This window comes from Siphateles boraxobius, unplaced genomic scaffold (genome assembly GCF_051911475.1).
Source record: "Siphateles boraxobius isolate OS27281-9 unplaced genomic scaffold, OSU_SipBor_1 1, whole genome shotgun sequence".
NCBI classification, from domain to species: domain Eukaryota; kingdom Metazoa; phylum Chordata; class Actinopteri; order Cypriniformes; family Leuciscidae; genus Siphateles; species Siphateles boraxobius.
Window position 1 is genome coordinate 21,102,683 of NW_027508699.1, and position 71,171 is coordinate 21,173,853.

The 71,171-nt window shown below is 36.9% G+C and overlaps 5 protein-coding genes across 15 annotated transcripts; 4 read left to right on the plus strand and 1 right to left on the minus strand.

The window, feature by feature from the left end:
* The first annotated feature begins 338 nt into the window (after positions 1-338).
* ttpa (tocopherol (alpha) transfer protein) lies at positions 339-6,220 on the plus strand. Its single transcript, XM_077228518.1, has 6 exons — positions 339-836; positions 4,323-4,476; positions 4,578-4,771; positions 5,043-5,153; positions 5,252-5,493; positions 5,584-6,220. Exons 1-5 carry the CDS (start codon positions 642-644, stop codon positions 5,480-5,482), a joined length of 885 nt encoding a protein of 294 aa, XP_077084633.1. The 5' UTR covers positions 339-641; the 3' UTR covers positions 5,483-5,493; positions 5,584-6,220.
* Positions 6,221-12,131: 5,911 nt separating this feature from the next.
* LOC143737551 (uncharacterized) lies at positions 12,132-22,334 on the plus strand. Of its 4 annotated transcripts, XM_077229155.1 has the most exons (6): positions 15,507-15,739; positions 16,631-16,786; positions 16,899-16,943; positions 17,490-17,558; positions 20,820-20,855; positions 21,465-22,334. In XM_077229155.1, exons 1-6 carry the CDS (start codon positions 15,694-15,696, stop codon positions 21,935-21,937), a joined length of 825 nt encoding a protein of 274 aa, XP_077085270.1. In that variant the 5' UTR covers positions 15,507-15,693; the 3' UTR covers positions 21,938-22,334. The 4 variants fall into 4 exon arrangements, with proteins under 4 accessions (XP_077085303.1, XP_077085292.1, XP_077085281.1 ...); XM_077229188.1 differs by lacking the exons at positions 15,507-15,739; positions 20,820-20,855; positions 21,465-22,334 and adding exons at positions 12,132-12,317; positions 18,092-19,021; XM_077229177.1 differs by having other exon boundaries at positions 15,294-15,739; positions 18,092-22,334.
* Positions 22,335-22,622: 288 nt separating this feature from the next.
* On the plus strand, positions 22,623-28,399 carry LOC143737496 (uncharacterized). Its single transcript, XM_077229030.1, has 6 exons — positions 22,623-22,837; positions 23,335-23,403; positions 24,120-25,439; positions 25,684-25,728; positions 25,874-25,915; positions 26,202-28,399. The coding sequence occupies exons 1-6, from the start codon at positions 22,696-22,698 to the stop codon at positions 26,207-26,209; spliced, it is 1,626 nt and encodes a 541-aa protein (XP_077085145.1). The 5' UTR covers positions 22,623-22,695; the 3' UTR covers positions 26,210-28,399.
* Positions 28,400-28,575: 176 nt separating this feature from the next.
* On the plus strand, positions 28,576-37,494 carry impa1 (inositol monophosphatase 1). 2 transcript variants are annotated; one of them, XM_077229136.1, is made up of 9 exons: positions 28,576-28,837; positions 33,389-33,466; positions 33,556-33,689; positions 33,810-33,914; positions 35,176-35,221; positions 35,430-35,538; positions 35,638-35,746; positions 35,850-36,001; positions 36,305-37,494. In XM_077229136.1, exons 2-9 carry the CDS (start codon positions 33,404-33,406, stop codon positions 36,436-36,438), a joined length of 852 nt encoding a protein of 283 aa, XP_077085251.1. In that variant the 5' UTR covers positions 28,576-28,837; positions 33,389-33,403; the 3' UTR covers positions 36,439-37,494. The 2 variants fall into 2 exon arrangements, 1 of the variants encoding a protein (XP_077085251.1); XR_013203668.1 differs by having other exon boundaries at positions 28,615-28,837; positions 35,909-36,001; positions 36,305-36,868.
* Positions 37,495-46,850: 9,356 nt separating this feature from the next.
* On the minus strand, positions 46,851-68,892 carry LOC143737294 (E3 ubiquitin-protein ligase RNF31). 7 transcript variants are annotated; one of them, XM_077228566.1, is made up of 21 exons: positions 68,687-68,892; positions 68,220-68,310; positions 64,374-64,439; positions 64,072-64,238; positions 63,816-63,982; positions 63,586-63,680; positions 62,699-62,869; positions 62,469-62,573; positions 60,405-60,632; positions 60,223-60,314; positions 59,974-60,156; positions 58,868-59,047; positions 58,669-58,767; positions 58,433-58,522; positions 49,611-49,725; positions 49,401-49,519; positions 49,209-49,322; positions 48,597-48,660; positions 48,423-48,510; positions 48,153-48,321; positions 46,851-47,548 (listed from the first exon to the last, which is right to left on the minus strand). In XM_077228566.1, the coding sequence occupies exons 1-21, from the start codon at positions 68,729-68,731 to the stop codon at positions 47,378-47,380; spliced, it is 2,619 nt and encodes an 872-aa protein (XP_077084681.1). In that variant the 5' UTR covers positions 68,732-68,892; the 3' UTR covers positions 46,851-47,377. The 7 variants fall into 7 exon arrangements, with proteins under 7 accessions (XP_077084681.1, XP_077084690.1, XP_077084665.1 ...); XM_077228575.1 differs by having other exon boundaries at positions 63,586-63,677; positions 68,687-68,883; XM_077228550.1 differs by having other exon boundaries at positions 60,405-60,650; positions 63,586-63,677; positions 68,687-68,883.
* Between the last annotated feature and the right edge of the window lie 2,279 nt (positions 68,893-71,171).

The following is a 71,171-nucleotide window of genomic DNA, read 5'->3' on the forward strand; positions in this document are numbered from 1 at the left end:
TTAAAACAAACTAACTGGACATCTGAAAATCTAAAAGAAGAAAAATAGATTTTCTATTTTACTGAAAAATAAAAGAAGTTTAGATCTTTTTCATACTCTTAGCTTAGAGTCATAAAAACACGTAGGAAATAAACATTGACTGTGGTTGAAATGTATGCATGAAAGGGTTAATAAATGTCAAATCAGGGATAACATTATATTAAAATATATGCTGTAGGCTATAACATTAATTAAAATATTTATTTGGTCAAAACAAATTTTACAAATATTTTTTCTACATTTTGGGTTTTCTTTAGTGATTTTGGGGTTTAAGTTCAGTGGACTTTTTTCATAGTGGTGGAAATGAACAGCAATATGATTAATTCATTTCACACTCTTGTTGACTTCCTCTTAAACATCTGGATGAAATGCGCCGTAGGTCGCCTACAAGTTGTTGTCAACATTGATCTCTGATTATTGGACGACAGAGATTTAATTCAGTTTGCAAAGTTGGCTTGGTTAATGTTTGACGAAACTTGACATGTACAAAGGTGAAAAAACATTAGGCTATAGTTCTCATTGGGATGAGGGGCTCATTCCCTGCCCCCTTTTAAGTGAGACCGTTGCTCGGAGAAAATGACACTAGATCGGCTCGCGCAAATATGAAGTCTGAGGAAGTTGACAACATCGAAAAATTAAATAATCTACCTGTCGATTCTGTTCGGATTGCGCCGTATTTGGCAGAGCTGAGGCAAAAAGCAGAAGCAGAAAAAAACATTCGACACTTGGATTTGTCGAAAAAATTTCTGATACGTTTTTTGCAGGCGAGAGACTTTGACGTGGCTCTGGCGTTCAAGGTTTGGAACACTATTTCACCTAAACTTTGACCGAACTCAAATAATTAATGTGTAAACTGACGCGCGTGCTTTCTGTAGTGACAGTAACACCGTTGTTGAGACGTGATTTGGTTAGCAATAACATTTAGGCTACGGGCTGAAATTACACAACACCTCTCACATGTATGCTGGGGTATTACCATCACTTCAGAAGTGAGGGAGACAGGAATCAAATAGGATACCTATTTAATTGACATGCAGGCTTAGGTTTTTCTTCTCTTGCTTTTTACTGGCTAAGACATCAAATACATCAAACAAACACACTACACAAATACACCCCCCCCCCTCCTATATTGTTCTGATGGTAATTTTATGATTGTTTCATGTACAAACACTTGTGCATTAAGTCATCATGGATGTCATCATGGGGGAAATATATATATATATATATATATATATATATATATATATATATATATATATATATATATCACAGAAAACATATTTTATAGCTTCTGCACTGTAATAGTGTATATTAATAGCACTGCATTATTATTCATATACTTTATTGTTATAAAAATACCCTGAGATGGCTTGAAAAACATAAATATTGAATAAATCATATATTGTCGCAATAGTGTGATTATACAGCCATAGCTGGACACTTTAGTCCATAGGGGATTTCCTGGAATGTCATAAGTTATTACTTCTATGAGTACATTTTGGACTTTCTGTGAGAGAGTGCCCTCTGGCTTTGAGTATGAAGGAAACCTACATTACATGAGTTTGTTTAGCCAAAGTGACTTTGCGCTTCATGATGTTCACATCGTCTTGTTTTGAATAAGAATAAAATATCAGGTCATACATACAATGGCCCTTGAAATACTCTATGTGAACTAGGGTTGCAAAGGGGTGAAAAATATCCGGTTATGCTGAGGAATTTTGGAAATATTCCAATTTTGAAACTTGGGAATTAATTGAAATTTTGGAGTAATTTATGCAAACTGTATCACATACAAACATAAATATAAACATTTTGTTTGGTCATAAGCAGACATGCATGCAAACCATAGACTGTAAAAAAATATGGGCGTAGTGTCTGTGACGGCACCTGTAGGTTTCTTAAGAAGAGCATTTTTGAAGCCCAAAGTGGGTGGAGCCGGCCGTTGCCATCTTGGCAACACGTCACTCCCGGATAAACAAAGAGATGCAAAAAGGCGGGATTAGCTGAGGTGACGTGACGGCTAACAGACAGCAGACAAACAGCTAGTAATTACAGCACTGGCAATCCATCTGTCACTGAGGTGGCCACGCCCTTAATTATGCAGAACTTTAAGGCTTAATATAATTTAAACGGATGAGTTATGAAAAAATTCACCCGCCTCACAGTTTTTGCACCAGGCTGTAAACACATTTTTTCTGCTGTAAAGTTGTGCATTTTAACATGGGGGTTATATGGGATTGACTCTCTTTTGCAGCCAGTCTCTAGCGGCCAGTCGATGAATTGCTGTTTAAGACACTTCCATGTTGGTTTCAAGAGAGAGACAGGAAGCAGAGAATGTCTAATAAGGGGAGAACTTCCACTCTCAGTAAACTTCTGGCTTCTGAACTGGTTGCAGTTCCACTCTGGTTCCATATGAGGGCGCTCACAGGACGACTGCAGAATGAATGGAGGTCAAGGGAGCTATACCCCCCAAAAATCCACTTTTCTCAGGATATAATTTTTTGTCTAGTAATTTGAATGTTGTATTCGAAACAAGATGGAAAGAAATTAAACATTGCTGGGTGTTAGATTTTTTAGAGTCACTTATTTGCTTTAAAAAGTCTTTTAAAATGTCAATGATGTCATACACATTGTACGACCAGAGAACTGCTTTATGGCAATCCTTCAGTCACTTTGGTGCTTTCACGCTCTGCACTGTCTTTTCTCTCGAGGCATCGACAACACCGCTGACACAGGTAAATACACGTGCTAGAAGAGTTTTTGTTTTGTTGTTTTAAAAGACCACGGCGAAAATACACACACACATTCTGGTCCCGCTTCGGATGCCACGATGCCATCAAGCGGTATCTCTGGTTGTAATCAGTCCTTCACTGACCAATTAGCGTTCATTAGCAGAATGCTAGCGTGTAATGGGCAACAACAACTCAACCTGTAAGAAATTGAAAGGACATAAGTACTCGTTCATTCAACTTTCGACCTATAACCCATGTTGAACTTGCAAAATCTACAATCAAATCTGAGATTTCTCAACGGCAATCGGGTGAAAGAGACAAATTTAGCCGTCTAGCTCCATAGACTCCCATTCATTTTGCACTCATGGGCGATCGCCCCCCAGTGGAACTCTGGTGGAACTACAACCAAAATTCGGTACAATAGGACTTAATAGGGAGTGGCCAGGCTCTCCGTAGACGGGCTCTGCAGGAAGGTTGCGATTGAGCTTTGAATTTTTTTTACTTTGATTTATTTGTGAGTAGAACTCTTTAATCGATGTTTTCATTCAACATCAAATAAACAGGAATGTTGAATAAAATTTACCCCCCACCCCCTAAAAAAGTCCCTTTTAAAATGTAAAATGAAAGCATCCCCCCACCCTACAGAAAATGTCCCGTTAAAAATGAAAGCAGATTCAGGGGTGTGGCCTCAATAGCCCTGCAGTATGTGCATGTGATAGTGGAATGAGCAGGGTAGAAATTTGACTAAATTTGCATTAAATCTGGTTGTTTTAACCAAGATTATATGGCAAGATGTTTTTTTAAAACTACAATTAAGTCCCCTGCTATAGGTTAACCTGCAGATTTGCAAATTTCCATTTTATTCCCATTAATTCCAATATATTCTCATTAACTCGTAATTTTGCATCCCTAATGTGAACATATTTGCCCCCCAAAAAGTGTGGGTTGAGAATTTACTTTTGATTAAAAGTACAAAAGTACTTTTAAAAAGCCTACACGTCCCCCATGTATTCTTCGCCCATTCATAAATGTAATTTCCGAATTTATGCAAAAGAAAATAATGCATAATGCTATTCCAAGTGTATCATCACTATTTTAGTTTTTATAGTTTTTTTTCAAGTTTATTATTATTTATTTATTAGTTATCTTAACTTCTTTTACCATTTATATTGTGTTCATATACACCAGTTCATTTATATACAAATGTGGATCATAGCTTATACCATATTTATGCCAATGTTTTCTTGTCTATTTATTATTTGTTTAATGTAAACATCTGTAAATATCTGGCCCACAAACACTGTAGTTTAAGTCAAAGTAACTTTGAGGTTATTTCAGCCATTCTGACTAGGTAGGAACTGGATGTTCAATAATTAATGTACACATTTTTTCTTCTTCTGAATGACATTGCATTTAGATGTCAAACCAACCACAATCAATGTAATGAGCAATGCTTCTTTTGTCCTGATAATTTTCTTAAATATATATAAAAAAACATATATTTTATATAACTTTAGAATAATATATAATTGATCTTGTGTTTTTCAACAGCTGTTAATCAACTATCATAAATGGAGACAAGAATGTCCAGAAATAACTGCCGATCTACGGCCATTATCCATCATTGGACTTCTCCAAAACAATTACCATGGAGTTTTGAGATCACGAGACGATGCTGGAGGTCGAGTTTTAATCTATCGAATTGGCAAGTACATACACAAACAATATATATATATATATATTTTTTTTTTTTAAATTCTGCCATTATAATAGGGAATATCACACATTTCCAAACAATGTTTTCAGGTCAGTGGAACCCCAAAGAATTTACAGCTTACGAGGTTTTTCGTGTGAGCCTCATTACGTCAGAGTTGATTGTTCGAGAGTGGGAGACTCAAAAAAATGGACTCAAAGTGATTTTTGATCTCCAAGATTGGTGCTTTGCTCATGCTCTGCAGATAAATCCTTCCTTGGCAAAAAAGATATCTTCTGTACTCACGGTACGTATCAATTTAAACATTTTCACTAAAGATGATACATTTTAGTGAAGAAATTATCAATGGAATATCTGAAGAAATATCAAGGTTTAACACCCCTTCCAAACATCTAGGAAAACTTGGTTATCAGCATATAGTTGTTGTTTTTTTTGTTTCTTCTCCTCTTATAGCTAGCTTTTTAATATTAATTTTATAAATGGAAAATAAATATGAATACATCATCGAGTGAGTTAAAATGAATCCACCAAATAAAAAAATCAAATCTTTCTTGCAGGATTCCTTTCCTTTAAAAGTACGCGGAATCCATTTGATAAACGAGCCCATTTTTTTCCGTCCCTTCTTTGCCATGATCCGTCCATTTCTTCCAGACAAAATCAAACAACGGGTTAGTATCATTTAAGTAGACTACATGTAGGCTATATGGGATTTTAAGAGGATTAGTTTTAATCAGTTTAATATCTATGGTGATGCTTTTCCTTACAGATTCATATGCATGGCTGTTCATATGTCCGAAGTCTCTGCAGTTACTTTCCGAAGGCTATTCTCCCTCCTGTGTATGGAGGAACCGGACCAGGCATAGATGAAGTGTGCCAAGAGTGGACTGAGTTCATCATGCAGTCTGAAGATTATCTCGATAGGCTCTCTATAGACTTGCGCAACCCACAAGAATCAGGCGGTGGAGGAGATGCTTCTCAGTCATCCGCCTTTGACTAGTTAAAATGAAGGTACTTCTCACCATGTGCTCTTTGTGTTCTGCTGTGGCAATCTTTTACTAAATATGATTTTTTTTCCCTTTACTTTTATTTTCATTCCAGACTGGAAAAGGTGACATTCCGAGTTATCACATTTGGATAATGTGATTTTATTGAATTCTATATCACACAGATATTCATTGCAAGTACTTGAAATACCTCTAAAGAAACAATACAGCATTAGATTTCAGATGTTTGTTGCTTTTAGAAGAAGGATTTTGTAGTCTTTTTAAAATAACACTACTAGTGTACAATGTTGTATCAGACTAAAATATCAAAGTGCTTTTGTTTCTTTTACTTGTGAATTGTCATTGTTTTTATTGTATTATTTTCACAACAACAGACAACACTCAGGATGTTACAAAACATAAGCCTCTGTGTTTATGGAGTCAAATGATCTGTTATTTAATGGTAAACTGCAGCATTCATTAACCTTTGCTGTATTTTAAATAAATAAAAAGCTGAGGGCATGTACTTATTAAGTATACTCTAAGTGGGATTGTAAAGTTTGGTCTATTGCCTTTTGCTCTGACTCTTAAACAAATATTACCAGAGACGAATGACCTTACTGGAGCTCTTCATGTTTACAGATTTCCTTAAATGTGAATTTCTGAAACCATGTATATACCTCTTGTTCTGTTTATTGCACCTTTATTGTCAGACAGTTTATCTAATGACAGAATAAAATCATTGTTTTACATTAGTGGCTCATTATTTAATTGTGTTGTCATCAATTGTTATCCAACTACAACTGTTAATAATTTTTTTCTCACTTTAATGTACATTAGCATAACGATAAAAGGATATACACAGACACATTAATACACAATGCGCTACTCAAAAAAACGTGGGAACTGGACAATCACAAATGTGAAGATGTTTTCAACAGTTAAGCTGCCAAATCCAGTTGGGTGACTGAAGAGGCTCCAGGCTGTGTACTAGATTCCTGCCAAATTCTTATTATCTTCCATTATCTTGCCTGTCCATTTAGATTATAGGATTTAAACAATAAGAATATACATAATTAACAGTAACAATAAGAATATCACTAAGAAATATTTTAAAACCATAATTTTGTAGTCTAGTAATGGTTGCGGATATAAAAATGGAATGATTCCAGGGGGAACGAAGGAGATACTAAGATAACAATCCCTCCCTATCACCATGGTGTCATTGTGTAAGGGCTGTAACGCAATGTTATTCCAATTGGTGTACCAAACGTTTCCAAAGGGAAAAACATCAACAAGCTGCAACAAACTTATAATGTTATTCCTTGCACAATATATGTGAGGTAGTTTCAACTTTGTACATATCTAAAACAATAATTTACAAGAATACTGTTGAATCTATCGAAACAATATTTTTAGACAATTATCGCATGCCATCTGGTGGTAAAAATACACAATACATAATGTTGTACAACATGTCATACCTCCAATTGTTTTGTGAATTTTTTACATGCCATACTACCAACTATTAATATCCAACACCTTACTGTGAAACATTATGTGGGGACAACTACCACTTTAAATTGAATAGTCAAAAGTATCCTGGAGATTTGTACAGTGAATGAAGAAAATAACACTTTCTCACACATGCCAAATGGTGGGAAAGGCCCAAATGGTTCCCATACCTCTTTTATCCTACATCTCATGCACGCAGCAAGAGTATTGTAGTATATTTATATTTTATGTTAGAGCATTGACTAAATCTATTACTAAAGTTACAATTAGTCTTGCACACTTTCAATATGTAATCCTGTCTCTATAATTTCAATATTAGAATCGTCTTGTCTTTTTTGGTTTAGAAATCATGCATCTGGCACAGATTAATCTTCAAGTGTTTCATCACTTAAGTGGTAATGGTTGTTTGAAAGGATAACAATAGATTTTGCATTTAAATTAATTTAATTAAGTCAAAGTTAATACTTCTTTCTTATCTTTTAGTTACTATGTTTGACATGCATGTGGTATGGCAGCATTGTCTGAGAGGTTAGAAAAACTCAGATCTGCCAAACAAGCACATGTCTTGACAAAAACTTTTGACAAATGATTTAATGCAAAAATGTCTGTGTGTGTATATATATATATATGAAGAGTTCAGATGCAAAAGCCTCTAAGTGCCATCTGAAATTTTCTTCTAGAATGATGATTTTTATCAAGCTTGTATATTTAAGTTCAGTAATTTCACTTATATGGCAATGAAAATTACCTATTAATTGTCATTTAAGTGAAATTACTGAACTTAAATATACGATCTTGATAAAAATCATCATTCTAGAAGAAAATTTCAGATGGCACTTAAAGGCTTTTGCATCTGAACTCTTCATATATATATATATACACACACACACACACACATTATTTAATTGTATGTGATTCTTTTAAAGATAAATCTTCTTTCCTAGGGTAACTGTCCCAATATCTGGTTGTGGGTTTCAGCTGAAAGCTTTATCTTTATCTTTCAGCTTTATCTTTATAATCATTACATCTGAAAAGCAAATGGTACTTCATTATTTGTATTACACTTACTATTAAACATTGTTTCTATAGAAAAATGTCCAAACCACAAGTAATCAGAAAATAATGTGATTTTCTGAATGCAAAAATGAATGCAATAACAGAATTATAGTTTCAACAAGTTTTAACTTCATGTGAGTAAAGTTACACACTAGTGCTACTACATTTTAGGCTGAGGTGGACATAGGCAGAAAGGGGATGGGACGCAACAATGGAACAATTTGTACCAAGCAAAAAAATAAAGTTTAGCCTAACTTACGTTGTTAAATTCACCCCCTCATATAACTATATAACTTAGTACTACAAGGACAAATCCGGTTTAATTATTCAGTTAGTTTAATACAAAATGCTCGTATAATTTAGAAACTAAACTTTGTTTCCTTCAGCGTGTGCTCCTTCCTGCAGGCTAACTTACGTTTACAAGTAGAGGCTGAACAGGGCCCCGTTTCAATAAGGAGGTTCAACCAACTCTGAGTTAAAACTTGAACTCTGAGTTGACTTACCCTGAGATGGGAAACTCTGAGTTTTCGGTTTCAGAACAGCTGAAATGAGTAAGTTCAATCAACTCTAAGTTGACTGACTCTGAGTTAAGCGGGTGCACCACAACTATAAAAAGCCATTATCAATGGAGCGCAGATATTATGAGTCACCATAACAGCGCCACACAAAAAGAGGTCTGCATATTTCTCACCAGCAGTGTGCAAACATTTTTTTTAAGCAACAGGGCAGCAGCGGCGATCGAGAGAGTTAGTTTGGGAGAAAATAGTTGCTCAAGTCAAAGTTTACATTTTAATTACTGTTATACAGTGTTGGGTGTAATTACCAAGTAATCTAAATACTGTAATTCAATTAAAGGGATTACTCTTAATTCTTCTGTAATATAAAGTAAAATATGATGTCCTTGCATTAAATACTGCATAGACTATAGAACAATTCTGTATAAAACAATAGTCAATTTAACATAACATTTTTAAAAGGTATATTTTTAATGTAACCTTCTCTCTCTACACTCTGATCAATTCAAGAATAATTCATGCAATTGAATATTGTAAATTTGAAAGCATTAAAAGTGCGGTTTATTGTCTCTTTTTGTATTGTTAAAGTGGTTGAGGTTGATATGGGATTTATAAAGTAATTAGTAATAAGTAGACCAATACTTTCTCGAGATAGTAATTATTACATTAATCTAATTACACTGTTGAAGATGTCATTTGTAGTTAGTAATCAATAACTATTTTAGAGTAACTTACCCAACTGTTATAATATCAGAGGTAAAACTGGAAGAACAGTATGTTATTCAACCTAATTTTAATTTTCAAGTAGGTGCAATTAAAAGCAGGCATTAAAAGAACATGGCAGCAGCTGAAAATGAAATTTAAAAACATAATTCAATCAGGTAAGGCTTGAGCATATCATGGATGTAGGCTACCTGACTTTACAAACATTTGACATATTAAATAACTAAATAGCATCCAGTGTCTTGCAGTGCAGCAGCATTTTTGACATAGCTCTAATTAACACAATTAAATGTTCATTCTCATTTGACTTCTACTCAGCCAACAGAAAGAAGGAAGAGGCTCGCAAAGATGGAGATGCAAAGGAGATGGAGATGCAGAGGAGATGGAGATGCAGATGAGATGGAGAGGAGATGGAGATGAAGAGGAGATGGAGATGCAGATGCAGAGGAGATGGAGATGAAGAGGAGATGGAGATGAAGAGGAGATGGAGATGCAGAGGAGATGGAGAGGAGATGGAGATGAAGAGGAGATGGAGATGCAGATGCAGAGGAGATGGAGATGAAGAGGAGATGGAGATGAAGAGGAGATGGAGATGCAGAGGAGATGGAGATGCAGAGGAGATGGAGAGGAGATGGAGATGAAGAGGAGATGGAGATGCAGATGCAGAGGAGATGGAGATGAAGAGGAGATGGAGATGAAGAGGAGATGGAGATGCAGAGGAGATGGAGAGGAGATGGAGATGAAGAGGAGATGGAGATGCAGATGCAGAGGAGATGGAGATGAAGAGGAGATGGAGATGAAGAGGAGATGGAGATGCAGAGGAGATGGAGATGCAGATGAGATGGAGAAGGAGATGGAGATGCAGAGGAGATGGAGATGCAGATGAGATGGAGAAGGAGATGGAGATGCAGAGGAGATGGAGATGAAGATGAAGAGGAGATGGAGATGCAGAGGAGATGGAGATGCAGATGAGATGGAGAAGGAGATGGAGATGCAGAGGAGATGGAGATGCAGATGAGATGGAGAAGGAAATGGAGATGCAGAGGAGATGGAGATACAGATGAGATGGAGAAGGAGATGGAGATGCAGAGGAGATGGAGATCCAGATGAGATGGAGAAGGAGATGGAGATGCAGAGGAGATGGAGATGAAGATGCAGAGGAGATGGAGATGAAGAGGAGATGGAGATGCAGAGGAGATGGAGATGCAGAGGAGATGGAGATGAAGAGGAGATGGAGATGCAGAGGAGATGGAGATGCAGATGCAGATGAGATGGAGATGCAGAGGAGATGGAGATGAAGATGAAGAGGAGATGGAGATGCAGAGGAGATGGAGATGCAGATGAGATGGAGAAGGAGATGGAGATGCAGAGGAGATGGAGATGCAGATGAGATGGAGAAGGAAATGGAGATGCAGAGGAGATGGAGATGAAGAGGAGATGGAGATGGCCCTGAGCCTGAATGCTGGAAGGCCAATGGCTGAGGGAATTCCTGGAGGGACTTCATCAGAGCCAGTCACTCCCGAAGATTCAAGTGCCTTCATAAAATGTAAGAGGTCTACATATGTGTTATTTTTTATATAAGCTGTTTTTATATTTCCATATATTTTACTTTGGGTTGGGTTTTTTGTTGCTACCAACATATTCTGATGCAATATCTGTCTTTTGGAGCCTCCTGTCCCAACAGAACCCCAGACAGTTGTAAGTAGCCTACTCAATACACCAGAAATTAGGACAAATAGTATTATAAAGTGTGCTCAACCAAATGCTCATCTTCACAGGACGATGGGGATGAAGAAACAGTTTCTGCTGCCACAGAAATATTAATATTATGTGTCTACACATCAAACAATCTACACAATCACATTTCTTCACATTATTTATGTGGAGTAGCCTATAGAATCTAAGTTTATATCTAAGTATAAACGGATATTCTTATCTTTCCCCCGTCCCGAGTGTGAAAGAACAGTAGGAGGAAGGTCCATCAACTTCTGGTGCACAGAGGAACACAGTTCAGTGATTTTCAGTGAATGCCACAGTTTAATTCTGTAGAATTTGTTTAGAACTACATGATGTAACTCTAATCTACTGTATTTTCAGTTGCCAGTTAAGAAGTTATATAGACTTCATCTTATTAAAAAACTTCTGGAAAAAAACAGCAATGAATAAATGTACCGAAAGAATGAATGAGGTGTTTAAACACCGCTTCCTCTTTAAAAAAGGGGAGGAGACCGAAATAAACTCTGGGTTTACGGAAGTAAACCTGCTCTCGACCAGGTTAGGTTCACAGAGTAAATTACCATGGTAACTGACTCTGAGTATAAGTTACCTCTCTTTCAGAAACGGGCTTGACTTACCCTGCTTTCTCAGGTTTGACTTACCTCCCATTCTGAAACAGAAAACCCAGAGTTTCCCTAATTTCAGGGTTAACATACTCAGAGTTTTCACTTAACCTCTTTTCTGAAACAGGCCCCAGAACTCACTTTCTAGAGTCCAGACTGCAGTAATTTTGCAAATAACAACCTATTCAAGTGCTAGGTCATACAACACACGACGATTTCACTCGACCATTACACGCATCGATAAGAATTGTAATACTGTTGTGAATTGTTTTCATTCGCAGCAGTATGTAAACAGATTGGATCCATAGACTGATCGGATCTCGCGATATGTGCAAGCTTCCATCTTGCCACGTTCCAGTGCTGGTAGAAAAAAACAGGCAAGAACTGGGCGGTCTTATCCCGCAGGTATCCACACGATTGAATAAGTCATCGAACACTTTTCGGCGATTGGATGACATTTTTATTTTCCCCGCCCACAGAGGCTTTGTGTGAAAAACATTGGTCGAACGCTCAGTCGCTCAAAAGGGGGACGGTTTGCGCTGAGCCTCAGTGTATGAAGGCATAGGGATTTGATTTAGCAGAGCATCAGTACCAGAACTGAGACTGGAATTACAGTCAATTCCTTTTGTACAGAGTAAGACACGTCGAAGAACTACAACTTGCAATGACTAAGAGAAATACAAAAGGAACAGGTAAAAAAGGTATGTATGTTTACATTTTCTTCCGTCGAAAATATGTGCATTTCTGCGTAGGCCTGATAGTTAATCAGGCGGCAAGATTGATTTTGTTTATGTAATGTTTAAATGTACTGGGTAGGGATTATCAACCATAAAAGAGACACAACAAAAATATACAACAGGTCAAAAAATAAGAATATACAGTGCAGTGTGTCGACTACTGTTGTGCTATGCTACATTAGTTGTGCTACACTGTAATCGCAAATAGTTCATTAATCGTCGCAGCGAGTAAGAACTTTTCAGTCGGGGTGGCGTGTATTAAATCTCCCACCCCGATCATGTCTGTGCACTTGGAAAATGGGAGGAAATGGTTGCAGAACTTCTGCATGCTTTTTGGTCTCATTTGCACGAGACCCAAAAGCTCGAGTTTATTGTACTGTTTTGTTAATTCCAACAGCAGCAAATGACCTATATTTTCATATAAATATTTGCTCATCGTTGGAGTCAGAGTTGCCCCAGTGCGAACTCTTAAATGCTCACGTGTCAATATTGGGAGAGCGTGGGAGGGGTTACACGTGGCCTCTAGGGTCCCATGTCACCACAGACCCTGTAATTAAAAAGAAAGTCTGCAACATGCAGGACCCCACTCTTCGGGTGTTGGGTTAGCTATCTAGCTACTATTATTGACTTTAGTAACTGCGTGGTTATTATGTAAGAGTGGTAGATTTGTTAACTATTGGACTTTTGAAGGTACATGAACCCATACAGTTTAGACACGCGTGTATAGACTTCGCCATTTGGATTGACTTTAAACTGTAAAAAAAGATTCATTTTAACGAAAAGCTATATAAAATGTTACCTCAAAACCCTGCTAGTAGATAACACTCCAATGCCTGCAGTTATATTGTAGAATTGTTCTCAGTCATGCACATTTTCAGTTATATTACATTTTATGAGCTAATATATTTTGCATTAGGCTATTTGGTGTTGTGTGCATTATCCTGTTTTTTCGGGCCACTGTGCACATTCTATTTGTTTATTAGCTACTGTTCTTGGTAAAGGCAGTTTTGTTCATGGAAAAGCTTAATTAATCCTGTTGCCATCTCTTCATACAACCTGTTTTATAATGATGGTATCTCTATATTTTAAGCTAATAAAGCAGATGATCATTTGATGTTAAAAAAAAGACACTCTCTCTCTCTTTTGCCTATAAGAATGCTTATTCTTATATGAAATCTGTAAAATAGATTGGGTTTTTATACATTATGGAAGATTTTCCTGTAATGATATTTATCTAGTTTAGAGCCGGCCAGCACCAATTTAAATTGCTGCATTAATAACAAAGTTAGATTGCAAAGCAAGTGCATCAAAGTGAACTTAGCTGTTCATAAAGTGGTGCAATCCTCTCTTTTATCAAATGTCGAAATCATTCCTTTCAGGGATCTTTTCAGCAGCACAGAATAACTTGTGGACTTCCAAAGAAATGGTAAAGAAATGACTGTCCACCATGATGTGCTTGCACTTCATTTTTTTCTTAAGCATTTTGTTTATTTATTCCAAAGTTCTGTTCAAATAACCTTGCATGTTGTTTTTCAAGGGCATTGAATCTAAAACAAATCTGTCATACATGGTTTGTGCAGTAAATGTTTTATTTGCTTTCGTTAAATTGTTTATCTCACAATGTTCAATTTTTAGTTTCATGCAAAGTTTGATAATACACTTGTGTGTAATTTAACAAGTAACACCGTTCAGTCCTGATATTCTTATGAATGACAATAATATTTAATACTTTATAATAGAATACAAAATATTCTCATAATTTAATGTTTTGAATAATCTTACATTTAACTCCTGTTGTGACACCAGGACAACCCACTGGACTTTCAAACCAGTATGATCTATTATTCTAAAGAAGGGGAGGTTTGCTGGTCATTCAAGATTCCAATCGGGGGTGTATGCTGCTGATAAGATCATATAAGGGGTTAATGTCCAGGGTTTGTTCCTGTGACCAGGCACAAACTGCTTGCTTTAAGCAGTAGGGTGTGTAGGTACGAATGAAGAAGAGAGGGTATTTCAAGGCACACATTCCACTAAAGTCTTATGTAAGCTGGACGACAATGAAAATTTTGTACCGATATGACAAAAACAGTGCATGAGTAAAAAAAAGAAAAAAAAGAAAGAGTTTGAAGCACTGTTTTACATAGCAGGTTTAAATGGGGGAGGGGAAGATGTTGATTAGGACACAGTGGCAGCCGTTTGACTACCTGTAGATTTAGTGAGCGTGTGTGTATTTAGGGGCGTGTCTTTTTATTTCCAAACATTGCATGCAACTTTGATCTATCTGAAAGATTCAAATGCTCAGTAGACTGTAAAGTTCAGCAGTTTTCACTTTGTCCAAGCTTTGGGGCTTTGATTTGCATTAAATGCACATGAAAAGTACACTGCTGCTCAAAATGTTTGTGGTCATTATGATTTTCTTTTGGAATTTTCTCTTCCGCAAAGAATCCTAAGAAAATGAACTCCGTTTATACAAAAATATAATAATAATAAATGTTTCTAGAGCAGCAAATCAGCATATTCGAATGAATTCTGAAGGATCACGTGACACTGAAGTAAAAGGAATAACTTGCATTTTAAAATATATTAACATGGAAAAAAATATTTTAAGTTGTTGTAATAATTGACAATATTACTGTTTTTGTTTAAATAAATGCAACCTTGCTGCTACCTTTTTAACAGTAGGTTATCTGAAAGCTTATTTTCTTGAGACATTTTTTAGAGAAATTGTGTGTCCTAATCAACATCTTCCTCTCCCCCATTTAAACCTGCTTTGTAAAACAGTGCTTCAAACTCTTTTTTTTTTTCTTCTTTTTTTCCCTAAGGATTATTTAAGTAAATTGGCTGGTTTGTTTTCGACAAATCCAAGCAAAAGCCACCACTAACATTGTTAATTATTTCATCAAGAAACTAGGGAGACCGGACCTTGTATGTAAAATAAATAGTCATTGAGTTGGCCTCAGAGTTACATGCTCCTCTGCCTGGAGGCTCCCAAAGTTTGATTTGCATGTCGTTAAAACGACCAAGCATTGGATCCTCAATTCTGCACTGCTCTTTTGATAAGTATAGTAATTTGGGTGACCAATCAGCTGTTTCAGCTTTCATATGTGACTAAGAACAGCAGGATGGACTGGGATTTGCCTCTACCCTTTCCTATGAGTGCTTGAGATTGTCTGGCTTTCAAGCGGACTGTTCTAAAAATAATCCATTTGCTGGTCGAGTTCCATATTAAGTTCCGGCTCAATTCACCAGGAACAAAAAGGCAGAAGACCTGCTGTTGTACAGGGGTTCGGGGTAGGATTTGGGTGAGGACGCTCTCTTCTTCCCCACTTTGCCTGGAGGGATGGGGGAGCCGAATGCAGAAGTCAAGGTGGTGAACGAAGAATCCGGTATTGGTATTTGTATGTTTTTGGAATGCGCTTTTATGACAAGAGATGCCATTTAATGAATCACGGTAGTGTGAGAGGAAGCCTTAATATTTGAAAAATAATTTATTCATAACTAATTTTTCGTTAAATTTGTATATAGTGTATATATGAGCAGTACAAATTTGATGGCTTTATTTTTTTGTGGATATTGTGCGAGTGCTTTCAAATGTTTTGTTATAAAATGTTCTTGTTAAGTTCGTATACATATGATACCTGTACAACATGTAAAAAGAGAATTTCTTTGTTGTAACACTTTAGTGTTGTTATTTCTCTCTCTGTATGTCTGTTACTAATGTTTGTAGTGTGCATGAACACGTGTGTGGTTTGACCTAGCAGAACGTAGCGGACAAAACACCTGTTCATTCTTCCCACTAGAGCTCTGAATGCAGATGTATTTATACCACGGTTCCATGAGGAGTGTCAACAGACCTCAGAATAACTGCACTCTTTTAGACTTTTGTCACCTTGTGATTACTATAGATTTCAAATGGAATATTTAAACATCTTTTAGGGAATCTTTCACCTGAATCAGATATCCCTTAAATCTTATACTTGCATTTAAATATAGAAATAATTGATTGGTCTACAATAGATTTTCAGCTTCAAAGCTAATGTTACATTCATATTGTATCAATTAGTGGCCTTGAGTGAAAATGCTTATGCCTGCAGTAATACTAGAGGACTAGTCTTGCTTTTAAAGGCATGGTTTAATTCTGAGCTAGTATTCCTCATTCATACGTAGTGAGGGTTTTGATGTGCTGCATTGAATTTGTTTAATTAATCGGTTATTACTTTTCTTTTTCTTTACTTCATCTTGCCATTTTGTATAATCTGCCCTTTTTTGTCCTTCAGATGCCAAGCCGCAGCTGGGGCATAAGAATGGGAAGAAGGCAGAGGTTGGAGGAGGAACCTCGTTCTTCACCTGGTTCATGGTTTTGGCCCTCCTAGGTGTTTGGACCTCTGTAGCTGTGGTGTATTTTGACCTTGTGGACTATCAAGGTGTAATTGGTGAGTCTTTGGTTTCTCTCTTTTTAAGACTTCGTGTATATCTTAATTGTGGTATTAAAAATACTCTTATTACATTAATGTTTTTTTGTATTTGGCCTTAATTTGCATGCAGCCAAAGCAAAGGATTTTCGCTATAATCTTTCAGAGGTATTACAAGGTATGACATCTGAACCAGTGATAATCACCACCATAAACCTCTTCTTTGACATAACCTATCATCTTCAATTTCAATGTAGGGGAGTGAAAGGGTCATTTAATTTGTGTCATTTTTCATACTTGAATACATATAATATATAAATGTATGTCTATAAACATGCAATATTGTTAACTTTTGGGGGGTTTTAAACAATATGCATGTTTTAACTATTTGAATGTATGATATAACAAATGTTAATGGAATTTCTTCCCACGGAAAGTTGTAATAAATCAGTTTCCATTTCTACACAATTATTTGTGTAGAAAATATCTCTTTATGGATACTTTAAACTAAGAAATGTCCATAATGTTAAAATATATATATATATTTTTTTATATATTAAGGACATTCTTTAGTTTAAAGTATCCCAAAATAAATATGTTTATATATATATATATATATATATATATATATATATATATATATATATATATATATATATTTGGCACAGTGGATTACTTGCAATGCATGTCAAATAACTAAATCAGATTCACTTTACTTTACAAGGTAAACTTGTGTCCTATGATGCTGATGGTGATGGGGACTTTGATGTGGAAGACGCTAAAGTATTATTAGGCAAGTGCTCTGATTTCAATGAGATTCTTACCTGATTGTTTTGCATGACTGACTTTGGTTCACTTTTGTGCAATATCAAATTAAATGGTAATAATTCATGTGCATGGTACTTTTTCATGCTTTTGTAATCATTCTTTTCAAACCACATAATGATGAGGTTATTGCCTTCTTGCATGAGTTTGAGAATAAGACCAGCTTGGCAATATTATGTTTTAAGGCCTACATCATATCATAAGGAGAGAAAATGAAGAATTATTTTCTCATTTTGCAGGTAGTTTAACTGATTTCACAAGTAACTGAGCCCCACATTCATTAAAAACCGCCTCATTGTTAATTCCCATGCATGCATGTTTCTTTTCTCCTTTACCTCATATGCTTTAATAGCATCTTTACCCACTATTTTATAGCACTGAATCCTTATCTACTAAACCTTGCAAACCAAACCACCTCCACCCTCTCTCTGTTTTCTTGCTTTCCCACTGTTCTTTCTTTCCCTCTCTTTCTCTTTTTTCCTTATTTTCCCATTTGCGTAGGGCTGACCAAAGATGGCAGCAAAGAAAACTCAGACTCCCTTGAGGAAGTCCTCGATATTTTAGCAGAAGAGGGCACTGATTGGTTTCAAGGTTTCTTCACCTTCCTTTATGACGTTATGAGTCCTTTTGAAACGCTAGAGGATGAAGAAACCGAGGCAGCAGCAGAAGATGTTGCTGGCGCGTCACAGACTGAAGGGGTTCAGGGCCAAAAGACATGTGTTATTTTAGGCCTTCAAAATCAATAGTTGTGTTTTGTACCGCGTTTGTGACAGACGCACTTTATTAGATGAGGACTTACTCCCTTGACGACTTGATTCTGTTCCTAACACTTGAAGATATATTTTGTTGGGAAGAATGCCAACAGTCACATTGGATCCTGTGAACTCTTGAGAAGATGATGTCATTATGAACATTTACACCTTTGTAAATACTGAACTTGTGTAGTTTATGCTTTGTTGCAGCTCTTTTGCAACTGCTATTTTTAACTACTAATATACTACTTACCTTTTGGATATGACCTTATTGCTGAAAGATGAACATATCACCTTGCTGCATGCCTCAGTTCCCTTATATCATGAACTATAGTATGTATTTCTACTTGAGTCTTGCAATTTAACACTGTACATTTGACATTCTTGTTTTATAATCTGATTATATTTTTCTTTTTTGGCAGTGAATGGTTTATTTTGAGCCCTTTTTTAAATTACACTATTGCATTTTGGGATGATTTGCATCCTCAGCAATTCATAATTTTGTGTTTTGTAATTCCTTTAACCTTTTTGGTACTACAAAATAGCCAATTTTACATAACATTGTCAAGTTGTTACGTTGTTGTTTCTTTATTCTTATGCGAGTTGCCTTTGCTCTCATTTATCAAAGCTGTAGAGAATATTGATAGGCTTGGATATAAAGTATGCATATATATCCCAACCCTCTTGCAGTATTGCCTCAATTAAATTCAGATAAGAAACTTTAATATTGCCTATACCAGTGTTTCCCAAACTTTTTTTGCCGGGCCCCCCTTTTGTAGAGGGTAATATTTTCAAGCCCCATCCACATACTGTACACCTACATGCACCTACATAAAGGCACTCTCAGACTTCTCAACTTCAATGGGCTTCCCTTTGTTCATGATATGAAGTCTACACGTGGCATCCTAACTTGTTTGGCTTCATACTGTCAGAAGCGAACATTTTGAGGCACGCAACACACTTGGTCTCTCTTCAATACCCGTCCTTGTGTTGAAGAATCCAAGACGATGTCTTGAGGCTGTCTAAGCTGGACTACACAACAAATCGAACGTTACAGATCCAGTTGTCATTTGTGTCTAAAGTTGCACAAGTGCTTGGAGTACATCAGAAATGGAGCGGAGCATCAGTTTATAGTCGGGAATTTGTCACGTCGTGCCGCATCCAGTGTAGATGGCATCACTCATTATAATGGGTTCTAATTGATTTTGTAACGTTGTGACGCTCGCGTCTGGTGTAGATGAGTTGTTTTGGTAGTTGATGTTTGAAATGTATTCATGGTCTGCTTTGTTTACTTTAAACTAGCAGTCAATTCACAAACTTGTCCATGCTTAGTGCAGAACCATGCATCATTAATTTATATATTTTTACATGGCTCCCTGCAATGCTCAATTCTGACTCTTTAATCACGCCATATAGCGGTCTGTTATTCCATGATAACTACTGCTACAACTAATAACAGACCGCTCAAACGGGTAATGTGAGTCATCTTGAGATAATAAAATGTCAAATTAATGCTTTGTTCAATTATTTACTTATATGGCAAGTAGTTTCATAATAAGCAAATAATTTCTTCAACCTGAAGAGTTTTCTTTTGCATAAAAATTTGACGGATACACTATCCCTTAGCCTTGCCACGCCCCCCTTTTAAAACTCAGAGGGACTCTAGTTTGGAAACCACTGGTCTAGACAGATTTATTACTTAGCTAAGAGATTGAACATTAATTAATTTCATCAGTTGCTCTAGACAAGAACTAGTTCAGTGTCCTTGTGTAGGAGACGTCACCTGAACCCCAGAGTACTGTAACCGTCACCAATCAGTTCCTACCTGCTAATCTAAAGCACCTGAAATGGTGTGCCTGACAAGTAATAGTGTTTATGTACGGTGTCTGTATTACTAGGTGGGAATTGAGAGGGCTATGAGTGTCAATAACTTAAATAGTACTTGTACAAAAAGTACATTTACTGCGTACATATAAGGATTTATTTACAAAATGGCTGTTTTGTGTATTCTAAGAGAATTAGGTGTGTAGAATTCGGTTTAGATTGAGGGATACAGTTAGTACTATTTCCTTTATTCCCACTTAAGTAATATACCTTCAAACATTTCAAGTACAGTTGTAGTGTTTATTTTCGGAAATCAGCAATTCAGATCCTTTGGTTTAATTATTTTGCCATATTTTTGCCATATTTTTCCTTTGTTGTTTGGCTTTTTATTTGTGTTAATAAGATTGGGTATTCTCAAATGTTGTACAAATAGCCACTACTTGCAGATTTCATTTGGGTGGTGCACATTGTAAGGTGTTTGTCTCAATAGCATAAGCATACTATTTACAAAGATTTGCTTTTCTCTCAGCAATATTTAAAAGTATGCTTCACCAATCATTACATAAGTCATCATGCAGTGATTTGTAAGACCAAAATGTTCGAGAAGTAGTAGCAATCACTGACTTAAATTTGCACTGTCTCATTTGCATTAGATGAAAAGTCTAAAGATGTTTCCAGGAGAAAAGGAGGTATTTTGCACACTTGATCTGAGTGCATGCAGCAGACAAGTCTCTTGTGTGGTTTGGAATTTTCTGAGTTTACTTGATCGACTTGTTTCTGTTTGCATGACTGAGCTGACATCACATTTTTTTAAGCTATATATTATTTTCTGTTTAACCAAGGAGTGTTTAACAATAAGACCTCTTGTAGTTGACATTTATGAGCCTGCATGAACAATGACATTTTCCAGGCTATTTGCAAATAATATTAGGGGACTGTGGACTTGCCATAAACAAACTTCCAAGGGGGCCACTGGATGACTTAAATGATGTAAATTAGTTTACTGTATTTATATATTTAAAATGATATAACTTCATTAAAATGAAATGATTTTTGTTTTCCATAAACAACCATTTATTGAAAAACCTAAATGGCTGGCCTTTGAATATTGTGTTGGACAATTGGGAAGCCTTTTAGTTAAATCGGTTGAGTGTAGAGGATATTCTAACATGCTAATAAGGGAGTTCTGATGTGAAATGATTTGCATCTTTCCAACTAATTGCATTATGGGTTGAGGTGTGCGTAGTGATAGACATTCAGTTACGATGATTACGTCATCAAACAAAGTTTCTCCCCAGAGCTGTCCCATGCCAAAGATGTTGGTTTGAAGCTAAGGGAAGCTCTGAAACAACAACTCACCATTATCCATGAAAGAGTGGAAGCCAGGAAAATAGCTAAATTGGCACTGGCAGAAGTGAGGAACATCCTAGCCAAAGAGGAGCAAGAGAGGACCTTGAACCGCGTCAGAGAGGAATCCGAAGCCAAAGCTTGGGAGAGGGCTGAGGCTCGACTGAAAGAGGAAGGGGAGAGAATAGAGAAAGAGGATGTTGAAAAGGCCATGGAAAGAATTAGAAAGGAGAAGGAGGAAAGAGAGAAACTGGCAGAAAGTGAAGAAGCAAAGAAGACTAAGGTGGAAAAGGATGAGGTGAACGAAAACCCAGAAGTTGAAAAGAAAACCCATGAGAAACCTGTTAATTATGATGTTAAAAAGGTTGAGAAAGATGCAAAAGGCAAAGAATCCAAGAAGGCTGCAGCTAAAAAGAAACTGTAAGGCATTAAATGTCAGAACATTTGGTGTGCATTGTGTTAAGATCTGGCTGAACTTGATCTCAGTCCGTTATGAGCAGTTTTCAGAGACCACCCTTTATAGGCTGAAGGCAAGATCTTTTGTCTCTATGATCAGTTATGTTAATCATAACATTGCGATTAGTAGAAGCAGAATCACAACAAGGTGCTATATGCTGATTGTCAGGTGGAATTTCTTTTATTTCCCTTAATATTTGTTTTGTTTGAGGGTAGAATTTTTGGTTTACTCTTATGCAATACTAGCTAGTGTGAGATTTCAACATTGGTGTTTTTCTGATTTTGATCATTTATAATAAATAAAATAAGTTGCATTAACTAAGAGAGAAAATTCTTGTGTTATCAATAAAATATGAGTATCCTGATTTGCTTTTTCGGTGCTTTGAGTGTTTTCTTTTCAGTGTTGATTGATATAAGAAGAATAAACAGTTGCACAGTATTGAAATGGGCCTTTTTTCTCCACAAGAATGCTTGTCTGCCCCTTAATAATATCTATAAACTTTTCTATAAATATTCCTTTTTCCTCTCCTCTGTTTTCCTACTTGTCTGTTTTTAAAATCTCAAACGATTAAAATCTTTAAACACCATGATTTAAAAACAGTTTAAAAACTTTACCTTTGTCTCTGTAAAAGTTAAATCTATACCTGTAAAACTAAAATCTCTAGTGCAAAAGTAAACCAAATGGCATGTAAAGGTTATTTAATGCACTTCATAGATTAGAGTCATATGCTTGTTTTATGGGATTTTATTTTTAACACTTGCCTCATGTATGCACATCCACATGTAAAATCCTCAGGACTGAAAGATAAGCCCACCATTGAGAACAGTGAACCGGTTAAGGCAGCCTCTGCTGAACCTGTGGAAGAAGGTATAGTAGAATCACACACAAGAGTTTTTAGCCGTAAATAAGGGTGCTATGAGAATTTGATGCATAGATCATAGAAATATCGTAGAAATATCTAAAATAAGATGTAAGGTTTTATAACCCTTATAGACATTGTGATATGCAAATTTGGAAAGTCAATGAAAATATGCAAGTTACTGCCATTATTACAAGATGAGATATATTATATATTATAATTAAAAGTATATGAAAGAAAACACTTGTTTGAGGAATTCCTGCAGGGGAATTAACTTTATCTTGTGTATGGATTAAACATTAACACTGTGTACACAAGGACTGTGTACTATTATACATATGCACCACTTGTGTACTATATAGAAATAATTTTCATGGTCACCTAGGAGCACTTGTATCTGAAAATCATTAATGCACAAGCACCTTTATGACGGATAAACAAAAGCTTTTAACAATAAATTAAAAAATAAGCTAAACCGTAAACAAATTTTTTTTTTCCGAATTAGCTCCAGACTCTATTGAGGAGGAAGAGATCCAAGCCATTAAAGTTGAAGAAGCAGCTCAGCCGCCACCAGGTACAACTTTTAGGATGTCTTTTGAGGTTACAGTCTGTAATTGTTGCTATTTTTTATTTGCTATTTTTTGACTCGGGGTTTATGTGATTATGTGACGGGGCGGCAGTGGTTCATGTAGGTTGTCTACAAACCGAAAGGTTGGTGGTTCGATCCCCGGTTCCACCTGACCAAGTGTCGAGGTGTCCATGAGCAAGACACCTAACCCCAGCTGCTCCCGACGAGCTGGATGGCGCCTTGCATGGCTGACACCGCCGTCGGTGTATGAATGAGTGAGTGAATGGGTGAATGCGAGGCAAATATGTAAAGCGCTTTGGTGGCCATTGGGTCTGTGAAAGCACTATATAAATGCAGTCCATTTACCATAGGTGTATGCATGCCATGTAGTGTATAAAAAAAAAAGTAGCATAAATTTACCTAACCTCTGAATTGGATCATGTATGAAATATATTGGCACAATAGGAGCATAGTATATTAGATTTAATTATAATTATTTTTGGTTACACTTCATTTTAAGGTGTCTGTGTTAGTGTAATTATACATTTAGTACGGAGTAATAATAATTAACTACATGTACGTACTATAGGGTTAGGGTAGGATTAGGGTTTGGTTTAGAGTTAGTTGCATGTAATTATGTATAATTTATGGTTATCACTACAGTAACTACATGTGTAACACGGACAGTATAAAATAAAGTGTTACCTTATTTTCCCTTGCAGAACCAGAAACTGTGGAGGAGGAGCCAGTTGCTGAGGAAGAACCTCTGACGGTAGACGAAGAGCCCATTGCTGGAGAAGAGGAGCCTATTGCTGGAGAAGAGGAAGTAGCTGAGGAGGAACCAGAGGCTGAAGGAGAGCAAGAAGTTCCTGAGGAAGAACCTGAAGTTGTGGAGGAAGTGCCAGAGGATACAGACACTGTTCTAGTTGAGGAAGAGGCTTTTGAGGAGGCAATGGAAGAGCTTGCAACAGAGGAAGAGGTCATACCAGTTGAGGAAGCTGTTTCAGTGGAAGAAGATTCATCAGTTGAGGAGACAATAGAAGTAGTAGAAGATGATGCACCAGAGGAGGAGGTAGTTGAAGAGGTTGCACCGTTGGAACCTGTTGAGGAGCTTGTTCCGGTAGAAGAACCTGTAGAGGAGCTTGTTCCGGTAGAAGAACCTGTTGAGGAGCTTGTACCAGTAGAAGAATCTGCGGACGAGCTAGAGCCAGTAGAAAAAGCTGTTGAGGAGCTTGAGCCAGTAGAAGAAGCTGTGGAGGAGCTTGAGCCAGTAGAAGAAGCTGTGGAGGAGCTTGAGCCAGTAGAAGAAGCTGTGGAGGAGCTTGAGCCAGTAGAAGAAGCTGTGGAGGAGCTTGAGCCAGTAGAAGAAGCTGTGGAGGAGCTTGAGCCAGTAGAAGAAGCTGTGGAGGAGCTTGAGCCAGTAGAAGAAGCTGTGGAGGAGCTTGAGCCAGTAGAAGAAGCTGTGGAGGAGCTTGAGCCAGTAGAAGAAGCTGTGGAGGAGCTTGAGCCAGTAGAAGAAGCTGTGGAGGAGCTTGAGCCAGTAGAAGAAGCTGTGGAGGAGCTTAAGCCAGTTGAAGCTGTGGAGGAGCTTGAGCCAGTAGAAGAAGCTGTGGAGGAGCTTGAGCCAGTAGAAGAAGCTGTGGAGGAGCTTGAGCCAGTAGAAGAAGCTGTGGAGGAGCTTGAGCCAGTAGAAGAAGCTGTGGAGGAGCTTAAGCCAGTTGAAGCTGTGGAGGAGCTTGAGCCAGTAGAAGAAGCTGTGGAGGAGCTTGAGCCAGTAGAAGAAGCTGTGGAGGAGCTTGAGCCAGTAGAAGAAGCTGTGGAGGAGCTTGAGCCAGTAGAAGAAGCTGTGGAGGAGCTTGAGCCAATAGAAGAAGCCGTGGAAGAACCTGAACAAGTGGAGGAACCTGAAATAGAAGAGCAAGTGGAAGAAGTAGACGAGGAACTTCTAGAGGAAACAGATGAGACAGTTCAGGAAGATGAGGAAGTAGAAGACTCCATAATGGAGGAAACCGAGCTTGAGGAAGCGAATATGGAAGAAGAGGGTATGTTTTCTTGTTTTTGCAAGTTCACTCAGGTGGAGATTATGCAGCAACAAGGAATAATACACAAAATGTCTTGTATATTAAAATAGTACATTCATGTGGATGCAAACATCTGTTAACATCAGACTGCACAATCAGAGACAAAGAGGAAGTGGACAAATTTATTGAATTTACACTGAACAGATGAGCAGTTCTTTGTTTGCTTTGTTGTGAAATGTGCCTTATTACATGTGTCTTATTACAGAGGATGCAGCTTCTGAGGAAGAGCAGACTGAGGAAGACTTTGCAGGTTGGTAATTTAATTTTGTTTATACAAAATATATAAAGAATTAGACTTTCTAATGTCGAAAATCTGTACAGAAATTTGTAGAATCATACATTCTATGCTTAATGTCTAACACACAATTATATTTCGTTTCCTTCTTTATTAACAGAAGATATTAACCAAACAGAAGAACAGCTTGAAGAGCCCACAAGTAATACAATTTTGCTATTTATATTCCTTTTCATAATGGGTGAAAATGGTATCTGATTAAGGACAATTTATTTAATTCTGGCATTTTAATTCTCCCCTCTTATTTATTTATATATATATATATATATGTATGTGTGTGTGTGTGTGTATTTAACAAAATCTGTTCTATCAAAAAGGTATTTTCTCCAGTTCACAAATGGACTGTCTCTGCCTAATACAGTGTCTGCTTCAACAAAAAACATCAGCTGCTTAAGTGTATTTAATGTCAATCATTTCATGTTTTACAGAAACATAAAACATTAGGCAGTATGTAAGATGCGGAGAGGACCAGCACCACATGGCATTCCACTGGAAGTGTGCAGCTGCCGATTCCCACCATGGAGTAAAAAAAGAGAATTCTACTATATTACTCTTTCAATTTCCCAGACTTTCTTTTTAACAAGACTTTTTGTTGATAATGCAGTCTCTTGTGTACAAGTACACATTTATTTGAATGTTTTGTCAACATTTGCTTGGTGTTTCCCCCCACCTTTTCCTTTTCTAATCCCTATTTGTAATTACAGACAAGCTTTTTCCCCATCCTCTAACATAGATGTGAAGTAGCCATGTCTTAATGATCATGGATGATAGTTTGGTTTTCTATGTATATACAAACACCTTCATGTTGCTTTGTAGCTCAGAGATCTTCACATTCATCAGTGTCTCTCTTCGTTAAATCTAATTGCTTTAATGTGAAGGTACTATGCAAAGGTGCACTGATCTTTTGCTCTTTTTACCCGTAGGTTTTGTACTACCAATATGTATTGAGTCTACGTTTCCAATGTTGCATATCAAGGACAAGTTTATGCTGGCAGGTTAACCAAGATAATTGCTATGTGACCTTTGTATGAATGGGCGTGCATGTGCATGTTTGTGTCAATTTAAAAAATCTTGTTTAACTTTATGCAAAGCAATCATTTGAGCCATTTTTCTCTCTAGTATGCATTCATGGTGTTTTCCTATGTGTTTTTCAGTGTATGGTCAACATTTAAGTACCTCTGTTTATATTTTCCTCAATACTGTAACCGTTTTGCTAAGAGCTCAGAGAGTGGAGAACTTTTTGCATTTCTTCATATTTAGATTTCACATTTTTAAATTCAAAGCATATGTCTGCTCCCCATCAAACTTTTTATTTATACTCATGCCTTTTTCAGTAAGTCTTGTTTCATAGGCTTATGATTTGACAAGTTCTATTTCAGGCAGACACTCCAGCTGCTGTGCAGTGTGCGTATGAGAAACGTTGTTGTTTAATGGGTTTGTCATCTTATGTAATAACTGGTGAAGGATGCCCACAGAAATATGGAGCAACATACTTTACAAAATGTTATTTTTGTAATAGGGTAAAGATTTTTCCTAGTGCTTTTTGTGGGACATCACAAGTCAGTATGTGCTAATTAATTTGTCAAATGTAATGCACTGCTTATGGATTGAATTATCAGTGCATTTATTCTGGCCCTTTCAACTGTTGCAGGCACATCTTTAAGAATACAATATAGAAACAATACAGTTTTGTTGTACTACATTCAGAAAGGAAGATTACTAGGGTGTTTTGTCACATTAACATCACAGAAAAACAAACATTCTTTGTATTTACTATTAATGTTGTCATGGTTTTTATCACAACAATGTAGCTTTCACCCTTGATGCAGAGTAAACGGTTAAGAAACTGAAAACAGGTTTGATCTTTTAAAGGAAACCCAATTCTGGCTCTTGAAGTGTTTCACTGTGGATTTTTTTTATTTTATTTTCATTGTAATGTGTGTTACACTGTGGTTTTATGGGGCCTGCCAGAATAGATGTTGTTTTTGTGCTAGACTTTAGGAAATGCTGCAAATCTCTTCAATGGTTTCATAACATATACTGGCTGCAATGTAGTTTTTAGGGTTTTCTTTTATCTACAAAACTAGAGGGCGTTTTCGACCCCTAACACTTTTGAAGTCAATGTGAATTTTTAAAGTGGTATTCATTTCTTGTTTAGGATTTTTAAGGAATTCTTTTATTTAGAATTTGACATTTTCTAGTCAAATTGAATTGATTCTACAAAAGTGTTAACTTCTCAAAGCCATATGTGAAAGGTTGGGTATAGCAGCTTTAGTATGGGTTGTGCTCTAAGGGACAGATACCTCACAACCAGCAATAACACCATTTGTATAGGGGGTATTTTTTTATTGAAATCCACATACAAACAGATGTTTACTCAAGGCTTTCTATTCAGAGGTTTACATGAAATCCTGCTGTAAAGTCTGACTCATTTTAAGTTATGGAGGCATTGAAATTATAGGGAGTTTTGGGTGACACAAATCTGTAAACAACTGTAAATATTTTTGAGTGCTGCAGGTTGGGACAACAAAGTCGTATAGTATTCTTTTTTTTGTTTACAAAAATCCATTCCAATTCATGTAATAAATACAACAATAAAAAAAAAGCACAAAGACCTGTTAAAATGTATTTGGTTTGTTATGTCTATTCTTGAAAAGTAAAAATAGTAAGATTTCTGTTGTTCAAAGAACAAAAGGTAAATTTAGAAAATACACTTCACAGCATTACTGATTCATAGCAAATACTACATGCCCAGTTCAAAGGGTAAGGCAGTTGCTGTCATAGGGATGCTGAAAGAAAGACAGACATACGGCGCATGCGCATCACTAACTTCGATTTTTTTTTTTTGGAAGAACGCACCTATGTGCTAAACACAGAACATTCAAACGTATAGTATTTAACTATATAAAACAAGAAGTGGGATATTTCATTGTACTAAATGCTTAAGCAGATATTTGAAAATAACGCGATGGTTTAGGGTTAATCTCGTCGGGTCCTCCAAGAAGAACCCGGAAACACAACAATATTAAAGGCAGAAAGTCTTCATTTCGCCTGTACTTGATTGGTAAGATGTTTTTGTTATTATTGTGTTATTGTGTCAAGTTCTTGGAATTTCGTTATACGCGTAGATCATAATGCATTGTTTGCACCGATGTTTATATTTGGCTAAATTATAAATGGCGATGAAATCAAGCAGATTTGTAACTTACAGTATCTTCACTAAAGATGAGCTAGAACTCATCTGTCATGCAGTTTTAGGATGAACACGTATGCATTGCTCAGACATACACTTTATGGATTATAAAATGCTTAAAATGCTCTAGTACCGTCAGACATTACTGGGTTTCTGTTTGCCAGCTGATTTAAGCTTTTTATGTTTACCCTTGTCCTCGACAGAAATGTATGTAACAAAAACATGATTCCATTTAATTTCCAAATTGTGATAATCTCAACAGAGAGTGAAATAAGTGAACACAATTTCAGTATTTATGGTTCAAAATGTGGTGGAAATTAGATGAGGTGGAAAATGACACTGAAGCACTTTTTACTAGCCACCACTGTCACAATGGAGCTTAAATGAAACACATTCTAATTGATTTAGGTTTTACAGCAGGTAAAACATTAATGCCTAGATTCTATATAAGTTTTTTTTAAAGGTTCTCAAATGATTACATACTACTTTCATGCTTAATGGGTTATTTAATTTTTTTTCTAGTGATGACGTATGTTTTTGGGCTGTTTAGTTAATACAATTTAATCCAAATAAATAATGAATTAAAATTAATGCTAGATACATAAACTGATCCCATAATGGGAACTCAAATGTTCTATATATGAAGCGCCTGACAGAACCCTTAAAGGTTCTTTATTGAATCTTTTGTTCTAAATGCCAATTCACACATCACAGACAAACACCAACAAGTTGGCCACTGTATTTAGAATGTTATGAAAAATAACTGTCATGTTCACACTGTCCCAACAGACACTGAATAACGCTGATTGAACATGTTGTCGGGTGAAAACAAAACCAGACCAACGGCAACAGATGCCGACAGGGAACCCAACAAACATGTTTGTTGGCATTTGTCTGTGCTGTGTGAATTGGCCTTAAGATTGTAGTACGTTTTTGCTGGGGTAGGGGCTTTTTAAAGAAAGTCCTCGACCCAATTGGAGGCCTATTTATAGAAAGAACACTATATAAGGAGTGTGTGCTGGGATTAATGGACTGCCGGAAAAGTGAAAAAAATATGGAATTAATCAGTAACAAACTGCCTCGTCAAATAAAATGAGGTTTAAAATGCAGCTTTTATCTTGTGTGACTCCTGAATCGATTTAGAGCAACATTACATACAGGTCCTTCTCGAAAAATTAGCATATTGTGATAAAGTTCATTATTTTCCATAATGTAATGATAAAAATTAAACTTTCATATATTTTAGATTCATTGCACACCAACTGGAATATTTCAGGTCTTTTATTGTTTTAATACTGATGATTTTGGCATACAGCTCATGAAAACCCAAAATTCCTATCTCAAAAAATTAGCATATCATGAAAAGGGTCTCTAAACGAGCTATTAACCTAATCATCTAAATCAACTAATTAACTCTAAACACCTGCAAAAGATTCCTGAGGCTTTTAAAAACTCCCAGCCTGTTTCATTACTCAAAACCGTAACCATGGGTAAGTAGGGATGCAGCGATTACCGGATTTCACAATTAACCACGCTTTAAAACGTTACAGTTAATTAATCGTAAAGACGATGCTACACCGAGTGTTCTGCACGGAACGGAAATTTTGCAACTAACTAAATAAATAATGAAACTAATAAACTAATAAAACCTAGTTTTGAATGACAAAAACTATGAAGAAAACCTATTGACATTTTCGTCAATGAGTAAAAACTAGACGAAAATGTTAGATACTGACGATTTGGGAAGCGATCCAATCAGAACTGATGTCCTGCGTTTGAGGTAGATGTGCACATTTGTACTGTAATGTGCCGATCTACCCAGCGGTCCCATAAAAAGTTAAAAAATGTAAACGTCTGGGAGAATGAATAGAGCAGACATATAGATCTGAGTAAGAGTGAAGAAGCAAAAAAGAGCTCTATTCAGTACGGTTTTCTGTGCGCACACACTCCACCCGAAGCGTGCAGCCATGCACAATAGACAACTACAGCGCGCGAGTACTGAATTGAGCTCTCTTTCGTGTCTAAATAGACAAATACACACAACATTATGTCTAAATGTTCGTTTTGGAGAGTATTCATGTACACTATGTCGGTTATGTCTTAAACCAGGGGTCACCAATCTCGGTCCTGGAGGGCTGATGTCCTGCAGGGTTTAGCTCCAACCAGGTCCAACACACCTGCCTGGAAGTTTCTATTATGCCTAGTGAGACCTTGATTAGCTGGTTCAGGTGTGTTTAATTGGGGTTGGAGCTAAACTCTGCAGGACAGCGGCCCTCCAGGACCGAGATTGGTGCCCCATGTCTTAAACAGTTGTGAGTGTATCGGATGTGTATCAGTGCAATTGGATCCGCATGTCTTTGGACATGATCCGATGTCTTAAAGTGGTAGTGGATAATAAAGCTAAAGCGGTCTGTGTCCTTATATTGATCAAGCAACAAAAGAAAAAGAGAAAATCATTCTCTGTTTGTTAATAATAAGGATTAATTATATTCATACAAATAAATATGTCTGCTTGAAAGAATGATGAATGCAAGTAGTTAAAGAATGCATATATCATTCATTGAAAAGAAGACTGTTTTACTTTAGGAAAAGTCTTTTTTTTTCTTTTAAAAGAAATACATGGTTAATATTTAGCTTACATTTAATTCAAGAGATCCAAAGACTTTGTTTATTCTTATTGTCATTGGGATGTATTATCCCTTTATAGTATTATTTATGTTTTTAAGTCAAATACCAACAATATATTGTTTTCAGGTTTTCTACCTCAGGTTGAAAATAAATTTAGAACAAACTAAACGCTAAATAATTTTTTCGGATCTATTTCAATCAAAGAGCCCTGCAGCCTTTGACTTAATTTGTTATTTTTAAAAGGAAAATACTGGATGTTTACAAAGCACTTCTCTTTAATTCCAAAGAAAGAGATTGATTATTGTTTGTCATTTTATAATTTTGTTCTGTGTTGTGGCAGCAATAAATAACACATTAAAATCTAGTGTTGAGTGTTCATGTGATATTATACATTAGTAGTGTTGTGAAATTAATTGATGCATAATAATCGTGATACTCGTTAAATCGTGATTATTTCTCAGACAATAATCGTACTTACAAAATCTGTAATCGTTGCATCCATGTGGGTAAGACTGCCGACCTGACTGCTGTCCAGAAGGCCATCATTGACACCCTCAAGCAAGAGGGTAATACACAGAAAGAAATTTCTGAACAAATAGGCTGTTCCCAGAGTGCTGTATCAAGGCACCTCAGTGGGAAGTCTGTGGGAAAAAAGTGTGGCAAAAAACGCTGCACAACGAGAAGAGGTGACCGGACCCTGAGGAAGATTGTGGAGAAGGACCGATTCCAGACCTTGGGGGACCTGCGGAAGCAGTGGACTGAGTCTTGAGTAGAAACATCCAGAGCCACCGTGCACAGGCGTGTGCAGGAAATCGGCTAGAGGGGCCGCATTCCCACAAGAGAAGCAGCACTGGACTGTTGCTCAGTGGTCTAAAGTACTTTTTGCGGATGAAAACAAATTTTGCATGTCATTCGGAAATCAAGGTGCCAGAGTCTGGAGGAAGACTGGGGAGAAGGAAATGCCAAAATGCCTGAAGTCCACTGTCAAGTACTCACAGTCAGTGATGGTCTGGGGTGCCATGTCAGCTGTTGGTGTTGGTCCACTGTGTTTTATCAAGGGCAGGGTCAATGCAGCTAGCTATCAGGAGATTTTGGAGCACTTCATGCTTCCATCTGCTGAAAAGCTTTATGGAGATGAAGATTTCATTTTTCAGCACGACCTGGCACCTGCTCACATTGCTAAAACCACTGGTACATAGTTTACTGACCATGGTATTACTGTGCTCAATTGGCCTGCCAACTCTCCTGACCTGAACCCCATAGAGAATCTGTGGGATATTGTGAAGAGAAAGTTGAGAGTGGCAAAAGACCCAACACTCTGGATGAGCTTAAGGCCGCTATCGAAGCATCCTGGGCCTCCATAACACCTCAGCAGTGCCACAGGCTGATTGCCTCCATGCCACGCCGCATTGAAGCAGTCATTTCTGCAAAAGGATTCCCGACCAAGTATTGAGTGCATAACTGAACATAATTATTTGAAGGTTGACTTTTTTTGTATTAAAAACACTTATTTTATTGGTCGGATGAAATATGCTAATTTTTTGAGATAGGAATTTTGGGTTTTCATGAGCTGTATGCCAAAATCATCAGTATTAAAACAATAAAAGACCTGAAATATTTCAGTTGGTGTGCAATGAATCTAAAATATATGAAAGTTTATTTTTTATCATTACATTATGGAAAATAATGAACTTTATCACAATAAGCCGATTTTTTGAGAAGGACCAGTATTAATATACATCTGATATTGTATATTAATATGTAATGTTGCTCTGTGTTTTTATGTCCAATCAGAAAGGGGCTCTCACAATGCCTGACCTTTGGCAGGATGCTATGGACCATGCCGTGACTGTGGCCAGGAAATCAGGAGAGGTGAGATAGCATCGTTCTTTTAAATTATGCAATTTTGTTGTTGTTGTAATTTTCTTGTACCAAAACCTTGTTATCTCTGTTGTCCTCAGATTGTGAGGGATGCTTTGCAGAATGACCTAAAGATCATGTGTAAAAGCTCTTCTGTTGACCTGGTCACTAAAACAGACCAGAATGTGGAGCAACTTATTATTACGTCAGTGAAGGAGAAGTTTCCTGGACACAGGTATTGAGTCCTTCATGCTAACACAGGGTCAGAAGACATATTACACTATAGTTTCCAAGATAGAGCATATTAAATCTAAAGTAAAGAGAATATACCATAGTCTGCTGCTGTTTCTTTCAGTTTCATTGGTGAAGAGTCAGTGGCTGCAGGAGAACCTTGTGTTTTGACTGAAAACCCAACATGGATTATTGACCCTGTGGATGGGACCACTAACTTTGTGCATGGGTAATGTATTAAAATTGTATTCACTGATACAGTGGGGTTCAAAGGTCTCATACCACTCGTGAAATTAAATAAATTTTAATTAAAATTAATAAATTAATTAATTAAAAGAAAAGAAAACACAATTAAATATGTCATATTTTAATAGACCATTTTCACATTTCCACATTTCCGGGGTTGTCAAAAGTGGACGTCCTCATTGTTGGGTTAAAGTATATAGCGGTGAATAAGACACTACATTAAATCTATTTTTTGTTCCCATTTGCTCACATAGCAAAAGTAAAACTCCACAATGGTGTTTTCACAACTTTCAAAAAAAATAAAAAAATAGAGCAAGATTGATAATGGCAGTCGAAAGAGAGAAAGACGTCAATTTTACAGTCACTCCAACCCGATCTCACAGCAATTCGGATAAATTATACAAGCTGGATAAATCGTCCGAATTCATACGACCTCACTCGTACATAGTTTACGAGTTGCCCAATTCTTATGAATTTGTACGAATGACCTACACCTGACCCCGCCCCTAAAGCTACCCATCACGTTGTGGGTTTAGACAAATCGTACGAATTCATTAGCCACCTTTTACTCACTCGTACGAATTGGTCGTGAGATAGCATTGGTCACCACCATAGCCGCTGTAATAGAAACACCTTCACTTGTAAAATATTTTTTGTAATTTGGTGCAAAGATCATATATTACAAAGTTATAAATGTACATACATTTTTATTAAAATAAAAATGTAAAAAACACTATTTTTATATATTACAAAGTATAGTGTTATAAATGTACAATAATTTTTTTTAAATAAAAATGTAAAAAACATTATTTTTAATAACAAATTACAAATCAGCCTGACAATTTGAGTGAAAATGTCATGAAGTCAAAATTTCTTATTTATTTTCAGGCATCATTTTTATTTCATCTTAAAAATTTCAGTTGATTTCCAGGTTTAAATGGGATGTTAAACCCCAGATTTTCAATGTGGTCTCAATTTTGGGCCCCACTGGCATATGTTCAGGAAAGTTAATGACTCACTAATGCCTGGGACACACTTAACGACTGTTTAAAATCTGCTCCAGTCGTTGGAAACAGTCTGTGTGTTCAGTTAAGTCTTAGAATGTTTCAACATTCTAGTCGTTAAGTGTGTCCCCGCCATTAGTGAGACATGATATATCTGATCAAATACATATTTGACTTAGACTTTGTGACTTTTCATACTTTCTAGCATGAGTTACTCTAAATATGCTTTCCTTTGTCCAGATATCCATTTGTTGCTATATGCATTGGCTTTGCTGTCAACAAAACGGTAAGCATCATTTGCTTTCAAATGCACTTTTTGAATAACAAATTGACAGCACTTGTAATGGATCTTTGCAACTGTGTGGTTAGATGAAATCGGAAACTGCCACTTTGCTCCTACTCTGTTTTCTTGATCATTTATCATGCCTTTGGAAGGTTTGGAAGTGTATCCAGTGGGAAGAGTGTCTGTCAAACCCATCATTCTTCTATTGCAGTTAGAGTTTGGTGTGGTATATAGCTGCATAGAAGACAAGATGTACACTGCTCGAAAAGGGAAGGGTGCTTTTTGCAATGGACAGCCGCTGCAAGTGTCGGACCAAAAAGGTGAGCTTTCTTCCTGAGAATGTTGACCCACTTGCATTCCATCTTTGTTTGTTGGCAGTCATCTGACTTCTCTCCAATTGTTTCCAAATCATATAACAGAGATTAACCAGTCAATCATCGCTACAGAGTTTGGCTCTAATAGAGATCCTGAAATTGTTGATAAGATTTTCTCTAGTATGAGGAAGATCTTGTGTCTGCCAGTTCATGGGTATGTGCCACGTTTCTTCCACACACAGCTCATGTGTACACGATTATACTGTAATGTGCAATATAAAATACCTCTTGAATATTAATTTTATTTTATTCCTAAGAATACGTGGTGTTGGATCTGCTGCCATCAACATGTGCTTGGTTGCATCTGGTTGTGTAGAGGCCTATTATGAGATTGGGATCCACTGTTGGGATGTAGCAGCTGCGGCAGTCATAGTCTCAGAGGCAGGAGGAGTTCTCATGGATATTGAAGGTAAAAAGAGCTCTTGCTAGCGTTCAGTTATTTTTATACTTACACATATTTTATTTCAGGTAGGCAACATTTATTATTTAAGTTTCTTTTCAAAGCCTAAGTTTTATTTTTTATTTTATTTTTACAACAATTAAAAAAAAATAGTGTTAGATAATAACACTATTTTGAATGTTTACACAACTGTATCTCATTACTCTATTTTTGTCAGTAGTTTGCTTATCCAAAATATGTGATTTTAGAATTACTTATTTTATTAAATTTGAATATGATTGTTATGTATTAGCATGTTCCAAATGTTCACAGGCGGACCGATGGACCTAATGTCTAGAAGAGTTGTTGCAGCAAATAACAACATAATTGGAGAGAGAATCATTAAAGAGATTGAGGCATTTTCAGCTGTTAGAGATGACGCACCAGTGGACCCAAGTATAAAGTAAAATGTATTTTGAAGAAAGCTCCTGTGCTATTGAAGTATAATATAATTAGTACATTTTAAATTCAGTACTCTTTATCATCTTTTGTATGTTGCATAAATGATTTCTGTCTCACAATGATGAAAAATGTATTGTTTAAAGCTATGTGCAAATGTTTGATTATACACGTTTTCCCTCATTTAGCTATTGAATGTCGAATTCATTGCCATAAATTTCTTTTACTTGTATATTTTATTTTAAGTTAAAACCTCTTAACCTGCGCCCCTATTTTGAGAATTTTCTGAAAATGACATACCCAAATACAAATGTCTGTTGCTCTTAAACCCTATGGTTCACATTCATAACTATGATCTTTTTTTGTTGAAACTTTGTTACCCAAGAGTCAATATAACTGAAAGTAGCATAGGAACAGAGTAAAACATGGTCAAATTTACATGAAAGTGACTCACGATTTCTTTGAATGAACTTCACTTAGGGAAAAATGGATCAGACTTTTATGTTAAAGGCCTGAAAACACCACAAAGATAAAACTGAATGTCTGACCATGTGTTGATTCAAATTTGAGGATGATACTCCCAAAAATGTAGTTTCTGTAAGCTTTTATTCAAGAAAAGAAACATCTCACTGCATGTATAGACATTATTTATATTACACTCTTACAGTCACTCCAACACTTCAACAAGCAAATTATGACTTGAAGGATCAACTGTAATAAATTGTTCATACACAAATGCTACAAAGAATGTTCAAGGATTTTTACTAAATTGGATTAATTCCATAAACTGTGCAAAAACACTCTTAAGCACCTGTAAGGACACAAATTATGACCCATAAACTGGATTACTACCCTCAACAAACAAAAGTGCTATTATGGACTGTACGTACCACTACAAAATTAAAATATTGCAGTTTGTAGGAGCCTGTGAATAACAGTTTTGGGGACAGTGAAGGGACCGTTTTGAGACCGTGCGGGAGATTTGATCGGTTTGTGATTTCCTTAATTTTTTTTACCAATTTACGATTGTCACCAAAAGAAATAAAAGAAGTTTATGGACGGTACACGCGTCAACTGTATTTCCTCGAAGGAAAGATGGTCACTACATAAGTCTCAAAACTCCCTGGATTAAGTGAATACGAAGATGCCGACTTAGCTGAGGACGCCGTGCTACACAGGGAGGATGTCGGCATTGCGTAATCCTTGGACAGCGAGTGGATGCACCGCTTTGTAAGTTACGTGCCGGTCGCGGTTCATTGCGGTTTGATCTCAAGGTATGAAGGTACAAAAGGTTTATGAATATAGACAAGCGAATATGAGGAATGAAAATTGAAAATTGAATTGAGTAAATTGGCTGAGCTGGCTGAACTAAGGTTTTAATTTTGAAAATGGCTGATGAATTTGAATATGCCGGTGTTGTGCCGAATTTCGACCCCGTGCCAAATTATTACCCCCCTCGTTGAAGTCAGTACCTGATTGCCTAATCCTAACCCCAGCCCTAGGATTTCTCAGAACAAGCCTACAACGAAAAGAAGGAACTCTCCTATGAGAATAAGTAGTTTTTGACCATTGCAAATAATTTTATTAAGGTATCCCGGGCATTATGAATTACGAATCCCATTTAGGAGAGAAAATATCAACATGCCAAATAATAGAGAAGTAGCTGAGCAGAGAGCGCTTAACCTCCTTAAAAGATTCAGAAGGGATGAGTAATTTCTAAAAGACTACAAAGGCTTCATTGAAGATATCCTAGAAAAGGGATATGCCGAAAAGGTACCTGATGAGCAGCTTCACAGAAGAGATGGAAGAATGTGGTATATCCCACATCATGGGGTGTATCATAAGAGAAAGGGTAAGATACGAGTAGTCTTTGATTGTACTTCCAACTTTCGAGGCACTTCTTTGAATTCAGAGCTTTTGCAAGGCCCAGATCTTACAAACACCCTTTTGGGTGTACTTCTCAGATTTCGACAGGAAGCTGTAGCAGTCATGGCAGACATCAAGGGAATGTTCCATCAGGTCAAGGTCCCAAAGGAGGATAAGGACTTCCTGAGATTCCTATGGTGGCCCGATGGAAACACAAGTGGTTTGTAATCTGAATATCGAATGACTGTACATCTTTTTGGGGCAGTCTCGTCGCCGAGTTGCGCTAATTTTGCCCTCAGAAGGACAGCTGAAGATAATGAAGAAAAGGCTAAGGCAGAAGCTCTTAGCACCATTCGAAACAACTTTTACGTTGATTTCTGCCTTAAATCTGTGCAAAATGAGAAACAGGCTGTGGACTTAGTACCTGAAGTTCAAGCTACATGTGCCTCCGGCGGGTCCAAACTTCCAAAATGGGTCAGCAATAGTCGTCTTGTTCTGGCTTCCATTCCACAGTAGGACAGAGCAAAAGATATTAAGGCTTTAGATCTTGAAAAAGATAAATTGCCCATGGATCGGGCACTTGGCATTCAATGGGATGTGGAAACGGATACTTTCTTATTTAGAATCAGCCCAATGCAACAGTTGATCAGCAGAAGAAGCATTCTGTCGATTGTTAATTCGATCTACGACCCATTCGGGTTTCTAGCACCTTTGACTCTTCTGGCTAAAAAATTTTTTCAAGAACTGTGCCAAATGAATTTTGGATGGGACGAAGAAATCCCTGAAAGTCCTGCACATCTATGGAAGAACTGGGTGGATGAGCTTTAGAAGTTATCAAACTTCAACATAGGTAGGTGTCTTAAACCCACCATTTTCAAGAAACCTATGAGTGTCCAGTTGCATCATTTTTGTGATGCCAGTGAAGTTGGTTATGGCACTGCTAGCTATCTTAGGCTCACCAACACGACAGGCCAAACTCATACAGCTCTGATAATAGGCAAGGCAAGAGTTGCCCCTCTCAAGCCCATCACCATTTAATGGTTAGAACTTGCAGCTGCTGTTCTAGCAGCTCGTATTGACAGAATGCTGAAACAGGAACTTGAGTTACCAGTACAAAATTCAGTTTTTTGGACGGACAGTACTTCTGTGTTCAAATATATTTTTAATGACAACAGAAGGTTTCAGACCTATGTAGCAAATCGAGTAAGCATTATTCGAGACCTCTCACAAAAATCCCAATGGAAATATGTGCAAACAACTTTGATTCCCGCAGATGATGCATCATGAGGACTGGCAGTCCCTTTGTTTCTCGACAGGGAGCGATGGTTTAAGGGCCCAGATTTTCTCAGACAGCCTGAAACAAACTGGCCGGATTTTCCTCATGAACCTTCTAATCTAGTAGATAACAATCCAGAGCTCAAGCAAACAGCGGTCACATTTACTGCAACTGTTACACAGAATGAAAATCCACTTACCCATTTTATTAAGAGATTCTCATCTTGGGATCATCCTGAGAAAGATGGCAGCATGGATTTTAAAGTTCAAGTCTATTCTTAGACTTCTGAATAAAAGAAAAAAAAATCATGTCATTAATCTCTTTACTAGATCCTAATCACAAGCAGCAAACGGATTATTTAATGACGAATTTCAAAAAATTGATTGGTTCCCAAACCCTCTCCTTACAGGATCTTGAATATGCACAGAAAGCACTTGTGATTCATGTCCAACAGAACTCTTTATGCGATGAAATGACATCACTAAAAAGAGGAAGCAATGTTAAGAAAAGAAGTAAAATCTACAAGTTGGACCCAATCTTCAAGGATGGTGTCTTAAGAGTCGGGGGAAGACTGAGCAAACTTGCAATGCCTGATGAGATAATACATCCTGCCATTCTCCCTAGTGACTGTTATCTGTCAAAACTACTCTTGAATCACATTCACTCCAAGGTAGGTCATTGTGAAAGGAACCAAATTTTGTCTATGCTCAGAAAGAAATACTGGATCATTAAGGCCAATTCAGCAGCAAGGCAAATCATTCGTGAATGTGTTCTGTGCCTACAATGGAATTCATCTGCAATGCAACAGAATATGGGAGATCTCCCAGTATGTTGTATTACATCTGATTTGCCTCCTTTCACTCACGTCAGCCTTGACTATTTTGGACCCATAGAAGTGAAAAGAGGACGGAGTCTATCAAAAAGACATGGCGCTCTTTTTATCTGCCTTATATCTAGAGCCGTACATCTTGAAGTTGTTTATTCACTGGATACGGATTCTTGCATCTCAGCTCTACGTCGATCTGTAGAAGAGGACTAGTCAAAGAAATAGTCTCTGACAATGGAACGAGTTTTGTAGGAGCAGAACGAGAGCTAAACAGAGCACTTGCTCATCTTAATACCAGCAAGATTCAGAATGTGATGCTAGACGGAGGAATCAAGTGGACATATGGCTCTCACCATGGCGGTGGGAAAGACTCATTCGTCTCATTAAAAAGTCTCTCTATTCAATCACAAGACAACAAACTCTAGATGATGAAGGATTGCAAACAGCACTTTGTGAAATTGAAGCCATTCTCAATGACTGATCTTTAACAACAGTTTCTGAAGATGCTAGAGATCCTGAGGCATTAACTCCCAATCATCTTTTGCAAATGAAAAGTCAAGTTACTTTACCCGCTGGTACCTTTGAAAGTACTGATACCTATTCGAGAAGGAGGTGGAGACAGATACAATATATTGCTAACCTTTTCTGGAAGCGATGGACTAGAGAATACCTTCCACTTTTGCAAGAGAGACAGAAGTGGAATGAAGTTAGAAAAAGTTTTTTTTTTGAGGTGTGGGGGGGGGGGGGGGGTATTTTTTATTTTGAATTTTTCCTCGATTCTGTCGACTTCTAGGTTTTGATTTTCCTCCCATTTGGATGAACTATACTATTTAATTGAAAATGGACATTTTTGCTCCAATATTAATGGGTAATAATTGCCCTTTAATGGACAATTAGGGGCCGGGATGTAGGAGCCTGTGAATAATTTTTTTATATGTTGTGTATGAATTTATATGCGTTAATGTAAGCTCTGCCTTTTTCCTTTAATAATGTAATGAGGTGGGCTGTACCTATGATGTCAGTGTTTTAGTTAGACGGTAGTCTGGTGAAGGTGTGGCCAATCAAGGAAAGGGATTCTTTCCAAGTTATTTGCAAGTTATTTTGAGACCGTGCAGGAGATTTGATCGGTCTCTGATTTCCTTTACTTGTTTTTACCAATTTACGATTGTCGCCAAAAGAAATAAAATAAGTTTATGGTACACGCGTCAACTGTATTTCCTCGAAGGAAAGATGGTCACTACACAGTTCGTGTAGTTCTATCCCCATCTCAAATAATAAAAGATGAACAGTCGTTTCTGGCATTTCTATTCACCTTCAAAATTGTTCCAGCATTAAAATTTGACTCATCTGGACTTCCTAATGGCAAATTCGTTTATGGTATCATCAAATTATATTTTACTTGAGACCTCTGCAAATATTGCCTGAGTGCATCTGGCCAAAAAAAAACACACATATATTTTAGTATATTCCTGGAGGAGAACTATACAGAAGGGTGAACAGCACCACTATCACCATAATGGTTACTGTGTGTGTATGCCCCTGGTAGTTGTTAACTCACTAAACAGCACTTATGGATTTATGAATGTAGAGAGCAACTGTACTTTTCATAACTAGCATGCATACGTTATCCAGATACTGGTCTTTTGACATTTACATCCATGTATGTTTTCAGTGAAGTTACGTTTAATACGTAGCAAACTAGCAAAGTAACTAAGTTAGCTATTGATAGCTTAGTGACAGCAGTGAAACGTCCAATATTAGGTGATGCACAATACTAAGTAAATTTATTTCGTTTGACACCTTAATGGCTGAGATGAGAAGACTTACCTCTATTCTGGGCTTTCTTTTTATCTTCTTCCTTTCTCCGTTTTCATCCCTGTGCACCGGAGGGTTTAGACCACTTCATTTTTGATCAACGCGCCAGCAGCTGAATACTTGCCGTAACGTAACGCGTTATTATTTTTATCGTAATAATCAGCGCAATGTGCTGTACAAATTTTATTATTAAAAGAACCATGAAATGGTTAATGAAATGTTAATTTGAGTTTATTACTATTTTTCTAATTAACAGTTTATCCATTTAAATAAATGACAGATGAGATCAGGCATACTGGCATATTAATGGGGTCCCAAGCTGGGACCCATCTCTTCAGTGGGACTCATCTCTTCACCACACCGGCCCTGTGTGGTGTGATTATTATGTGTTTATTATGGGCCTCTTTAAGAGAGAAGGGCTGGGCAGAGTCAAGGAATGACAGGGGAGACCGAAGAGCAGAACGTTTAGTCAATAAAAGAATGGCAAGTGAGTTCACACGTTCAATGGGCCTGATCTCTTTTGTTTAATATCACGATATGGTTTCAGAAGTAAAGCGGAATTAGACGCGTGAAAGTCACGAGGGGCGAGATCGAGAGAGCGAAAAAAAAAGTCGGCGGCAGTTGAGCAATCAGCATGAGCAAGGACGACGCTGGTCCCGTGACTGCACAGCAACAACTCCATCGAGTCTAAGCGTGCCTCCGAGCGCCACCTTCACGATACAGCCTCCGAATCCGAAGCCGTTCAACTTTGCAAAACCTCAAGAGTGGGAGAAATGGATTCGGCGGTTTGAAAGATTTCGACTGGCCAATAATCTACATGTCAGCTCACAGGCTTATCAGGTGAACACATGAATATACTGCATGGGAGACGAGGCAGTCGATGTGTGAAGAGGACAGTCTTTATTTGAGGCGCAGCGGCAGGAATACGAAACAGTTAAAGAGACGTTTAACAGATATTTTGTTCCCGAAAAGAACACAATCTACGAACAAGTAAGATTCAATCAAAGAGTGCAGCAGCCAAATTAATCAGTTGATAATTTCATAACAGCCTTGTATGCTCTTGCAGAAAACTGCAACCTTCATGATGAACTGCTCAGAGATAGACTTGTTGTTGGTCTAAAAGACAGTTCACTATCAGAGCAGCTAGACAGACCTCACTCTTGAGAAAGCCATTAATATGGCACGACAGTCGGATAGATAGATGCGGTGGCTGCGAAAGCAAGCAAAAAAACAGCAAAACAGAGCCCATCAAATTTCAAAAGCAGCCGTATTGCCAGGCACGCATCAACCCCATCTCTGATTAAAAATGATAAAAGGCCCTGTCAAAGATTTGGAAAAACACCCGGTCATGGGAAATGGCAATGCCCAGCCAAAGATGTTTCATGTCACACGTGTGGGGAAAAAGGGCATCACAGCAAGAACTATAAAACTGCCAAAACAGTGCATGCTATTGACGTAGAAGAGAGCAATGACTCATCAGAGCCCTGTTTTTTAGGCACAGTTGAGGCGGCCCAGGATGCTTGGGCTGTGGAGCTGTTCATTAGACACCATAAAGTAAAATTTTAAATCGACAGAGATGGAGACGTTGCAGTCATTCCAGAGTCTACATTCAGAGAGATAACAAAAGGGACATTCACTCTGGAAAATGCAGACAAGCCACTACTGGGGCCAGGTGGGACTCCACTTTCTGTTATTGAAATGTCCTGTGAGCTCACTGTCTAAGAGAACATCTATGTGGTTAAAGATCTCCATACAGCACTTCTAGGTCGGCCAGCAATTTTAAAGCTCAATTTGGTAGCTCGGCTCGACAGTCTGGATGCAGACATGCTCAAAAGAATGTACCCAAAGCTGTGTCAAGGCCTAGGTATGGTACGCCAGCCCTACACCATTAAGTTCAAACCAAATGTGACTCCATTTTCCTTGACAACCCCTAGGAGAGTTCCACTTACTTTTCTGGGTAAAGTTAAGGAGGAATTAGAGCGCATGGATCAGCTGGGAGTCATAACAAAGGTTGAGGAGCCGACCGATTGATGTTCAGGAATGGTACCTTTATCCAAGAAGAACGGGACAGTGCGTATCTGCGTTGACCTCACCAAATTAAATGAGGCTGTATGTAGGGAGAAGTACATTTTGCCTTCCGTAGAGCAGACACTCGGACTGCTGGGTGGCGCAAGGATCTTTAGTAAATTGGACGCAAACATGGGGTTCTGACAGATTCCACTGTCGGACCAATCAGCCAAATGCACAACATTTGTAACCCCATTCAGAAGATTTTTTTTCAATAGGCTGCCATTCGGCATTGCTTCGGCACCGGAACATTTTCAGAGACGCATGTCCATGGTCATAGAAGGACTGGTGTAGTGTATGATATGGACGATGTGCTTATCTGGGGCGAGTCTCAGTCATAGCATGATGAGAGACTAAACACAGTGCTAACTAGAATTGAAAAAGCTGGCGTCACCCTGAACTTGAAGTGTGAGTTGGGCAAACGGGAGGTCAAGTTTCTGGGTCCTATAGTTTCAGAAAGCGGGGTGAAACCTGATCCAGACAAGACTAGAGCGGTGTTGGAGATGAAAGAGCCATCCAACATCAGTGAAGTTCGCAGCTTCCTCGGAATGGTAAACCAATTAGGTAAATTGATACCATGTCTTGCAGAGAAGGACAGGGCGTTGAGGGACCTTCTTTTAAAAAAGAAACCACTGGTGGAGCTCAGCAAAAGCCCGTCAACGAACTCAAACATGAGCTTTCATCCCCACCTGTACTAGCTTTGTATAACCCAAACCAAGAACTGAATTTGTTTGCTGATGCATCATTATACGGCATATCATTTTGGTGTGCTTCTTCTACAGAAAGAGGAGGAGCAGTGGAAGCGGGTTGCATATGCGTCGAGTTCACTTACCCCTACAGAGCAATGATATGCCCAGGTGGAAAAGGAGACTTTGGGCTTGACCTGGAGATGTGAAAGGTTCAAAGACTTCCTCATAGGACATCACTTCCATCTGGAGACAGACCACAAACCTCTGGTGAGCCTGCTGGGTATTCAAGAGCTAGCAGAACTTCCTCCAAGGATTCAGAGATTCCGCATGAGATTGATGAAGTACAATTACACCATCACACATACAACAGGGAAAACTCTGTTAACAGCTGACACGCTGTCTCGTTCACCAGTAACAAGCAGCCAAGGAGAAGACAATTCTGATGCTGACTTAATGGAAAACACTAACATCTATGACTATGTAGAGACTGTCATAGGGTGCATGCCTTCCAGCACTAACTATTTGGCTAAACTCAGAGAACAGCTGAAAATGGACCCCACCTATTCTGAGGTGATGAAACGATGCCAGTCAGGATGTAATAGGAGAGGTAAGGAGATTCTGGCCTGAAAGAGTAGTTCTCACTGTCCATGATGGTCTTCTATTAAAGGGCTCTTGGCTGGTGATACCTGCAGCCATGCGCAGTACAGTCCTGGAGAAGCTGCACAAAGGGCACCAGGGGGTTGCTGCGTGCTCGAGACTCAGTGTGGTGGCCGGGTCGAAGTGGACAGATAATTGAGCTTGTTTAAAATTGCACAAAATGTATTAAAGAACGAGTCAATCCAACCGAGGTTATAATGCCCTCTGATTTTCCAGCCAGACCGTGGCTTAAGCTGGGTGCAGACTTGTTTTCAATGCATGGAAGCACTTAACTAGTGGTGGACTATTTTTCCAGATTTGTGGAGATTGCCAAACTAACCCCTGCAAGATCTGGTGATGTAATAGTACACTTAAAGTCTATGTTTTCACGGCATGGAATTCCAGAGATCCTTTTCTCAGGTAATGGACCTCAGTTTTCCAGCCAGATATTTGCAGGCTTTGCAACAGACTATGGCTTTAGTGACATCACCGGCAAGCCCGAGATTTTCTCAAAGCAATGGAGAAGCTGAGTGTCATGTTCAGACGGTAAAGCATCTTCTCAGCAAAGCAAAGGACCCCTATTTGGCAATGCTGGCTTGCAGAACAACTCCACTGGCAAATGGGTACAGTCCTGCGCACCTCCTAATGGGGCAAAGACTACGCACACCGATACCACAGCATCACTTGCTTCTGAATCCTAACCTCCCTGACTACACTGCCGTAGCAGCAATGGAAAGGGGAAGGAGAGAGTAGCAGGCTGCAAGTTACAACACACCTCACCTTGCAAGACAACTCAGTCACCTTCCCTCAGGTCAGAGAGTTTGGATTATGGACACGAAGTCTGAGGGTACTGTGGTAGCATCTCATTCAGCACCTCGTTCATACCTGATGGAAAGCCCTCAAAGCACCATCAGAAGGAACAGACGTCATTTTGTTCCTATACCAGACACCAAACCATGTGCTGTAAATGAATCACCCACTCACTGATAAATAATACTCAAAAAGTCACTTTCTCCCACCTACTGGCGTAACAATGTAACCTGCTGAAAGAGCGCTTGTCTGGCATGGACAAATACCGACAAACACAGTGATTCTCCAACAGTAAACAGCTCCAATGCCAGCTTTCTTGGAAAAACTTGGAAAAAGCACAAATAGTTCTGGCAGCTGAGATACACACACACAAAAACTTGTTAGGTTTAAACAGCCATGTTATTTCATCATTCATAAACAGAAAACAGATGAGACTGTGAGAAAATAAATGTTTTATTCACCGTTATTCACACAGAAAACAAGTCTTTGCAACACATAACCTCTCACACTTCTTAAACATCATGCTAATACCCATTTCACAAGGGCCAAAAGTGCAAACTTGTGCTCAGTATAATGCATATACTGTATACTGACTTAATATAAAATTAATATAAAACAGTTAAAACAAGTATGAGTAGATACTCACAGCCAACAATTAGAGAACTTTTTGAAAATCACAAGCTTTAACAGAAGTTAGGTTAGGTGAAGTGACTATAAGTATGACAGAAACTTCAGTGCGCTTATATTGTAAAAACGGATAAAAATCTGTCATTCCTGGTTGCTCTGCTCATTTTAAGGCATAATTTTCCACTGACATAACATTAAAATTGTGTAAGGGTAAGAAAGACTTTCTTTTTTTCTCCATAATAATGTGTTGAAGGACAATTTGGCGGGATCCAGAGATTTGCCAATTTGTTGGTGTTAATAGTGACAGCAAAATTTGCATATACAGTCCATGCTCTTCAATCAGTCAGCAGCAATAGTTGCTGGGATTCCTCAGGCACGGCACGGCTCAAGATGGAGTACCATGGAGCTCCAGCCACAGGAGGAGAAGAGGGGGACGGTGTGGGAAGAGCAGCTGTCTTCAATCCAGGAGTTGCAACTCTGGTCAGACCCACCCTCTCTTTTAAGATCTGAGAGGATACAACACTTGATATGATATGAAGCATTCAAAATCATAACATTTTGGCTAACTAGCTTAATTATCATAAATATAATTGCAACCAACTTTACTGTACTGTAAGTATGACTATTTCTTTGAAGACTTTGCAAACAGATACTGCTAGGTAGAATTAAAAAAATCATTTTTTGATTTTTTTAATTATTAAAATAATTACAAATGTAGAAATAAAATGTAGTTGTAACAAAATCTGTAAATTAATAATATATTATTATACATTCTTCACTTTTATGCATCATTTTAAAGGTGTATTCAGTAGTTTGGTGCCAATTTAAAAGTTTTACACATTAAGAAATAAATTGTATTTTTGTGAAGTCATTTGAATGGTGTACGCTCACATGAGTTTAAGACTGTATTCATGATAGTTTTCTATAAAAAAGTTTATGTATGGTGTGGGGCGTCTAACATTATTTGAATGTCAAAATGTGATTAAATTATGTAAAATAACCATTGTTATCTCAAATGACAGAATATGACAGTTTAACTATACAGTGCAGAAATGATGCTTCGGTCTACTACATAGTAACATGAAAGCTTTATATCCAGTAAGCACTAACCTGCCGCAGTCTGTCCTCGTACCGGTGATCCGGCTCTAAAGGTTGTTTGTCTGGGACTGGCACTTTCCAGCGGTCCATTTCTACCCTCAACTCTGCACCATCAAACAGTACCACAGGATCCAGTGCACTGTTGTTTATAAGCTCCACCAGACACTCTTTATAATGTAACCTAAAAGTGAGCTTAACATTTGAGAAAATCTCTTTGCATTTATGAAAGAACATATTTCACTGAATGATAAAGGATTAGGAGAAGATTAAAGTTCTCCTTACGTGCAGTAACCATTGTACTCGGCTTGTCGACCACATGGCTCCTCTTTCACAGCTCCTGTTTCTTGGACCTCCATTACACCACAGATGCCTACAAGGACACATTTGAATATGCACTGAAATGTGACACATCTAAACATCCGATATTCACACGTAGGCTTATTTCAAATGATGTACCTTTAGAGTGTTTCCCCACTGAATCTTTGGGGCTGAACATGAGAGGATGAGATATCCCATAGTGCTGAAAAGATAAATAAATGTAGCTTAGCCAATTTTAACTGCGGCAGGGTATGATGGAAGTTTCGGGTTTAAGGCCCCCGATAAACTCACATTGAAGTTCTTTTTCGTTCTTCGCTTAGGGGTAAAAAGAAGTCACGTCATGTTTATTTATAATCCACGTTATACAATGTACTGCTTTAAAGCAAGCAGCTTTACAGTATTAAACATGAAAAACAATGACGGAGTCAGTGTCAACTTAATTTTCTACTATGAAGCAGCTTTCCAGTGTGTTTTATATACATCTGATCTCAACGGACTGAATACAAGAAATGAACTGGAGAAGATTTCCACACCAAAGAAGGCGGAGCCTCACAGCACACCTACCCGTTACGTAATCGCCATGGTAGTTCAAAGGTGTTCACCAACTTTGGTGAGCTATTTTGAACTCCTGAAATGAACTTAATTTTGGCCTCATTTCGATCGAAATTACATCACATGCACATGCTCTTTGATTTCGCTTGAAGTATATCAGGGCCTTCATGTTAGATTACAGTAGTAGACGTCTGTCACCTGCAGCAGGGTCCGTAGTCTCGGGACACTCCAGTCTCTCAGATGATATAGGCAGTTTCGAGGATGGTGAGCATGTAACCCTTTAGCTGTGCACTCGATTGAAAAATTACAGGCCTGTAAGGACAACAGATGCTAATTGATACAGAGCTCTGTGGTAGTTACACTGACAACTGCTGAGAGAACTAAACTTACAGAGCCTTGTTTAAATGGCTGACTGCAGCCTCCACAGAATTCGTGCTGGCACTGAGTGCATCTGAAATGCAAACAGCCTCCTCTAGCCAGGAAGAAGCGAAATTTGCATTTTGGACAGTCTGAAAGGGGCATGGAGAACGTTACAACCTGGTAAAAAGTTCCAACAAGAAACTTTGCACCAAGAACCCTCATTGAGAGTTTTTGTTTTACCTATTTTGTTCCTGCTGAGGAGCTGCTCCAGTCTTGAGTTCTGGTACTCGGGGCTGTTGAGCTGCTCCCACTCTTTGAACTTCTTACATGAGATTCCTTCATGCTGTGGAGCCCACTAGAAAACAAGCATCAGATCAACAGTATCCATAAATATGAGATAACAAGTAAAATCACAATGCAGGTAATCAACAATAAGGCTGCTTCTCAATTCTATGAATGCAAAGAACTTGCCAGGCTCCCTTGAAAGAACGAACTAGGAAGGACACAGGACGCATATGGCAAGCCGTTTTAACATTTAATCATTTTAACCTACTAGTCTCTATTTTCATGCTACTAGTGCTTATTTTTTAGATACTAGTATCTACTCCATTAAGTACTAGTACTTATTCATTAGCGACTAGTGCTTATTATTTAGGTACTAGTGCTTATTCAACAGATACTAGTGCTTATTCTTTAGGTACTAGTACTTATTCAATAGATACTAGTACTTATTCATTAGATACTAGTCCTTATTTATTAGATACTAGTACTTATTCATTAGATACTAGTACTTATTTATTAGATACTAGTGCTTATTAATTAGCTACTAGTACTTATTCAATAGATACTAGTACTTATTCATTAGTTACTAGTACTTATTCATTAGATACTAGTACTTATTCATTAGATACTAGTACCTATTAAATAGATACTAGTACTTATTCAGTAGATACTAGTACTTATTCATTAGATACTAGTACTTATTTCGATAGTCACTAGTAACTATTCTTTTGTTACTAGTAACAAAATTTTTTTTTTGCCATTGACTTCTATGGGGATCTGTCATTTAGATATCAACTATTCAGTTCTGACTAGAATCTATTCCAATTGTGACTAGTACATATATATTAGATACTGGTAGTTATTCTTTAGGTACTAGTACTTATTTTTTAGATACTAGTACTTATTCATTAGCTACTAGTACTTATTCAATAGATACTAGTACTTATTCATTAGATACTAGTACTTATTCATTAGATACTAGTACTTATTCATTAGATACTAGTACCTATTAATTAGATACTAGTACTTATCAATTAGCTACTAGTACTCATTCAATAGATACTAGTACTTATTCATTAGATACTAGTACTTATTCATTAGATACTAGTACTTATTCATTAGATACTAGAACTTATTCAATAGATACTAGTACTTATTCAATAGATACTAGTATCTATTAATTAGATACTAGTATTTATTCCAAATGTTACTAGTAACTATTCTTATCTTACTAGTCACAACTGCTTTTTTACTAGTCTTATGTTATGACTAGTCAGAACGGCCACTGTATAGTTCAATTAAAAATCTTACTAGTAACATTTGGAATAAATACTAGTATCTAATAAATAGATACTAGTATCTATTGAATAAGTACTAGTATCTATTGAATAAGTACTAGTATTTAATGAATAAGTACTAGTATCTATTGAATAAGTACTAGTATTTAATGAATAAGTACTAGTATCTAATTAATAAGTACTAGTATCTATTGAATGAGTACTAGTAGCTAATTGATAAGTACTAGTATCTAATTAATAGGTACTAGTATCTAATGAATAGGTACTAGTATCTAATGAATAAGTACTAGTATACAATGAATAAGTACTAGTATCTATTGAATAAGTACTAGTAGCTAATGAATAAGTTCTAGTATCTAAAGAATATCTACCAGTATCTTATATATATGTACTAGTCACAATTGAAATAGATACTAGTCAGAACTGAATAGTTGATATCTAAATGACAGATCTCCATAGAAGTCAATGGCAAAAATTTTTTTTTGTTACTAGTAACAAAAGAATAGTTACTAGTGACTATCGAAATAAGTACTAGTATCTAATGAATAAGTACTAGTATCTAATGAATAAGTACTAGTATCTAATGAATAAGTACTAGTATCTATTTAATAGGTACTAGTATCTAATGAATAAGTACTAGTATCTAATGAATAAGTACTAGTATCTAATGAATAAGTACTAGTATCTATTTAATAGGTACTAGTATCTAATGAATAAGTACTAGTATCTAATAAATAAGTACTAGTAACTAATGAATAAGTACTAGTATCTATTGAATAAGTACTAGTAGCTAATTGATAAGCACTAGTATCTAATAAATAAGGACTAGTATCTAATGAATAAGTACTAGTATCTAATAAATAAGGACTAGTATCTAATGAATAAGTACTAGTATCTATTGAATAAGTACTAGTACCTAAAGAATAAGCACTAGTATCTAAAGAAAAGGCACTAGTACCTAAAGAATAAGCACTAGTAGCTAATGAATAAGTACTAGTACTTAATGGAATAGATACTAGTATCTAAAAAATAAGCACTAGTAGCATGAAAATAGAGACTAGTAGGTTAAAATGATTAAATGTTAAAACGGCTTGCCATAGGACGCATCTTTGTGTGAATTGAGATGTGCTGTGATCTTGTTGCACAACTGACCGTTCAGCACATTTTAGGCAGTGGGACCGCACCATCCAATACACAATAAATAAAACATAAATTCACAGATGTCATAACCTTTTAAAATATGTACTTACATAACTGCTAATATTTGATATCTTTTTAATTTACATGAGTATTTGTGTAAACGAGTACGTATATTTAATTTTACGCTTTGTCAACTTTAAGATTATTTTAAATATGCCAAAGTCTTTCTCCAGGTATTTATAACTTTATTAAAATTATGGCAAACAAAACAACAAATGTTTGCTTTCATGAGCCGTCACGTATTTACAAGCTTTCAGCAGGAATCGTTTGAGTGAGATCAAGCCGTAGTCCGCCTGAGATGACTTCTGGGATTTTTAACCCTTCAGTACTCATATGCTTGATGCATCCTTGATATTAAGAACACATCCGGGTTCTTTCATGTGTTCTCAAACAGACTTTGATGGTTGATGATGACGTAGTACAAAAACACAAGGATGTAAGATCACTTAATCCTCTGGGGTTCTTCGTCAACCAGTCACACATAGGACCTTCACGGTCATAAGTGACCGGACCCCTAAAATCAAATGTTTTATTTTTCCAGTAAAATCAATGAAATGTATTTTTGTTCAATAATATTTTTTCTTTTTTCTTTGGTGTTTTGAGAGAATTCTATGATAATAATTAATATTTATGCAATAATTATGATAATTTTTTTCCCATTGAATATAATAGAAAATGTATATATATATATAATTTTTTTTTCTTTTTAATTAATGCTGTATTTCAGGTTAAATTAGAGACTAGGCCTATAGAAAAAAAATGTTGAAAGCAGATTGGAGCCCTCTGTTGGAAGTAGTCAGCATAATTATCATGCAATATCATATTGTAACCACTAGATGGATTTACAGGTCTCTGTAGAAAAGCTTGTGAATTCTAGTTGTTTTGAAAAGATTTGCCTATTTTTTTCAGGTTGTGGATTTTAATATATAATAAGAGATTCTAGAAATAGAAGACTATTTTTGTCAAGTTTTTTGAGAATTTTATGATAATAAGTAATATTTATGCAATAATTATTGCATACAGCATTTATTGAAAAAAAAAATATATATATATATTTTTTTTTTCAATAAATGCTGTATTTCAGGTTAAATTAGAGACTAGGCCTATAGAATTTAAAAAAAAAATCAGATTGGAGCCATCTGTTGGAAGTAGTGAGCATAATTATCATGCAATATCATATTGTAACAACTAGACGGATTTACAGCTCTCTGTAAAAAGGCTTGTGAATTCTAGTTGTTTTGCACATATTTTCCTATTTTTTTCAGGTTGTGGATTTTAATATATAATAAGAGATTCTCATAGACTATTTTTGTCAAGTTTTTTGCTTATTTGGTTGGTTTAAAATAATGTTTTGTACAATTCAATGAACAGTAACTCTATTCAAAATTGGCAACAGCAATTTTGAACAAAAAACTGAAATAACAGCAAAAGTATAATAATTATCAAACAGTAAATGGAAAATAGGATGATATTAAAAACACTTTTGTATTTCACTTTTGACAATTATTATACTTTTGCTGTTATTTTAGGTTTTTTGTTCATAATTGCTGTTGCCTTTTGAATAAGAGTTACTGTTCATTGAATATGCAAATAATATACACATATGTAAATATAGTTAGGATGATATTTAAAAGTTTTTTATTTCTCTAACTATATTTACATTTTATATACATACTAACTGTATTTGTAACTAACTGTAACTGTATTTTATTTCACATATTCTCACATTTCTCTGTTACAGTTTCACCAGTCTCATATTTCCCTGTGTGTGTGTGTGTGTTTATTTTGCAACCTTGATGGCTTACAGTCCCATTCTTTCATTGCTGTGTGCTTTTTATTCCTTACATTGATGAATAATTGCTTTTATTTCACACATTTCCCAAAATTAGCTTTTGCAATGACACGCGTTCATTTGTGTGTTCGTGTGTTTTTGTGTGTATAAGTACGTGTTTGTGAGAGTGTATGTGTCTGTTTTGCACTCTTGATGTTTTAAAGATCCACCCCTTCACCCTGTGTGCTTTTTTTCTGCATCGTGGCTGATTTGTAGATTGTACGCACAAAAAAACTCTGAATTTTTGCCAATTTCCCATTCATTTCCTATGGGCGGTCATTTATGACCGAAGGTCCAGAGTGTGATTTTTTTTTTACGAACACTTAGACTTTTCAAATCATGTCCCCAATTTTTTTGTGTGTTCATATACCAAGTACCATAAAAGTCACCAAGTTTCGTACCATTCCGATGAAGCTACGATTTAAAAAATAATGTATTTAAAAAATTCCGGTCATAAATGACCGAAGAACCCCAGAGCATTTTGAGAAACAGCCTAAGAATGGTTTAGTTCAGATGTGCTAGAAGTTTCTAGCAATGTCCCAAAAACATTTTTTTTATATATAATGACTGACTAACTTCGCTGCCATCTTCCATATTCACTGAGCGAACAAAGAACTACCAGTATGTACAAATTTTATGAATGACACCCATCAGCGCAGAATTGTGATAAATGTTGATCTAGAGTGACTAGAAGTTGTATGAATTCGGATATGACTGTTCAGACTGAGGTCGCATTGCACAACATTAGGGGCCGTATTCACAAAACATCTAAAGGCTAAGTAGGCTTAAGTAGCTCCTGACTAAATCCTGACACATTTAGGAGAAACTCTTATGGGTGTGTCAGTCCTATTTGTAGGACTCCAAAATTTTTGCTCTAAGAGTATTTCCCAAAGCATTTTAGTGCTAAAACCAGCTCCTATATGAAAGTAATATGATGCCATAAAGAATCGCATGCACAGGGTAAGATTTGTGAAAGTGTACATAAGATTGCAAGCGTAAATTAAATGTGCATGCGCAAGAGAATATTTGTAAAGGTGCAGCTTTCTGCTTAGCCTACGCAAAATAAATAGGATCTGTATTCCTCAATTTTTCCGCGCTTACGCGAATCGAAAACAACAGAGTCAGGAACTGCAAAACAGATTGATCGCTTAAAACCATCCTTTGTGTAAAAACATAAACTGTTGCATATGTCTGAATGACTTGTGTACATGGGGTGAGGGTGGGATGAGCAGGATACATGCCCTGAATACACATACATTTTCTTTCTTAACACACCAGCTCGAAATTCAGTATGAACTCATATAGTCAGCCTAATGGTGCACAGATTATTGAGCAATCAAGATTTATTTATTTAACATGTATGTGTGCATTAAAAGTACCATTTCGAGAATGATGCTGTTCCTTATTGAAGGAACCAATCAGATAAGAGTAAATCGAGAGTCAGCGAGAAGCTCATTTGATTGGCTACATGAAGAAGGTGGACCAGCCCTCCTCTTCGCGCTTGCAAAACTCAGTGAGTGAGAGAATCGTGCCAAAACTGTAAGCGCAGCTTAAAGAAAGACGCAACTGTACAAACAGGGTTATTTCGGAAACTTTTTTGCACCATGTCAACAAGTCATTCAGACATTTGCAACAGTATATAACAGGGGTATTCAATTAAAATTCTAAGAGGTCCAGTTAAAAAAAATTTCATCAAGCAAAGGTCCGCAACATTACAATGACTAACTTGCGTTATCATTCAGTGCCACAGCCTAGTAGTTGTGTGAAAATATGCAAGTAGCCTAGTCAATAGACGACTGTCAAATAAAGTAAAAAGTACAATTCAATAATATTTCAATAATATTTATTGTCAGTTTATATATTGAACTATAGGGATCATAAATAATAAGTACTCTAATAATAAATTATCAATTTAAATAAAATAAAGGCTGCATTTAAAAATAAATCATAAGTAAATAAAACACAACAGAGAGCTTTTGAAAAATGAGGTTCTCAAAATAAAGTGCTTAATTTTAGAAAAAAATAAATAAAAAGTATAGCTTGAGTTTCCCTTTTACTTTTTAGGTAACTCCCTTTCACATCTTAAGTTTAAACACATTTTATAATAAACAATCTCAACACATATTAACAATTGAACAGCTTTAACACCTCCTTTTCTCTTTCTATCCCTTTTATATCCCACTTCCCCACTTTTTTCCCCTCTGTTAGGATTCTGCTGGATCGATCATATTGGGCTTTTAGATCGTTTATTTTCTGTGCCCTCAGTCCGGATTTAAGTGGGTATGTTTGGTCAAAAGATTTGTGCTTTATCTCATAGTGGCGCTTCACATTGCCGCTTTTAATAACCGCGACAGTCTCTGAACATACGAGACATACCGGTTTTGCACTGCCCATGGTAAGAATGAACATGTAAGAATATGTCCATTCCTGATTGAAAGCTGTTTTCGCTGTCCACTTTTCTTTTTTTAGAGCACGCCATGTGAAACGTCGTCTCTCTTTCGTCTTGTCTCTCCTGTGTGTGTATCTCTCGCTGACTTACAACGCATGCTATTGGTCTGTGATTTTCCTGGGCTGCTAGTCAATAATTCTCACTAATTTATGGGTTATTGGTCCGGGTCCGGACAGAACGGCGCCTGGGTCCGGATCCGGACCGCGGTCCGCCTATTAGTGACCTCTGGTATATAAGTTAGGGGTAGTTTCTGTTGTTTCCGCTTGCAAATTGCTGTTCTCAGGCTTGCAATGCCTTTGGCCGTATTTGTGAGCAAAAAACGTGCCAAAAGTCTAAGCGCGGAAAAATGGAAGTCAGAGGAATACAGATCCTATTTATTTTGCGTAAGCAGGAAGCTGCAGCTTCACAATACATGAATTACACTTACGAATAACAGTAAAATCCTGCAAACATTTTTTTTCTTACACTTGAAAGGCGATTTACACCTTTACAAATATTCTCTTGCCGATGCAAATTTAATTTACGCTTGAAATCTTATGTACACTTTCACAAATCTGACCCTGCGCATGCGATCCTTCATGGCATCATATATACCTTCATACTCCAAAAACTGTGAAAAGTTAGGGGTAGTCAAGAGGACTCTTAAATCACTAAGACCAAATCACAGACAATCCTAAAATCCGCCCAAAGACATTATACACTACCGAGGCAATAGGTGATAGAGCCTTGGGTGCTGAACCTTTTCTTCATATATGCAATCAACATTTTGATTTATAGACTTTAATCTGTGATGACATAACATAAAGGTTCTTTTATGTATAGAAAATATGCATTGATTATGTAGAATAAAGCATTGCAGTCGAGTTGAAAATAATGTCCCATTGTCGGAGCCTTTTGGGTAGCTCAGGTAACCTGAGTTTGAGTTCCGGCTAGTAGACCTTTCCCGATCCCGTCCCCCCTTTCTCTCTCCCACTTCGCTTCCTATTTACTCACTGTCCTATCATAATAAAAGGAAAAAATAAATAATTAAATAAATAAATTATGTTCCATTGCCTGTAGCAGTTGTTTCACGATTTCACACTTACAAATAATCGAATCGAGTAAAAAGTAAAATAATCGTTTTTGCCGTGCTGTCCGAGGGGATCGAGGGCTCCGAGTTAGGATAGGAACCAGCCGAGAGTGAGGAGTCGGGTTGGCGGAGGGATGCAGAAAACTGTCTAGGTAACTAGGTAAGTTGGCTGTGTATATACATATATATATATATATATATATATATATTTTTTATGTATATTATTTGTACATTTGTACAAATTTGTCACTTGAATTCAATCTCTCAAGATGTAGACAATATAAGAGGCTGACAATTAGCTGAACATATACTTAGCCTACATTTTAATATCTTTATTTGAATATGACTTTTTTATTTTAAAACCTTTATTTGAATATGGCAACATTTTATTTTAAAACATTAATTTGAATATGGCAACATGATACCTCGTTCTACAATATTTCTATGATTATATCACTGACAAAGACCAATCAGACATTCACTGTGGTCATAGTTAGTAAGCATGTTGAGATCATCCATAGCAATGAGGTCAACCACCCCCCTTTCTCTTAGCTTAAGACTTCTCTCTATTCCTTATTAAAAAATAGTCTCAGCAGCTTTGTGAATAGGTTTTAAGAGGAAACTCTTACTTAAGAACTTTTACTGCTATTTAGGAGAACTCTAAGTGGTAAGATAAAATGTTTTGTGAATACAGCCCCAGATCGGTATCTGATTTAGGAACACATAAGGAAGTGCCCAAATCAGAATCGAAAAGATCAGATTCCATGTGGCATGTGGTGTTCACACTGTTACAAAAAAAGGCTACTGAGGCTACTTTAAAATTAAAATTTTAAAATTAAAGCAAAAAATTTACGATTTGGGCCCTGCAGTCTGAACGTAGCTTCAGGCATATGATGCAAAACATTACATTGTGGTAGCACAGGCAAAACCTACCGGCCTTTTACATTGAAAGCATGTGCTTTTCCGACAGCTGGGGCAGTCCATCCTCAGCCTGTCTGCTTCATGAAGGAGCCCAAAGCAACACTAAAAAACAAAAAAACAACTGACAACTTTACAAAAATGACAACTTTAAATGACAACATTACAAAAATATAAACAGACAAAAATTGCTATCATGGTCAGACCTGACATTATATAGCATACAACAATCTGTGAATGATGGAACTTACATGTGCACACCAGCGGAAGTTGGGCATTTCCTGCAGTGCCTGGTCTCTGAGCTTCCTCTGGAAGAGCTCATGGATTTGGGGGTCTAAATAATACCTGATCTACACATACAAAAACATTTACAGTTAGTAATATTCTATATTCAATGTCATATGGTCTATATTTCAATAAATCTGGCACAAGGTAAAAAAAGCTCCACACCTGTGTGTCGAGTAGACTGAAATACTCCATAGACTCCTCCCTGCGGCCTCCTCGTACATCGGGAAGATTACAGAGGGGACAAACAACATGTACTATATTCTTCTCCTTAATGACAGAGGAGAAGTACTTCTTAAAACAGCTCTCACAGAATGTACAAGAGCAGTGTGTCATGGTGACCATCTGAAGAGGAAAAGAGAGACAGATACTACATTTAGGACTATGAAAGCGATATATCTTACAGTGTATTATCCTCGTGTACAATAATAGTGTATGATATAACTAATATCAGGGCTAAACAATAAGGATGTCTGGATGTCTTGGGGCTAGAGTGAGAGAGTTTCATGCTAAAAATAAATGTTCTGTAAAATTAAGTCCTGAATTTGCAGTAATCATAATCATTTTAATGATATTATAAATATTGTAATAACCATAGTAATATGATTATTAGAATAATAAGTGAATAATGATAAATAGAAAAACATATTTTACGATTCAAACGTTTTTCTTTAATGTTTTTGAAAGAAGTCTCTTATGCTCACTAAGCTGCATTTATTTTATTGAAAATACGGTAAAAAGAATAGTATTATGAAATATTATTACTATTTAAAACAACTCTAATCATTAAAATGTAATTTCTTCCTCTGATAGCAAAGCTGAATTTTCAGCATCATTACTCCAGTCTTCAGTGTCACATGATCCTTCAGAAATGTATTCTAATATGCTGAACTGCTGCTCAATCATTTCTTATTATCAATGTTGAAAACAATTGTGCTGCTTAATATTTCTTGAGAAAACCGAATGCATTTTTTCAGAATTCTTTGTTGAATAGAAAGTTCAAAAGACCAGCATTCACTTGAAATATAATTTTTTTGTAACATTATAAATGTCTTCACTGTCACTTCTAAACAATTGAATGCAACCTAGCTGAATAAAAGTATTCATTCATTAAAAAAAGATATGTATTACTGGCCCAAAACTTTTGAACAGTAGTGTATTAATTATTATCATTAAATATAAATAGAATGCATAATGATCGTTTGAGGTAAATAACAATTTCAAGGTGGCTCCATATTTTTAGGTAAAGAACAAAATTCATTTATTCTCACTCTGTTGAAGGAAACTTGCTCCTGGCATATAGGGCAATCGTGGCAGAGATATTTCAGAGCAGAAGGGAGGTCTCGGCATGACTGCACTGCTTCCAGTACATCTGTGGAGCTGAAACTGCAACCCTCCAGACTCAAGATGCTCTTAAACATTTCAGCTTTCTCCCCTTGGACACCACCTGGGATCTGACAGTACAAAATGGGTGAGTGAAAAATAGGTGAAAAGGCTATCTTGATTTGGCCTTCTCTTACCTCCATGTCCTCAAACTTCTTCAGCTGAATAAGAAATCCCTGCTCGTTAATGCTAATCACCCTTTCAGGCTGTCTCAGAACAAGCTCTGCATCTGGGAAAACACAAAAGTCGATATTAAAACCTTTCATTGAAATTCTAACTTTTTGTTTTAGTGTTGGTTACCAGTTATGTCCCATAGTACCTCTCTGATTTCTGAAGAGCACCCATGCCTGGTCTGGCTGCGCTGCAGGGTATTTGACATCCAGAACCTCTCCTCCTGCATTCTGCTTTCTCTGGAAGTAGATGGTGAGCTTGTTCTTCATCTTGCTGGGAGAGATGCCCACAGGAAGCCTGCTCACCACCACCTTGTGATGGTCGTCCACTAATCCTGGGTGAACCCTGGGGCTCCCACCACAATCCTGCCACGGACCTCCAGCATAAAGAACATCTTCATGAGAAAATTAAAGTCAATTTTAATTCAGTGTAACGTTAGCATAATTTTACTCAATGTGTGTAAGAGGCACCAGTACAAACTGGAACAACGTTACAATCACTTGCATGAAACGCTGTACATACATACTGTTCAATACATATGTTTTAAATTCAGACAATGCATGTCCTGCATTTGAACTGTCAAGCTCAATTATAATCCAGTTAAACTGCTTGAGGATTCCTGTGTTGATGCATTTCCGACTGAAACAAGATCTGGGTGGGACATATTGAAGCTACTTAATAGCCATGAATCTTGATTAGCTACATTTTCATCTGAGGAAGATGTAGAGTGTAAAGTAAAAATACCATTCACTATCTCCATAGAGCAATTGACATTTAACAATAACTTATAAACAGTTATAGATAGACCTACTGTGAGGTATGAGGTTGTTCTGTCCACATTATTTAAGCCATCAGACCACACACACACACACACACACACACACACACACACACACACACACACACACACACACACACACACACACACACACACACACACTATATATACAGTACATGTGTGTCATTGACAAATAAAATCTTTTCAAAAATGATCTAATGCATATTTTTGAGTCATGAACAATGTGTTTAAACAAGTTTCAGGTGTTAAATAACTTTTCAAAATGTTTAAATTATTATTATTTTTTACTGGTTTTATGTCAGGTGGTACAGCCAAACAGTTGTATGTATACTGTAGTTGTAACATCTGACATGAAAGTGTACCAACCTAACCATACTTGAAATTAGAATTTTTTACCAGTATTTGAGAGAGATCTACAAATCGTTTCTGTGGCGAGCAGGACGAGGCCGAGGGCGAGGGCCGTGAGAGAGTGGCACGAGGCCGGTGGCATGATTACTGATGACACCTGCACTATTTTTGATATTAAAGTTTGTTGAATGTTCGCCGGTTCCCGCCTCCTTCTTCCCGTAACATCTAACCTCGTAACACTGGTGCCAAAATAAAACAAATACAAAATTAAAGTAAAAGACAGCAGCCGCTCACGGACGACTGCTGTCACATATAACAAAAAAAAAACAACACAAGTCCAGGCCTGGCCTCTCTCCATCTCCACTGTCATTGCTCCTCCTTTTATGCCTTTGCTCCTCCGTGAGAGATACGAGACCGGTTTACCGTGCCGGTGTTGCTCATCAGTAATCATGGCACCGGCTTCGTTCCGCTCTCTCACGGGCCTCGACCTCGTCCTGCTCGCCACAGTTTCATTCTGCCATAAGGATCAGTTGGGCTCCTCTGAATGATGCATTATCATGTTTACTGTTATTACCTTGTCAATTCATAATAAAAGAGCCATGTTTGCAGTTGTGCCACCCTGACATTTGAGAGTATACAAATTGATGGACAAAAGTTTTAAAACTAATGATACTTATAAAATGTTTTTCTATGAAAGGTTTCAAACCTAAAATGATTCCATAGTATTTTTAATTTTTATTTTTTAATTTTAAATAGTTTTCTTAGTCTGTTAATTTGTTTGGACAGTTGCACCACTGGACATTTTGGGGTTTAAGATAACAATATGTATTATTTAAATGCATTAAATAGGTTTTATAGAATTAAGTGGTATGTCATGAATTTTTCTTAATATTTAAAAGGAAATAATAATAATGATAATTTGATTGGAAAAAAGTTTCACTGGAAGACAAGGATAAGAAGTTTATTTTGTCATCTTTTAAGAGTATACTCGCACAAAAAGCCACAAAATTCCAATATTGAATTCTTGAGGTCTTTAAAAACAAGGTTAAATGATGTGTAATTTACCTTTCTCCATGTTGCTCAACTGGTACACGTTGACAACTCTTTGTAACTGAAGGCTTTTGAACATGTCGTCTATGTCATCTACATTAGAAGTACTGCTGGTGGGAGCTGAAGCAGAGGTAATCTTTAATTAATTCAAAATTGTACTAAGGGCGTTTAAAATATCACTGCTGAATAATCCTCCCCCCACACACACACCTCCCACACACACACACACACAAAAAACATATTACCTGAGGCAGGAGAAATGAATGGGTTTGTTTGGTGGTTGGTGTCCAAAGGTTTTGCTCCAAATGTGATTCCAAAATCCAGCAACTCTTGCGTGTATGATCTTCTTACCCCACTCATCTCTGTTTCACTGACTTGATTCAGGTTCATCTGGGACTTTGTACTCTCGGGTAGGACTAGTGAAGGAAACATTACGGTTAGCCAGGAATAAAAAGTGAAACTCTGAAACATTAATTCATAACACTAAATCGATAATCTCAGAAACTGTAATGGATCACAATGCTGCCTGGTTTCTGCTTCCAAGATGGAGATTTCAGCTTTATTTACCAACGCACTAAAGATTACATACTCTGACAAACTGAACTGTGGTGATCAGATGGGCAATGCAAGTATGAATTCAGCTGTCATTTCGACACGTTACAGTGATGACTGTGAATGACTTGAGTTATTATAGTTAACTAAAACCTAAAACTAAAACCATAAGAAAATATTTTTGTTATTTGAATTTTGAAAGTTAACTGAAATAAAAAATATATATATATTTTAAAAATAATTAAAATAAATACAAACATATTTTAGCTGGTTGCCAAGTCAACATTTTTCATTTTCTAAAAATAACTAAAACTAAAAAAAAGAGAATAAAAACTACATACACACACATTAGCAAAATATTGAAAACTAACAAAAATTGCAAAAACATTTACAATACTTTTACTAAAATTAAAATGAAAACAAAATATAAAAATAAACACAAATTAATAAAAACTATAATAGTAACTACAATAATGCTAACATATCACTGGTATATAGAGTGTAAACAAATAAAACAGAAAATCTAAACTAGTGAACAATCTAGGCAAGACTAATATTCAGCAGAAAAATCAATATTTACTGTTGCTGGCATGCTGAGGCACAGATGAAGTGGACGTTTCGTGTTGAGCTGTTGACGTCTTCTGCATTGAACTGCTTCCTGTTTGTGCCCAGCTGCTGCACAAACTACAACAACAAAAAAATTGCAGACAACATCAGTACCACTGATCATTAAAAAGGTGATAAACTGAGAGACTGAGGCCAAATGCTTTTGATAAGAATGATTAAGCTGCAACTCAAACAAGGACTGACCTCCCATAGGATGGAACAGGATTCGGTTGAACTACCAGTTCAGCCGGCAGGTGCTTTGCTTGAGAATGTAGTGGAGGGGTTTGGACAGAATAGGTGGCAAATAGAGGAGTTTCGCGCTGAAAGGCGGCAATCATCTCCTCCAGAACTATAGACAAGTTTGACCATCCCTGGAAATCAAACATTTAAATCCAGAGTGACAAATATAAATTATTAACTTCAAATAAGTAATGGTGAAATAACTACATAACTGACTTACAATCTTCCAGTTGCTGAGGCAGTGGAGAAATATTCGACCATGGTCATCAACATTGCTGCTTTTAGCATTGATAACCATGGAGGGTGAAGGGCAGACGTAACACCTGGGTGGATTTTTGGGATGGGTCTCGTGGATCCAGATGCAAACTGGAATATTGTACTTAGAGTCTTTGTAACAACATAAAACATACTATATGAGTTTCAATTGGTGGAAAGCCAATAGAATAAATAAAGAACAAAGAACAATATAAACATGAGAAGGGATGAGTTATATGTTACAGTAGATCCTCTGTAACCAGTTACCTTCATATGTTACAGGAACAGTGCCACCCAAATAAACCAACTTCTTCTTGTCATTGTTGGGATAGACTGTAAAAAGAGAAGACAACCGAACTCAGCAAATACACATGCAAGAAAATGTGCACAGTAAGCAAAAATTCTACATATCTGTTATACACTTGTTTTTAAGAGTTTTCGTTTTATATAGAAGACAGGGATAATCTGTACAATTTGTACGGCAGTGAATATTTATCAGTGTTCAATACTTTCAATAGTCAATTTCTGTATAGGCACAAAACGTAAGGTCAATTCAGACCAATAACTAAAACTATAAAGATTACTACACTACCATGCAATAACAATAAAGATAAAATAAAATAAATTAATACTTTTATTCAGCAAGAATACATTAAATTGATCAAAAGAAAAGACATTTATAATGCAAAACAAATATTACTATTACTTGTGATGGATTTTTTTAATGAATAAAATAGTAAACTGTATATCAAACTAATCATAATTCTAACATCTAACTTTACTTCTCCTTTAGGCCTTACATTCTAACACTTAAACAAAATGTACTCTGAAGTTTGTGTCGAAACCAGTAGAAAATACTGAGATGCTGGCTAGACAATATCAACATTTAACAGTCTAGAATAGTCTCATGACATATTGAGTAATCAACTGAACTTCCAACCTTTTCCATTTTTTTAATGATTCGAGATCTAAGTTGCTTCTACCTAGTAACAGAAGGGTTTGCATATGAAGAGCCAATCAAACTGTAGGGAAATTATGTAATGTATCATGTCATTTTTACCATGCTCCTATTCTATAAAAACTGCTGTTTTCTTTTTGCTGGTGGGATTCTTTCTGAAATTTGTCTGAGATCCTCCGGCTGTGATTAAAGCATGTTCAAAGGCATCTGGAGTCTGTCTAGTAGTTAATGCTGCGCAGCAAGTTATTAAGGGAAGCTGTGGCAAGGGGAGCGTGGTTCAGTGAGGTCTGTGACGGGAGAGAGGATCGGGAGTCAGGTGCGGCGTGAGTGGGTTAAGTGTGAATGACAAACACCTGTCTTTGTAACACAGTTTGTTGTTATGGGAAGAAGGAGGCGGGAAAGATTCAAAGATTTTAATAAAATAAATAAACAAATACAAAAAATGAAAGTAAAGACGGCAGTCCCTCACGGTCGACTGCTGCCATAATACTAAACATCAAATAAAATCCAGGCCTGGCCTCTCTCGATCTCCACTGTCGCCCCTCCTCCTTTTATGCTTCCGCTCCTCTGTGAGAGATACGAGACCGGTGCGTCGCGCATCAGCAATCACGCCACCGGCCTCGCGCCGTTCACTCACGGCCCTCGACCTCGTCCTGTGCGCCACAGTCTTGTTTCAGTAATTGCCGTGGGGAGACCGTTAAAAGCCACGAGGAAATGAGATGCGAGAGAGAGAGACACGGAGATCTTGTGGGTACACTGGCTGAGGGAAGGAACGGAAATCTGTGACCTGTTGGAAAGAGTGGAGAGCAGCGAGCGCAACAAAGCGCATGAGACGGCAAGAGTGACAGCCGACCCAGCTCCAGTGACTTTTATATGATAGCTTAGCGCCAGGTGTGCGATCAATGTTTTGTTTATTTTGCTTTTTGATTGAATAAAACACCACTATCTCCACAAGCCGACCCTGTCCTCTTCCTTCCCTAAGCTTGAACTGTACTACAGAAGCTTACTAGACACTTTGATAGTGTTTTAGGAAAAGGGACGAGACGTCGTCCGACTCGAAGCCAGTTGTTGACTTTAGAAGCAGTGCTAGTGTATAAAGATTATTAAGTGTCGACTGTAGATGCTTGGGTGTCGATTGGAGACGCCCCAGATATAGATATTAAGTGTCGACTGTAGATGCAGTAATAGAGTATAAAGATTATTAAGTGTCGACTGTAGACACTTGGGTACCATTTGCAGATGCCCCAGATATAGATATTAAGCCACAGGTAATTAGGAGTCAGGTGCGTAAAAAGACAAATCTACCAGATACTCAAAGAATCCTGAAAAAATCCATCATGGTTTCCACAAAAATATGAAGCAGCACAGCTGTTTTCAACATCGATAATAATAAGATGTTTGTTGAGCAGCAAATCAGCATATTATAATGCCTTCTGAAGGACCATGTGACACTGAAGACTGGATTAATGACTGCTGAAAATGTATGGCTTTGCCATCACAGGAATAAATTACATTTTAAATTGTAATAATATTTCTCAATATTAGTAATTTTTACTGTAGCATAAGATACTTTTTTCAAAAACATAAAAAAAAAGATCTCAAACTTATGAAATATAGTGTTTATTAGCATCCATGCCAATGGACGATGACGTTATGTTTATTCCAGGTATGTGCTATAGTTATGTTCCATGAACCTGGATGGATTTTGATTGGCTGTGAATTGTTTTCAGCTGAAAAAAAAAAAATTCTGAAAGTGATTTCAACTATATCGTTCCTTAGTGTCGTTATGATTATAGTTGTTCTGTGGACTTGTAAGAGCAATTTTTGTTGTGTCTTTTTAGTCTTGGTAAAAAAAATTCTATTGAACATAGTATGTTATTTATAACACTTGCTGTTTTTTTTTAGTAAAAAAAGAAACGTGTTGAACTTGTACGACAATATCCCCCAATTGCAGGGTATGTAGACTATTACAGGCCTTTCAGAAGGCTACAAAACACAAAGCAATAAATGGAGCAGCAACAAAAAATCTATTATTTTGTCAAACAAAACAAAAAATAAAAAATGACAATTAGGAAATTGTTTAAATATATAACTTTTAAAACATGTGACAACTTGCCACAACCTGACATTTATGACATTTAATTCAAATCTATCTTCTAATTTTTCTCTGCATGTATGCCATTGTGGTTTTATTGTGTCCACCATTCTGTGGATGATACTTAAGTTTCAGTTTAGAAGTCACAAAAAACATTTTAATTTAAGGGTGGTTTGAACAAATGTGCTTGAAAACCACTGTTAGAAAAAAAAGACATAAGACCTTTGACTCATAGTTAACTTTATGATAATATTTTCCTGTGTGCCAACTAGCCCTGATCTCCCCTATTTATTTCCATTAAACGACTGCCATAATCCAATTAACTACTGCTTTTTTTATTAAAATTTTGAATTTGTTCAAACGTAGGCCTATATAGGCTATCATTTTAGTTTAAGTGTTAGCAACTGTTGTTTTTTTGTTCGATGGATTAATATAACATTTAATTTAGGATGTTATTCACAGAGGCCTACAGATCAAACATAAACAGAAGTTCAACAGTACGTGCTTTAACGAAAGAGAACAAACCTCATTAGTTCTTGCGGAAGCTCAAAGTGCTGCGTAACACACGAGAATAAACCTCACTAGTTATTGCGGAAGGTCAAAGTGCTGCGTAACACCAAATAACGTATATTCTATACTCGTTGGTAACACACGAGAATAACTCACTAGCTCTTGCGGAAGCTCAAAGTGCAGCATAAACCTCATTGGTTCTTGCACGTCGAGCGAACATGTGTGTTTCCGTTTACCACAACTGATGTGTGGGTTGATGAATGTTTATGTGTGAATAAAAGCTTCAATTAAATCGGTTCATCATATAAAGTGATTGTGCCTCTTCAGCACTCAATCCATATGGATTAGGTTGATCTCTTTATTAACTTTTTGAAGCGTCAAAGCTCTCAGATTTCATTCAAAAATTAATTTCTGATCCGAAGATGAAGTCCTACGAGAGTAAAAGATGACAGAATTTTCATTTTTGGGTGAAATAACCCAAACTACCCCTGCTACACTTTGACAAAGATCTGTTGTTAGACCACTGTTGTGCTTTCAAATATCAACTTACGATAATAGTCCACGTATAGCTGCAGGTTTGGGAAAACTGCCGACACATCTTTGATGTCATCAAGCACATCATCTGGGTAGCAGTAATTACACTATTGAGAAAATGTCAAGATAGTGATCAGGACATAGTGACAACAAGATCCTGTCAAGTGCACCACAACGTCAACAAGACAAATAGAAGATTAATGGTAACCAATATATTTAATTGTTTTTTTTTCAATGAAACTGTGGTAACCTGGTATTTAATCACCACTATCAAACGCAACGTAAACAAAATGACTGAAGATTCTGAAAGGAGATCCCTGAGGGAGTTATCATGATATCTGACAGGGCAGCTGCTCATATTGAAATACCTAGTTCAGTATGTTATTATCTGGCTCAGTTTTGATCTTGATGCACTATCGGTAATTAGCTTGTTAGCTCAGTAAACATTACAATCTTCCTCGCTAGTGTTGACAGTAAACCTACCTCGATAAGTGTTTGAAAATTCAGATCGGCTGTAACGCGCGACATCCTCTAACTGCACGAGCAACGCTCATGCATTCAGCGTCAAGTGATATTAAAATCAAAACAATAATCTATATATTTAGCTTCCTCCATCGCTTAAGTTTACATGTCATTCAGTCAGTTTTGGTTTCTTTTGTCCATAAACGTCACTACGTCTCGTTGATACCGAAAGTTGAAATATGGATGTAGTTGTCTGCCATATTGAGTGTGGCAGATGTAGTCGACCTGTTCGAGTTTTTCTTTAGTTTTATGTTATTACGATATTTGTTTATCAAACAACAGTGATTCAGCCAAACTGAATTTGTGTTCTAGATAATGACATGGAGTTAGAGGCAAAAGTCGAGCTCAGATTAAAACAATATTCCTGTTTGTCGAGCACAATATTGGCAGTAAACAACGTTCATTGTTGCAGTACCACTGGATGTCAGTATAACACATAAAATCTCTGTGCATTCAAGAGGACTGTGCACTGCTGACTGCACTGCATCCTAATGCACCGAGACTTTTATTCACTGAGCAGCTTAGAATACGTTAAATTGATCAAATGTAAAGACATTTATAATACAACCAAAACAATTCAAATAAATGCTATTTTTCTGGGGGAAAAAACTAAACAAAAAAACCCATCATGGTTTCCACAAAAATGCAGCGCAGCTGTTTTCAACATTGACAATAATAAGAAATGTTTCCTGGGCAGCAATTACTTTGAATTAGCCTGCCCCACCCCTTCATAAATATGATAATGCTGACAAAAATTTGTGATACAAAAGAGGTGTAAAGGTTTTTAAATGAATAGCTTGCTTCTGTCAGGAGATGGCAGACAGTAATGTTTATTTAAAAAAAATGTTTATAATCAAATCTGTATGAAAGTTTTGTGGTGCCAGTGCAATGCAAATTTTGACCAGAGAGAGAGAGAGAGAGAGAGAGAGAGAGAGAGAGAGAGAGAGAGAGAGAGAGAGAGAGAGAGAGAGAGAGAGAGAGAGAGAGAGAGAGAGAGAGAGAGAGAGAGAGAGAGAGAGAGAGAGAGAGAGAGAGAGAGAGAGAGAGAGAGAAATGGAATGGTACATTAGCTATTTTAAAACTTATGGCAGGTAAAGTTGTAGGACATATTTTATCCCAAGAATCGATGAATATCTTATCCTTTAAAGCATCTCCAAACTGATCTTCCTTCATAAAAACTGTCCAAATATTATGAGAAAGAAAAAGTCTGATTCCCTGGCCATCTCATGGTTTTATAGTGACAGACAGCATCCAGAATTTAAGCTCCATGTAGTTGGCCGAAACAATCTCGCGCTATCCTACTGAGATAACACTGACTAATTTTCTGACTTATTTCCCATCCTCCAAGTTCATTTTTTTCTGAACCCATGAGGTGACCAGAACACAGGACTGAGGGGGTGGACAGACAGGCCACAGAAGGAACAGTGATTTATGATGGAAAGGTAGAGATAAGAGAAGCAGTGAAACGAATGTAGTTGTCACTCAATTGTGATGGCACGACCTGGGTTTCTACTGATGACAATGCCTGCCATGTGTGATTATGTCATAGTGTGAAGGTGACCCCTAATATGAGCAAGTCCACTAGCTAAAAGTGGGCCAATGCATCGGGGAAATAGGCATTCTGATAGATGTTACCTTTTGATTTTCAATAGCCTATAATTTCAACCACCGTTTCTTCTTTAGTAATTCCCACAGATGTTTTAAATATAGGTCAAATGTCTATATGACCATAAATGTTCATTGTATGTTCCCTATATTCTTACGTTTTGCCAAACGGCAAATAACTAGAAGAACAACACAGTGCAATAAACATTAAAATTTGCACAACAAACCAGTGTGTTTATGAATGCGATAATAAATTAAAATAATATGAAAACAAATATCAAATTGCAGCTTAACGGACTGTTATTCAATCAAAATAAATGGAGCAGCTATAACACCGGAAGCCAGTCACATTCAAGTTAAAAACCTTACACCATCTTACATCTCAATTATCGATTGTGACGTGAAAATGACGTTGGATGACTTTCTTATTAATATTACTTGAATATTGTTGCAGTGTTCGTCTTGATTTGTACGCTAATTTTTTTTTTGTTAGTGGAAGCTTAAAGATAATTACCATTGTAAAATATTGAATCTCAGTATCTCATGTGCATGTATTCATTTATTTGGCACATGAGTACAGTTCATTACTGCAAAATAAATTAATTCAGGCAGAAATAAGACCAATCCCCTCTGTGTCAGGTTGTATTTTGTGATAATGACCAACTGACTGTACATTATCCCTTACATATTTCAGAAAATTAAAAATGTCAGTGAGCCTACTAACAAGATTACTTTTTGCAAGGCATTCCAGGGCGCCATAAATGTAATAGTTTCCCAGACACACTCTCAAAATCTTTGTGCGAATCGCCTTGTTATAACACAACAGCTTTCTCCAGCCAAG

Bases quoted from the DNA above. Each gene is read 5' to 3' on its own strand.
- ttpa (XM_077228518.1), top strand. From the start codon at position 642: ATGAAGTCTGAGGAAGTTGACAACATCGAAAAATTAAATAATCTACCT. The intron at 4,477-4,577 runs GCAAGTACATAC...CAATGTTTTCAG, and splicing joins AGTTTTAATCTATCGAATTG to GTCAGTGGAACCCCAAAGAA. The intron at 5,154-5,251 runs GTTAGTATCATT...TTTTCCTTACAG, and splicing joins CAGACAAAATCAAACAACGG to ATTCATATGCATGGCTGTTC.
- LOC143737551 (XM_077229155.1), top strand. From the start codon at position 15,694: ATGGGGGAGCCGAATGCAGAAGTCAAGGTGGTGAACGAAGAATCCG. The intron at 17,559-20,819 runs GCAAGTGCTCTG...CATTTGCATTAG, and splicing joins AGACGCTAAAGTATTATTAG to ATGAAAAGTCTAAAGATGTT. The intron at 20,856-21,464 runs GTATTTTGCACA...GTTTCTCCCCAG, and splicing joins TGTTTCCAGGAGAAAAGGAG to AGCTGTCCCATGCCAAAGAT.
- LOC143737496 (XM_077229030.1), top strand. From the start codon at position 22,696: ATGCTTGTTTTATGGGATTTTATTTTTAACACTTGCCTCATGTATGCA. The intron at 23,404-24,119 runs GTACAACTTTTA...TTTCCCTTGCAG, and splicing joins AGCAGCTCAGCCGCCACCAG to AACCAGAAACTGTGGAGGAG. The intron at 25,729-25,873 runs GTTGGTAATTTA...CTTTATTAACAG, and splicing joins GACTGAGGAAGACTTTGCAG to AAGATATTAACCAAACAGAA.
- impa1 (XM_077229136.1), top strand. From the start codon at position 33,404: ATGCCTGACCTTTGGCAGGATGCTATGGACCATGCCGTGACTGTGGCC. The intron at 33,467-33,555 runs GTGAGATAGCAT...TGTTGTCCTCAG, and splicing joins TGGCCAGGAAATCAGGAGAG to ATTGTGAGGGATGCTTTGCA. The intron at 35,747-35,849 runs GTATGTGCCACG...TTTATTCCTAAG, and splicing joins TTGTGTCTGCCAGTTCATGG to AATACGTGGTGTTGGATCTG.
- LOC143737294 (XM_077228533.1), bottom strand. From the start codon at position 68,731: ATGTCGCGCGTTACAGCCGATCTGAATTTTCAAACACTTATCGAG. The intron at 64,239-64,373 runs GTAACTGGTTAC...GTTGTTACAAAG, and splicing joins TGTTCCTGTAACATATGAAG to ACTCTAAGTACAATATTCCA. The intron at 49,726-58,432 runs GTAGGTTTTGCC...CTTGTTTTCTAG, and splicing joins GCTTTCAATGTAAAAGGCCG to TGGGCTCCACAGCATGAAGG.